The sequence below is a fragment of the Kogia breviceps genome, chromosome 15 (genome assembly GCF_026419965.1).
Source record: "Kogia breviceps isolate mKogBre1 chromosome 15, mKogBre1 haplotype 1, whole genome shotgun sequence".
Taxonomy (NCBI): domain Eukaryota; kingdom Metazoa; phylum Chordata; class Mammalia; order Artiodactyla; family Physeteridae; genus Kogia; species Kogia breviceps.
This window is the reverse complement of record NC_081324.1, coordinates 76,262,087-76,332,874: the sequence shown is the minus strand read 5'-3', so window position 1 is coordinate 76,332,874 and position 70,788 is coordinate 76,262,087. Positions and strand designations below refer to the sequence as shown.

Here is a 70,788-nt window from a genome sequence, read left to right as displayed (position 1 = left end):
AGAGACCGCGAGAGTGAGAGGCCCGCGCACCGCGATGAAGAGTGGCCCCCGCTCGCCACAACTACAGAAAACCCTCGCACAGAAACGAAGACCCAACACAGCCATAAATAAATAAATAAATAATAAATAAATAAATGAAACCGCCAGGAATTCCCTGGCGGTGCAGTGGTTAGAAATGTGAGCTTCCACTGCAGGGGGCAAAGTTCCCTGGTTGGGGAACTAAGATCCCGCATGCTGCGTGGGCGGTGTGGCCCAAAAAGTAAATAAAAATAAAATCAAATAATAAAAAATAAAATAAAAATGAAGCCCCCCATCGGCCATTCACAACACCCTTTTCTGATTTATATTTTTCCATATAACTCATCACCACTAAACATTTATTTTTCCTCTTTATTTTGTTTCTCATTATTCTCTCCCACATTAGAAGGTCCTTGGGGACAATTATTTTTATGTGCTAGGCTCGTGGCTATACCCTTAGACTGAGATGTATATGGGCCCTTGGTAAACATTTGCTAAGGAATTAATAAGTTGAGTGAATGGATATTAGAGCCTGTAATGGGACCTTTAGACAAGGTCCACTGCAAGTCAAGAACAGGGTACAGGTTTTGCACAGAGTAGCTGGTCCATAAATACTTTTGTTCTCCTTTTACTGGGACCCCAGATTCCGCTGCGGTTACCTTATTCAACGTTAAGCTACACTCCATTTACCTGAGAGCGTTCTGACAGTTTCCAGCTTTCTTGTTTCTGGTTATCCCCTAAATAAGCCTCCAAGTGCCTGTCCCAGTAGCTCAGAGTTCTTTGCACTGTATTTCACCGAGGACAGTGACAGCTACTGTCCCGGGGCCATTTGCAACTTCCCTGATCACAGAGGTTTGACTAAGTGCTTTGTTTAAAGGCAGAAAATGCATCAGCTCAGTGTCTTAACCCTTAACGAAGGGGTTACCCAATGCTAAGGTCGGACTTGTCCACAGACCCTTTGGGGCAAAAGAGCTGTGCAGGAGTTATGGTGTTGGTGGAGAGGAAGGGGCAGCGATCTTTTGTCTAGGTGGGAAAGCTGAGGTTTTAGAGGGGGCAGAGCTGCCTAGAACATCACCCCAGAGGTGGAGCGTGGGTGTGTTAGGATGGAGGCATTGCTGAACACGTTGGGGGGAAAATTCCCTTCTCGGAGCCAAACCATCCCAAGCCAGACCTCGCTCCCCTCTGGGCCTACTGAGAAATATTCCTTGAGATGTTGTTGATAATGTCTTTCCTTTCTGCCTGAGCTCGTGGGATCTGGAGACCGTGCCGGCTTGCAAAGCTATGGCTTTTCCCAGGAGAACCTTCCTCAGAGACCAAGAGCCCAATTCATTCCGTCTACACTTCAGGGGTTCTTACCTTGCTGTCCTCCCACGAACTCTTATAGGGGTGTCCCCAGATAGAATTCAGGCATCTGTGAACTTGCAGTGAAATCAGTATTTTCTTCCATTATGAATATAGGTGGCCGCCCACAGGAAGACTCGCACTGGCTACGACTCGGTCACCAAAAGAATCACAGGTATTTTCACAATCGCGTTACAGGTGTAACTGAGATCCCCGAATGTTGTTTTCCTCATTCTGACTTCAAAGGTACAATATCTGAGCCGTGGCTAGATTGTGTGATTTAATGCGTTCGTAAGGAACATATATGTTACCATATATATTTATTTAGTAACTATGTTACTATTGTATTTTTAATGTTGCTGTTATTTAAAATTGTAATCCTATGTCTTGTAAAAGGAGAATTCCAAGGCGGTATCCACAGGCTTCACGAGATTGCCCAAGGGCTCTGTGGCCCAAAAAGGCGGTGAAGCCGTTCTTGGTGATGGAGAAAACAAAGGGAGTGTTTGAGCCATGATTCTGAGGCTCAGGGAAGAGCAGAAGCTGGAAACCCCAAATCAGAGCACAGGATACTTGATGCTGCGGTAGCATTAAAAAGCTCTAGGACAGCACACCGAGCAGTGCTCTCCAAAGCATCAAAAGGGGTACGAGGGTGGCAGCTGAACATAGCTCTGCATGGAACTAAATCCCCGAGGAAGAGAATCATTCCCCTTTCAATTCTTTTTCGGACCTTCGGACTAAGTCCAGGCTCAGGTGAGCGCCCACCTACCTGTCTCGATCACCCTACTAACAATCACTGTAGCATCAGCAAAGCGAGAGCAAACCTCCAGCTCAGAGCTTTGTAATGTTGCTTTCTTTCCACCGCTCACCATTTTCCCGGTTCCTTCTCCTGCTGGGAAGTGAGACGCGAATTTGATTTACAGTATCCGGATAAAGATTTCATTTTCAACAAGTTAGGTGTTTTGAAAAAGTGAGTAGATGTGGACTTCCCTGGCGGTCCAGGAGTTAAGACTCCGTGCTTCCACCGCAGGGGACACAGGTTCGATCCCTGATCAAGGAACAAAGATCCCGTATGCCACACAGTGCGGCACCCCCCCCCCCAAAAAAAAGTGAGTAGATGACTGGAACATATGTTAAGGAAATCACTGTGAAGGTGAAACCAAGGTATATAAAAAGATCTCCCTTCCCAGCCACTCCCAGTTTTACCCGTAATGGAATGGAGGCCAGATACTCGCCCAGTGCCTGCTAATTCTCAGGCAAAGTGCCTGGCTTTCCCCTGTGGCTTCTCCAGCAGCCCGTGGCCTGCAATCTGCTCCCCTCAACCTCCTAGACCTCTGTGGGGCCGAGGGGAGCAAGTCGGAGACTCAAAGTTCCCAGCGTGGGTGTCAAACATGCCTTCTGAGTGCCCTGGCTCCAGGGTCCCCCGTCCTGAAGGACCCAGCTGAGTGGGCCTTTCATCGGCCTCTGAGAGGTGGCAACAAGTGTTGGGGCAGAATGCCTGCTGCCCACTGCCCCCACTTGTGCAGACCTGGCCAAGCGCGGGGAGGACTGGAAGCAAGATTCCAGAGGCATCTGGATATTATCAGTCACTCAACTGTCTGGCCAGTAGGCTGTGGTGGGGCTGGTGGCAGGGGGCAGAAACTGGCCGGAGGGCAGAGTTAGGAATCCCACACAGATTCCTAGGGCCAGACCCAGCTCCCGGCGGGAGGGAGGAGGGTGGCTGTGATGGACCGGCTGCAAACCCTGCACCCTGCCCAGCCCTCATCAGGCGGTAGCACCAAAGGGATCAGAAAGTCAAATGATGACATTTGTCTGATAGACGAAACAGACAAGGTGGGAGGGGGTTGGTGGGTAGTGGGGAGGGAGCAGCTCTTGAGAACAGCAACAGGGAAGGCTGGGTGGGAGGGGGTGGGCAGAGCTTGCCCTCTGGTCCACTTGAAGATTCCTGCTTCAAAACTAACCCTGATGGCTTCCAGACAAGTCGGCACCAAGGGTCATTTCTGGAGGCTGTAAGTGTTACCAATGGCAGCTGTAAGGACAGGTGTAAATCTGTCCATGCATTCCTCCCCATTCCCCCTCCCAGCTTTCTGCACCTGAAGCAGGTCCCCTCTATAACTACAAGCCCACGCAAGAGGCCTAAACACACACACACACACACACACACACACACACACACACACATCCACATGAGCACGCATGCCTATGGTTAATGCTTGGCCTGCCTTGGTGGGGGTACAATTTTTTTTTTTTTTTTAGTGCTCCTTTAAAGCAAACTCTATCAGCTGTTTGTTAAAGCAAAGCAAACACATGCCTTGCAAGAAGACCAAGAAGTAGGAGGAGGAGGAAGAAAAGGAAAAGAAATCCTTTTATTTGCTACCATGAAAATGTCCTTTTAAAATACCTTTCTCAGCAGACTGGGAGGCCAGTAAGGGAAGAAGCAGGGCCAGAGGGAAGCTGAGCCGTGGTTTATTTGAACTAGTTGGAATGATGCTTCACGGAGGGGGGAAACGTCACCTTAACCAGGCTCCTCTCTAGTATCTAACCCCCCTCCTCATCTCTCACCACCTTCCCCTGGTTCAACAAAGATCTGCTTTCCCAGGAGTAGCTGGGGACGCTTCCCATCGCCCCCCATCCTCCTCCAGAGGGAGCAGCTAAGAAATTGCATGCACTGCCCCTCTCCATCTCGCCCAGTGCACTCTGGGAATCTGGAGGACTCTTGCAGAATTTTTCCTCTTCTTGACCAACTGGACCCTACCAACCAAACCTTCCTTGTGGGTTTGAGTGGCTATGTGTTGGGGGGAGGAGAGAGGCCTCCACGCCCAGCCGATGGCAAAGAAAGAAACGCATTGTCTTTTTCCGCACTGACTCGGAAGCTCTCAGCCACACATTCCCCCACCCCTACCCCAAAGGCCTTGTAGGGGGCCCCTGGAAACCCCTAATGAATGATAACTTATCTCCTAAATTGCTGGTATCTGATGCTTCATACGGTGTGAAAGCCATATTCCCTTAAGGCTGGAGGCTACTTCAGGAATTGGTCAGTTGGAGTAGCTCAGTCATGATTTAATGGAGGCATTTATACTGTGCTGGATAATCTTCTAGCAAGTTAAGGCATATGTCGGGAGAGGGGGCCAGGGTGTGTGGCTGGGCTGCCCCAGACCTCACTGGGCTATCATTTCCCCACCGTCTCTCTTCTCTCTCCTTTGGGGCATTCCTTTTCCATGCTCTTTCCTTCTGTCTCACATTTTCCTCTGTCGTTCTTTCTCTGTGCTTCTAGTTGCTTTTCTCTTTGTCTCCTGAGTTTCTCTCTCTGCCTCACCCAGTCTCTCCAGGTGGGTAAGGGTCTCTGTCTATCTCTCGGTGTCTGTCTGTCTCCCTCTGTTTTCTCCTTCCTCCCTTCTCCCCAAGTATCCCCTCTCTCTCTTGCTTTCACTCTCTCCACACTCCCTGTCCTCATCCTTCTCCATCTCTCCAACTTTCCTTTCTCATCACTCCCCGTCCCCACTGGCTCTCAGGCTCACAAGGAGTGGTCCCAGTGTCCTCGAGGACTGAGGAAGGGGAAGGCGGACTCCTGCTGCTGACTACAAATTGGGCGGCTGCAGTCTGGGCCTGAGAGTCTGGGGTCATCAGCCATACACAGCTGCGCCGAGAGCCACGAGGCATCCAGGACCCTCCCAGGAGCCTGAAATCCCTTCCAGCCCTGGTCACAGGCAGCCCCCTCCCCATTTACAGAGCTCCGTGCCCTGGGGTCTCTGCCCAAGGACTCTCCAGGTACCCAGTCATGTTCCTTCATTTTCCACAAGTGCTATTCCCTCAATAGATCTGACAAACTTTTTTTCTCAGGTCAGGAGATGGAAATGGCCTGGGGCAGATGGGGGGTGGAAAAGGCATTGGACCCCAAGTCAGGACACCTGGTCTCCAAGCCCTACTGGGACCTGAACTCCAATGCAAGGGGAGGAAGGGAGCACTGTCTCTCTTGGATCACTTGCGGTTTTGAGATCCTGAGATTTGGGAAAGGAGCCCACAGCGACACTAAGCCTGGATTGGGAGGCTTGAGGAAGGCTCTCACTGTAGGATCAACTTCCGAGGAGGACAAGGAATGGGGCTTCAGGCTGAGCTGGAAACGGAACTGGGTAAGAGAGCAATGCTAATAGAGAGAGGGCTTAATATATGCTAGGTAGTCTTCTAAGAAAAAGAATATGTTCTTAAGGATACTCTAAATATATATAGTATATATTTTTACTATATATGTGATGTACTAAGTATATATACACTGAGTCTATACTTTTAGTAAATACATATGTAATATATACTAAGTATATACTGATTGTATCTATTATATATAGATAGTTATATAGAGAGAGATATAGATATATAGATTGTTATATGATATATAGAGAGAGGGACAGAGAGATTAGGGTGCCCAAACAGCTAATGCTTAATAAGCACCTACTATGTGCCAGGGGTTAGACTGAGTGCTGTACACACATGATCTCATTTACTCCTTGCCTTGGTCCTCTGTGGCAGGACCTATTATCCCCAGTTTTCAGAGGAGGCAACTGAAACTCAGAAGAGTTAAGGGACTCCTCCAAAGCTCCAGGCTCTAACAGGCCCCCTTTTAAAGCTCAGTAGGAGGTGTGCCAACACTTTGCTGGAACGCACCTTGTCTGAGGCTGCAAATGTACCAAGGCCAGCAGCAATTACAGTGGACCGGGCAGCCCCACAGGCAACCAATCCTCCCCACACCGGAGCGTGCACCTGCTGGCTAGGACCTGGATTGTTCTCGCCTCCAGGTAGCTGGGCACACCCACGCGGCCAACTGAGCCCCAGCAGTCTGTAGGTCGCGCCTGGGGGAGGCTGGGGTCGTGGAAGTGGATAACAGTCCTCAGAGAGGAGGAGCGGAAGAGGGCGCGTGGCCGTGGTTCCAGTCTTGACTCCCCTCCCCACACGGGAACCGCGGTCCCGCCACCACCCAATCCGTTGGCCATTCCTCCTCTCCCAACTGTTTCGTCTGTCGCTTCTCTGATCTGAAAGGGGCGGAGAAACTGAGGCCCAAAGCAGTTTGCGCCAAACGCGTGCGCCAAGCTCGCCAAGCTCTTGCGTGCGCTCCTGGCAGGGACTTGGCGAGCGGAAACCACAGTCCCTGGCCTCCCGCGAGGGGCAGGAAGCGAATGCCAAGCGCGGCGCGGGCACCTCGGGGCCTTGAGCAAAGCCAAAGTCGGTGAAGCGGGCAAAGGAAGAAAGAAAAAACGCGGTACCGGACTGCTGTTTGGAACGCAGGCATTCATCGAATCATCCACTGGGGTCCGCTCCTAGGACCCCGTGGATGCAGCCTCGGGAGGGGCTGGGCGGGCGGTCGGCGGAGCAGGGAGGGCATGGAATCGGATCGAGTTTGCTTCTGTAGCTCGGATCCTGGCGGTTGGCGGCAGATGGATGTCAACCCGACTCCAAGCCTCGAGATGTGAACAGCTACCTGGACAAGTGGAAGAAAGTGGGAGAGATTCTGGCCTCAACTTCCGAGTCCGGATTCGAGGGGGAGGCGGGGAGAAACAGAAGGACTCATGGGTGGGAGACCAAAGTGGAGGCTGAGCTCGAAAGACCAAGAAAGAGGGAAAGAAGTACAGAGTCCGAGAGAGATTCGGGTCTTAGCTCTAAGCTGGAGGAAGCAGGGCGATTCTGGCGACCCTCTTCCTGTACATAAGTATTCGGTGCCAGGCCAGCAGGACCTCTGAGGACCCCCCTGAGCTCTTGGCGGGATCAAGGGGCAGGCACTGAATGCCCGGTTCAGGGTGAAACCCTTAGCCGTGCCTCCCCTTTGCTGTGTGACTCTAGGAAAATCACTCCACTTCTCTGAGCCCCCAGTTCCACCCCTTTAGTTCAGAAAAGAGCACGGGCACGTGGCACAAGAAGACCTTGAAATTAGTGAGTTTACGATTGGTGTCTCCCCTCCCTTCCCTCCAACAGAGCTGCTTTGGACGGAAACGCCGGGATCTTCGCTGCCTGGGTTACCGCAGTGTGACTGGAGGAGGTGCCGGAGGAACAAAGTAAGGCAGGCGCACCGCAGGCGCTCAATAGTTGCTTGTGTGTTGCAGGCGTGCCTCATTCCTGAATCCTCATCGCATGGGGACACGGGTCACGGGTTACTGAAGCCTTTCAAAGCCGTGCATTATCTCAGAGGGTTCTCCTAACCGCAGCCGGGAGCCCGGATCCTAGGTGACCCAAGGATGAAGAGTCGTGTACCCAGGAACACACAGGAGGCCAAGGGCTCCAAAGGCCAGTGCTCATTTCCACCCTGTCTCCCCAAGTCAGCGCTTCTTGGCATCCCGAGCGCCCTTCCCAGACCACCCAGCCCCAGATCTGAGGCTTTGGAGGGAGACGTCCCAGACGAAGAGCTTGGAGAGAGACGAAGCTGGGAGAGGGGTGGGAAACTCCGAGCAAAGTTCAGGAGAGGGAACGACGGCAAAGACCGAAAAGGGAAGAGAGAAGCGGAAGGAGGGAGACAGAAAAAGGGAGAGAGACGCGGAAAGCTAGAGCCCGAGGGAGCGCGGGAGCGCGCGAGCCCGCTCCGGGGAGCGAGGTGCTGGGCGCCGAGCGCAGGACAGCCCGAGGCGCCCAAGCCCGGTTCCCCGCCGCGTCCCACCCGGCCCAAAGGGGAGCGCCCCACCGACCAATTTGGCTTGCACAAAACCCGCGCCCCAGGGGTCTTTGCCAGGCCGCTGGGGCTTGATTCATTTCTTGACTAATTAACTGGAAGCTACGTCGCCCCTTCTTTCAGGGCCCAATTAATTCGCCGCGGGCGGTGGGGCGGGGGCCTTGCGGCCGAGGCGCCCGCCTGGAGCCCCTTTGTGAAGGGCTGTCTGGACCATATTGATTCTACATACACACACGTCCCCCTCCTTCCTTCGTACAAAAAAAGAAAAAAGTCTTGAAAGCTCTGGATTTCGCAGTTTAAGAAGGTTTGTCAGACTCGGAAACCGCCCTCCCCCCTCCCACCCCCCATTGCATTTGCTTCCAGAAGGAAGGGACCAAAGGATCAAAGCAGCTGCAGATCTGCCTGGGAAAGGTTTCAATGGAATGTCTCCTCCCTAAAGGGCAAAGAAGTACAGGAAACAGATCACCCCTCGTACCCACCGTATGTATGCGCGGGGCACCTAGGACCCTGTCGTTAAAAGCCAGACAAGAAGTTAGACCATCCCCAGGTTGAATCTCAGCTCCACAAGGGACTAACTAGCTGTAGGAGCTCGGGCAAGTCTGTATGTCTCTGCATGACTCAGTTTCCTCATCTGGGAAATGGACATCATTGATAAGGCGCCTGCCTCCTCGGATTGTTGTATTTGGTGGGCTGATGTGTGGGAAAGCTCTTAGAACATTATCTTCCCCGTGGATATTTCACAAATCTTCTCTCCAATAAATAGGATTTTTTTAACAAACCCATTTCGCAGATGAGGAACAAAGGGCTAACGAGAGCGGGCCGGCTGCAAAAAGATGCGGGTGTCTGATTCCAAGGCCGAGAAGCTCCAGAACGAAATTTACCAGAGCTTCGCGAGCGCTTGGCGGGCTGGCTGGGAGTGGAGAGCACTCTCCCGACCTAGTGTTCCCAGAGGCTCCCTCGTGTGAGGCTTGAGGCTTCTTCCCGTCCACCTACCCCCATCCTCGCTCCAGTTCAGTAACTTAAGCGGGGGGGAGCGGGAAACCCTAAATCCCGAAACCTTTTGGGTGGAACCCAGCGCGCAACAAAGAGGGCGATTTCCCAGCGGTCGTCGAAATCGTCGAATCGATTGCATTGACCTCGCCGTGGGTCAGCTCGTCTCCTCCATCGATCAACCCAACGAAGTCTAGGACAAAAATATAGACGGAAGGAAATCGCAGCCGTCTTTGTAAAGCCGGTGGGAAGTGGGCTTGCCGCTGTGCGAGGGCGCATGGGTGACTCCAGGTTGTCCCACCCCCTCGCAGCGAGTCGGGGGAATGAGCTTCTCACCCCACTGCCCTTTATTCGATCACTGATTCATTTTTTTAGTTTGTTCTATTTTTAAAACAAAGAAACCAAACAAGAATTACGTTTATTCAATCAAACAACAGTTGATGAACACACCGCACGTGCCAGACTGCGCCGGGCATTGGGGTACTGAGGGGAGGGGTCTGCACAGAAACATAAAACCCTGGTGGGGGAGGGGGTTGTAGAATCTTCTTTGCTGTCACTTTTTAGCAATGCGACCTTGGAGGAGACTCCCTAGCTCTCTGTCCCACAATTCCTGGTCTGCAAAGAGCAGCAGTGCTGCTCAGTCCTAGGCTAGGTGTACCTGCTGAAAGGAAAACAAAAACAAAAACAAAAACAAAAACGGATCGGAGAGTCTAGAGGTTAGATCCCTCATCACAGCCCCAAGGCAAGGTCCGAGCTGGTATGAGCAGATCTGGGGATGGCCTTTGCAACCTCAGTGGGTATAAACTTCTGCTCCCGCTAAGCCGGCCCAGGATGACCACGCCCGGCCAGGTCAGTAGCGCCACCAGGACTTCCAGGGCTCCCAGACTCTGCCTCTTCCCAGGAGCCAAAATTCACCCAGCCTTCCCTCTCCCCAGAGTGCAGAAGAGCTGGCGACTGGCTTTGATTCAGCCTTCCTGCCCTAAGACCTTGAGCTTAAGCCCTCTTCCACACCACCTTTCCTGGGCCTTGACTTTCCTCATCTTTAAAATGGGAATTCTCTCTCTTTTCTTTAAACTGCAGTGAACAAAGCTCAGGACCGTAAGCATCAAGCTGGCAAGGACCCATCTCTTCACCCACGTGTCTCCGGTGTTCAGTAGAGTACAGAGGCAAATAAGCCTCTCAGTCAGTATTTTGTGGACTGACCAAGTGGATGTTTCTGTCCGCTACACCAAATTTCTCTTCCCACTACCAAATTTTCACTGTCTCATGTCAGAATCTGTCTGGGGGAGCAGCTAACAAATTTAATGCCGTCTTTTAAAAAGTACCCTTTGGAAGTGGTCACTTGTTTTTCATATGCACAGAGAATCCCCTTTAGTTCGATGCCTTCTTTCCCTTTCTTCACTGACTTTCATTCCTATATCAAAATATTATCTACTGAGTACCTACCAAGTACCAAGCACTGTGATCAGAGCTGGAGATGTGAGGAGTCCCATCCCTCCAGGAGCTTACAAGTTGGAGAACTAATATTAGACTCTCCTACCCAGGCCATGTAGCCGATTAACTTCTTTGGTTAAGGTTGATTTTTTTTTCCTTTCTAGCTCCATAAGAAACTTTTGAGAAGATTGCAATGTCTAATGCAGTGCCTGGCACACAGAAAGCACTCAGTAAGTGTGGCATGAATTTATTCTTCCCTGAATTGTAGCCCACAGCTCCTCCTTTGGCTGTGCAACAGCCAGCCTGAGGTCTTAAGTGCCTTCAGAGAGACACTCCCAAATGAGGACTCTGGCAACGTGCAGTGCCCCAAGTCCCCAAGGAGCCAGAGATCAGAGTTCATCCTAGCCCTGAGATTCCCAATTCCAGATACCAGCCACTCAGATTAGATGGAGTATACCTGGGCCGGGGGACCACTAGATTGGCCTCTGCAAAAAGGGACATTGGACGGTGAGGTTCTGCAAACCGTGTACCCTTTCTGCATCTCCATTACCTATCTGGCTGTCCTCCTTTCCAGGCCACTCCCCCCAAATGCGAGCGCGGGCGCGCACACACACACGCGCACACACACACACACACACACACCTTTCCCAGTAAACAGGAGCTAGTGCAGGTGACACCTAAGAAACGAGGCACTAGTTTGCCCTGAGAACCATCTTTCCCCACATCCCCGTTCTCGCCCAGCCTCTCTTGGTCCAGCTTCCAGATCTGGCGGGGCTCTGGGTGACCCTCTCCCGCTCCAGCCTCCAGGAACAGCTCCGGTCTCCTGGTGCATCGGGACTGCCACTGTGATCGCTCAAAACCAAGGTCCCAATCCCGCGCGTCGGCGGAGATTCGCTCAGGCCTTGTGGGGTACAGGAGGACGACTGTCCGCCAGCCTCGTCTCCCCCCAGCGCCATCCAGCGGGCGAGACGGCAAGGGCTCCCTGGGCAGAGGTTCCTGGCGAGTCCCTCCCGAAACGAGGTACGGAGGTTTCCAAGCGGGAAGCGGTCCCTTCCTCCAGCCGCCCCCCACCTCCAAATTAGGTCACATCTATCTCCTACCCACCCCCCCAAGTACTCCCCGCATTGCTTAAGGCTGATTCGGGTTCACCCAGCGTTCAATCCCCTCCCACCCCCTTTTATTTATGCCCAACATATGCACTGGACAGGGAAGTTTTTAAAGGAAGGGGGAAAAGGAAAAGAAAGAAAAGTGGGGAAAATAGTGTTTGCTCCACTGCTTAGAAACTTTCCTGTGGCGGCTCGGGGGTTTCATCCCGGGCTGGGTTGACGCTTTGTCTCTTTTTGTTGCGGACATGTTAAATCCTGCCTTCCTAATTCTACACCCATGACCTTATACTGGCTGGAGTCAGGCGCCTTGATTCCCTGCCCTTGCATGCAACCCGGGCTGGAAAGCCTCCTCCCCCGTGATCCCCGTGGGCGCCAATCTCCCGGTGACGGGTCTCCAGAGTGGCAACTCAGCCGCGGACAGAGCCCTACACGCAGAGGGTGAAAAACACCCCTCTTGATACACCCGGAATGTTATCGCTAATTTTTTGGAAAAGTGCCTGTGTACACACATATTACATATATTATTGAGCGGGTTAGCGCAAGACTAAAAACAGCGAACAACACTTGGGGTGGGGTGGGGGTGTATTCTCCAATTCCCTGCTAATTTGTAACAGACAGACTATTGCTCGGAGAGAAAAGGAGTTAACTGCGGTGCGGCAAAACAAATTTCATTCTGTCTATATTGATCAAATGGGAGTCAGCCCCGTGAGGTGTGATTACAATGCATTTTTAAATCTGAGATTTAATTTCATATTTGGGGCTACTTGGAAGTCCATATATACACACTTGTACCCACATAGAACATCTTAGAAACACACATGCATATTCTATTATGTTTAAATAACGCAGTGAAGTATAGCCTTGAAGTTGGACCCATAAACCACTCAGCTAGCTCTCCAAACATTAGGAAGATCTAAACTGAAGCTCAAAAAGCGTCTGGCTCTACTCTCTGAAAGCCCACCTCTTCGCCAGATTCAGCTGGGGGCAATGTTCTGATACCCCAACTAAAGGGAATTTACTTTTTTTTTCCTTATCCCTCTCTCACCCAATCTCTACAACTAAAAAATTTTATACTAATTCAACTCCAGTAACCCTGTTATACAGAAATCTGTCCCATTCCCTTAAAAAAAAGAATTCATAACCCACACTCAAAAGGCCTTTCATTGACTCCAACAATTCTCAGTTCTAGACGGAGGAATGAAATAGAGGAGCCTGTCCTGGTTATCCACGGCATTAATACAGGGACATAAAAGTGAGTGCAACATCATATATTTACTTGTCTAATAGAAAAATCCTAACTCTGCTGCACCGTCCTACCCCCAACATCCCACAAGAATTAGGGTCCAGCCGTGGATGGGTGGGTGGGGTAGAAGGGGGGATTGAAAAGAAGCCGCTTGGAATGGAAAAAAAAAAGCAAGGCATTATTTACACCTGCAAACTTTGGATGGTTGTATTCGGCCCCAATTGGCTTAATTGTAAATCTTTTCCGCATGGCCCCAACTCCTGGACGGAGCGTCTGGGTTTAATAATGAGCCCGGGTACCCCAGCAGCGCCGAGCTGCAAAGACAGAATCCCCCGCCCCACGCCCACTCAGCTCAGAGGTCATTATAGCAGCCCCCTTCCCCCGCCAACCCAAACCCTGCTTGAGGTACCAGAAGACCAGACTCAGACTCGTGGGGAACTCATATTTTACCGTCTGAAGACAAGAGAAGCTATTTCAAAAGCAAATATACCCTCCAAGTCAGAAGTGGGAGGTGGCGCTCTCACCCCCGTCTCCTGAGTGTTTGACTCGCACCGGGGCCGAGTGGGGAAAGAGAGGCGTCTACACTGGAAGCCAGAAATAGCCTCAGCCTCCCCAGGCTGGCAGCGTAGGGCTGACCTGTTCATAGAACTTGCTGCTGAGAAAACATGTAAAAACACACCCCCGCGGTGGGAGAGGAGATGGCTTCCTCCACCCCACCCTCTCTCTGCACGCAGAAAACCTCCCAGGGCTCAGCCTGGTTCCCTCGGAGAATTGCAATTGCAATCCCTTGCAATTGTTTTTCCACCACTTTGAGAGACAGAGGGTGCTACATGATTCTTTTCTGTTGGGTACCCCCCTCCCCAAGGCCTTTACTATCCCCCCCACTCCCCCCGCCAGCCCCCGCCCCATTAGTCCTTTGCCACCGGAGTGGGGCGGGAGTTAGGAATCGAGGCTGCAGAAAGACACATCGGACGTCCGGGGGAGGTCAGGAGCTCCTAACTCAATCCCCGTGATCCCAGTTTTAGGGAAAAGACGGGAGTTCTGCGGGCAGGGCCGACCACTATCCGCCCACCGGGAAGCCCGCCTCGCCCCGCCCCGGCAGCCGCAGAGGGAAGGCAGGTAACCCGCGCAGGGAGCCAGTGCCCGCGGTCGCGGGTTCCCGGGCCTGGAGGGACCTTGTCGCGACCGAGAGCCGAGCCGGGGCAGGCCAGCCTGTCCGAGACCCCTTTGCTTCCCTGCGGGCCAGTGCGTACGTTGGGGTGGGGGTGGGGGGGTCCCCGATCCGAGCACCGGTCCCCTCCACACCCGGGTGCGGGTGTAATCCGAGGCCGCGAGCGTCTTCTCTGGTTCCGCGCTGGGCCAGGCCTGGAGCCGCACCGAGGCACGTCCAGCTTCCGTATTGGGAACCGGGGGAGGGGGAGGGGGAGGGGGCAGCGGTAGGTGAAGCCGCCCCCCCTCACCCCCGCTCCCCGCCCCGGGTGGAAACCTTCGCCAAAAGGACGGTACCAGGAGCACTGGGCTGTCGCTGTCTCCCACTCCTTCCCGGGGCCTGAAGTTTTCCTTTCCCAAGTGAAAGGAGGAAAGGGCATTAGGAGGGAACGCAGGGGGCAGGTTAGTTCCTAGATCCATAAGGCCGCTCCTCTCTGCCCTCCCGCCCGCCCACCAGAAGGATTTTTAATATTTGGCTTGGAGATGAAGTGAACTGAGGCCTGGGCGCCAGCAAAAGCAACCCTCAGGAAGGGCTCTCTCACAACTCCAAACATTCCCTCTTTCTATGTCAGTGTGTGTCTCTGCCTCCCTCTCTCTTCTTCCTCTAAAACATAAATACAAATTTAAAAAGAAAGGAGACTTCTCTAGCCCTCCTGTATTCCAAGCCCAAGCTGGAGACTTTTTTAAAGGCTTCTGGGATCTCTAAGGCCAAAACTTTCACCCAAGCCTTCAGCTGCGGTTGAGGGCCAGAGGACTGTCCCTCTGGCTTGTACCAATCGCTCCCTGGATATCCCACAAGACTCGGAACAGGATTTATGTATTATTTGGAGACAAGGATGATTGGGTCAGGAGCAAGGCATCTCCGACTTAAAATGAAGTCACATTGTTGAGGCCTCTAATTTCTTTTACTGACACAGAGGAAGAGGCTCCCCAGGTGGCCAGGTAATTAACACACAGAGGTGCAGCGACCCCTGCGCAGTTATCTGAGTGGCTGTGGTAGAAGCTCAGTGATCACAGAACACAGAGTGGGTAAAGGAGCTGGTGCCTGATTCCAAATTGTGAGAGGTGTGTTTGGCGGTAGAGTTGGCAGGCCTTTGGTGACAGACAGGCTAGGCCTGGAGTCAGGATCCTGCATCCGCAACCCAAATCCTGGCCTTGGAAGCAGGTGTGTAAGCCCCCTACCTGCCAAGCCTGCCGGAGGAGCAGGTGAAATCACCTTCCAAACACCCCGTGTCTTAGAACCACAAAAGGGTATATTGTCCATAAGATTGTACAAGGGAGGAGGAATTTGATCCGTTTCCAATATGACAGTAAAGCCCGGAACACGAAATGCCCACACCCCTCCAATCCCCAAAACCCCTTGACCACACAGGCAAGGCAAATTCCTCCCCAAAGCCATCGCTCCCCCAGACACAGCTATATCTCTTGGGGGCTTCAGTGGGTATGAAAGAATCTCTGTCAGTGTTAAGTCCTTTCCTATGTCTTCACCCTTATGGATTTGGGAGACATGAAAACATTAACTTTGGGAACATAGGCAGATTGTCTGCCTGGCAAGGAGCAGTGGTGAGGCTACAAGAAAGAAACGGGAAGAAGAGAGGAAACACACACACACAACTTCGGTGCTCACTGGTCCCTTTCATTTATCTCCTGCCTTCCCTCTCTGCTCTCACCCTTTTTAATTGAAACCCAGTAGGGGAAACAGTAATGGATATTGTGCTCAAATTGAGAAAACGTGTCTGTAGCTACCGGGGGACAGTTAGTTCAGCAGATTTGGAGGAGCTGATCTTTCTTTGCCTGTCAACCTCCCTGACGGTAGCGGTCATCTGATTTGCCATGGCCTCTCACTTACAGATCACCCTCTTCCCTCCGTCCCGTCGGCTCTCACAGGGCAAGACCCCACTGCCCCGGTGCCCCTGGCACCTAACAACACCACCAGAAATAATGGATAGAAGCAAAAGAAGGAAGTCACAGAATTAAGGGCTCCTGTACAGTTGACACCCTCAATCTGCAGTTGGGGACTGGAGAATAGATTTCCCTTCACCCCTTTAAAAGTATTCTGTCCCTGAGATCTCCACCACACCCCCAGGCCACATTCTTGGGACACATCGCTGAAGGGCCATTTATACCCTTACCTGTCTCTACTGAAAATCTGAACGAGGACACTGAAGGAAGAAAGATTTTGGGTGGTCAACGGTGCCTGGTGCCTGAGGCCAAAGTCAGCTTTGCCTCTGCTTCTTGCAGATTCTGGGTCAGATAAGATGAGAGGAAAAATCCCCGGCCTCTTCCTAGTGAATTCATTTCTGCTGGACTAAGAAATGTCCATTGCATTATCTTGGGTTTTTTTTTTTTTTTAAGTAATTGGGTAAAACACACAAAGAGAGCATTGAAGATGTAGATTGGTTTGAAATTAGGAACACACAATTAGTTCCTTTTCCTGACAGAGAGAGAGAGGGGGGAAAAAAACCTTCACAGATGTATGAGAGGCGTCCTCACCAGACACACACACACTTCCTTCATCCTTCCCTCCTTGTTTCCCTTCCAACTTCTCTAAATCACTAGCCATTTACAAATTTGCCATTTTGCAGAGTGATCAGCTTTGATGAAAGGTGGGTGCTAATAAGAATAATGCAGGGGGTGAAATCTTTTCATTTTGCCTCTGCCAAAAACATATTTACATTAAAGGGAGGTATGATAAGCATGGATTAAGTGTATAACGAATGATGCTCTAGAAACAGCATAAACCAACTGGCGCCAAAGTGAGCCTCTGTACTAAAAATACTGCTTCCCCAAGCTAGACAACTTTGACAATCTTCTACCTCTCTCTCTCTCTCTCTCTCTCTCTCTCTCTCTCTCTCTCTCTCTGTCTCTCTCTGTCTCTCTCTCTCTCTCTCACACACACACACACACACACACACACTTCAGACTCTTGTACTGAATCGCCCTAATCAATAATTTAGAGGGCTGTCAGAGGACAGAGAAATGTGCCTTACAGGAAAGCCCCGTGCTGCTGGGGCGAGACAGAGGCTAGAAGCTGGGGTTTAGAACCCAACATGCTGCCCTTCACCCTGGGCTCCTGCCTTGGAAAGGTAGGGGAGAGAGAAAGAGAGAGAGAGGACGGGAGATCAGAGCATTGGAACACGGGTGAGAGCCAGCTCTGGGGAAAAGGGTGACTTTGGGGATACCAGGAGCAGAAAGTGATACTTCCAACCTACACAAATGGGCCCAGTGCTCTTCTATCTCTTAGGACACATTATCTCCCCAGCCAGGGGTGTGAGGGGAAGGTGTTTACTTGAATCCCAGGAAGAGGTATCTCCAGCCTGTCATGGTTCCTGGAAAAGAGGAGGGAGGGAGAGAGGGGGGAAATACAGAGGCAACCCAGAAATACAGAAAGGCAGGAGAGAATTCAGAGAGGACCAAGAAAGCCAGAGAAAATAGAAAGGGAGAAGAAGAAAGAATAGAAAAGAGTAAATCAAAAACAGAAAGAATAAGAGAAGTAAAGGCTGGGAGGTAGACTGAGGAGACATATAGAAGCCAAGAACAGGATAGATGCCAGGGAGGGAAGAGAAAGTAAAAGAAAACACAGGAAAGACCACAGATCTGCAGTCACAGAATCTTGAAAGACAGAGAGAGACAGGAGAGCCAAAAGAAAAAAAAGAAAGAAAGAGAAACAGAAATGGGTGCCCTGTCTGATCTAACCAAGAGGATTGTGCCTACCTCGGAGGGAAGAAAGATGGGGAAACTGACCAAAGAGATTGATCTTGAAGCCTCCAGACCTGAGAAGAACTAGGTTCTTAAAGCAAGTTGGGGGCGGGGGGGGGGGCGGGGCGCACCGAGGGAAGATGCGAAACTCCAGGAGGAAGATCAAGCCTCCCAGGTCTGTGAAGTCCTCCTTTGGCTTCAGAGCTGCGTGTGGGAGAGTCAGGGTTTGGGGTAGCACAGGAGTGCTAATGTGGGAAGGAGGGTGCTAGCGGCGATTTGCGGGAGGAAACAAGAGCAGTGACCTAGGCACTCCCAAGGGAGCTGCCTCCCTGAGGTCCGCGATAAGAAAATCAGGTCCCGGCTTAGGGGAATTGAGCGCAAAGGAGGATGGGAGTCCTGTAGCGGGCACCTAGTCAGTTGCAACGCTTGTCCAAAAAAAAAAAAAAAAAAAAAAGCCTGGTATCCCATGAGCGGGGGGGCACTGGGCAGAAACAGGGAACCATCTCTACCCAGAAAGCCCCTCCCCAGAAGAAGTTTACGTCTTGACCGACTCCCGTAGTAAACTTCTTAATTAAGCCTGAGACCCCCGGAGAAACCCCTGGATGTCCTTATGTCAACAGAGTTCCCCGTTTAGGGTCACCTCGGACCGAAAAAAAGCTCCGCGGCAAACGGTGGGTGAAAGTTTAAGAGGGAATAAGCGTGTAATAGTCCCTCGCCAGACCTCACACATGCTGAAGAAAATATTTACAGCAAACTTGCCAAAGTAAACGACCCCGCCTACGCACCATCCTTTCCCCTTCCACCCCCCCCCCCTTTTGTAAACTTCAGATAAACACCATTCGGTCACAAAAGGGTCGATTTGCCCCCTTTATAGTTTGAGGCAGGCTGTGTCATAGGGAAGAGTGGGATCAGCAGAGGCTTCCCGGGGAATTCTTCGGCAAGACTAGCATTCTCTGCCTGCCGCATCCTTGGCCTGGTCTGAGGATAGGTGATTTGGTTGCGCGCGCGCGCGCGCGCGCGCGCTTGTGTGCACATACGCCATTTATCCCGAGGCTCCTCCTGGCCCTCCACTTTAAAATCTGCACTCACTACTTCTTCACTTTAAACTCTGCAGACATCACAGATTTGGAGAGGTGTGTGTGTGGGGGGGTTTCTAATTAAAAAAACTTCAGGCCTACAATTATGTGAATACTCTTTGCAAAAGATGGAGGAATACTGGGGGGACACCAGAAGTTCCGCGCGTCCTCTCGGATTCAAAATTCGGCCCCCTTCTCCCGCTCTTTTAAAGCACCGTTTCTCAGGCTCTGCCCAGGGGCAGGCTCCTTCCGTGTCTCCCGTCTGCCTTTTGTTGAACGCGAGGTGGGGAGAAAGAAGATCGAGGGGGTCTGCATGGAGAAAAAAAAAGAAGACCGTGTAGAGCCCGCGGCTAGAGCCTAAAAGCCCGGGCCCAGGGCGCGCTGGCCTGAGAGTTCTGCCAGCCGCCAGGCCTGGCACAAGTCTTCGGAACGCGCTAGCCAATGTTCAACCCGAATGCGGTGGCCACCAGGCCGCTTTTGTTTGTCCGCGAATTAATCACCCAGCGCACGGCCGGCGCCCAGAGTAGGTCTATCACCCACCGGGAGGGGGGCGCGGCGGCCCCGCAGAGACAAAGAGGAGTTCGCACCTTCCAGCTTTTGATCCCGAGTTACTGCGGCCTCCCTGCAAAATACGAGCCTCCTGGGGCCGAGTCTGGGAGGTCAGTCATAATTGGCGGAAGTTTGCAGACCATTAGCAAGATGTCGACATTTTCGATTCAGAACCCCGCAAACTTTCCTCTCCCCCCCCTCCTCCCTTGCGCGCTGGAGTGGGAGTGGGGGTCAGGAGTGGCAACTGGGGTGACCCCAGGGTTAAGTTAGAGCTACGGGCAAAAATAGGCACGTGAGGGAGGGGGCCATGTGAGGAGCAGAAATCTAGGCTAGGTCCACCTCCGCAGTTGAGGCCAAAGGCAAGTCGAGATATTTACGAGTGAAATCAGCAAGCTCTCCTCCCACGTCCAAACCGAAGGGAGGCCAGAATGCGGAGGACCGAGTAAAATGTCTTTCTCCTGGGCATCTGGACGCTTGGGGCACCGAGTTGCGAGGTGGCTCAGTCATCTCGCGGTTGCAGAATTACTTTCCTTCTAGTCAGAGCGTCGAGGCAGAGATTGGCCGGCGAGTGCAGGCAAAACCAGACCGGGGGTTTGGGGCCGCTCCTGAAAGCGCAGCGGTGAGGCCCCGGGCTCCGGCGGCCAGCAGTGTGGGGGAGGGGCGGGTTTCAGCCTCCAGAGACTCTTGAAACCCAGTGGTGACCTCCGTGGTCAGTGTAAGAAGGGGGAAGGCCTGGCTTCTCGCACCCTTCGGGATCGGGCCGCCAGGGACGCGGGAGGGGGGCGTTGTGAGCCGACACCCTGGCCCCCGCCGCCTCTTGCTCCACCACGGCAGAGAGAGGCCGAGAGGAGGCCAGAGAAAGACCGAAAGGGAAAGAAAGGGGCGAGGTGGCGAGCCAGACGGAGTTCTCAGAACCACTCTATTCTCTCTGGTGACTTCAGGGAATTCTTAGCGCTGGCGCCAAGCGCTCTTAACCATGTGCGTCAAAAATGCGAGGCTGGAAAATCTTGTCGCCTCAAAAGTTCCGCCCCTATCTCGGCGCGGTTGGCCCACAATGGAACTGCATTTTCACCCCCCACTTGCTCTCACTTCGGAGTCTGGGAGCTCGGGGCTTAGGGGGTACACGAGGCAAAATGTAAGAGAGGACGGTACTGGCTGTCGACACACAGACACACACACACAAACACACATCCCAAGCCTGGGGTTTCTTAACCCCCTAGGCCGCGCAATCAGCCGTTCCACTGGAGGAAGCTCCCAACTCACGAAGGGTAAAATAATATTGTCCCCAAGATTTCCCTCCATCCAAGCAGGGACGGCCCAACTCATTGGCCCCCAGAAATGGGAAATGTGGGTCTGGGGAATCCTCTGACCCGGACAGGGACCTGCGGTAAGTTACCAATTCTGCGACAGGTCTGATAGCTAAGATCCGGTTACCTCCCTCCCCTTCACCCTTGCTGAGGCCCCCCCACCCTACCTGAATTGGAGCCGGTCACCTCGCCTCTGGGATGGGGGCGTTTCACGATTTGTTTTACAAATTCACCCCCCGACTTCTGGCGAGATAAGTCCCCGGGTGGAGAAAGAACTGAGGCACCGAGAGATAAGTGCGATGCCTGGAGAAGATACAGGGCTGGCGCACCTCCCCCTACCAGCTCCTCACCGAGCCGGCCGCCGAAGGGAGGGAGGCGGCTGGACGGGGACAGGCCCAGAACCTAGTCCCTCGCTGCGCTCACTTTGTTCAGATCTCCCCTCTCCCCTCTGCACTCACACACACATTCAGGTGGAAAACCGGGAGCCCAATTCCAAATGGAAGACGAGATCTAAAAGGGCTGGTAAATGTATTTCAGAAAAGCCCGAGTCCGCCTCCCGGAGTCAGTTGAGCGCAGACCTGGGCGCCGCGCAGGCTAAGTGTTTGCGTGTACGTGGTTTTCGCGGGTGGCTGGGTCGCAGTGGGCCGGCGCATATTCGCGTACAGATGTGCTAGGAGTGTTTGGGTCTCCGCGCATAGTTTCGGGTGGGGCACGGTGGAGCGGGAGCCCCCACCTGCGTGGGCTGAGATCTGCCCGCATCCGTGTGCTCGGGAGCCCTTGAGCCCTGCTGCCGGGGAGACCGGCACCGAGAGACACCCGAGCTCGGGAGCCCTTTAGTGGCGGCCGGGAGGAGCTTGGCTCCACGTGGGGCTGGAAGAGCGCGCAAGCCTGGAGACTCGGCGGCGCTCGCCTCTCCGCGGCGATCGGCTTTTGTTGCGCCCGGAGGCCGGAGGACAGCTAGCGGGAGCCTGGGCCGTCCGCTCGGCTCGCCCGGGGCTGGGCTAAGAGAGTGAGCGGGAGAGAGAAACGGCCGCGGCGACCAGAGGCGAGCCGAGCGCGCGAGAGGCGAGCGCCCCTGCCCGGCGCCGGGCGCTCTCTCCGCCTTCCTGGCCCGGCTCGCTCGCTCCCGCCTCCCTCCCCCGTGCTCCATGCCTGGCCTCCTCCCTCGATCCCGGGCTGGATGACTGAGGCATTTCAGACGTGGGCTGAGCCAGAGCGAGCGAGCTCTGAGGCTGCGGCGATCTCTCGATAAGCCACCTAGAGGCGACTCGGTGCGCGCGCTCCCCAGTGGCTCCCCGCCCTCCCTCTGATCATGTTGACATATTCACAGGACAGGCAGTAGTACCGATGCGGCGCTGCGACGTTACAGTTTCCGACACCTTCTTTTTATAACTCGGCTCTATCCCCCAGCACTCGACCTGTGAAAACCACGCCTATGCAGCAACACAATTGGTCCGAAAGCGTCAAAGAGCCAATCAAGAGGCCTCCGGCTCTCCGCAGCCCACAGCAGAGCCCGACCTTCTAGACCGCCGAGCAGACGCCCGGGGAATTCTAGAGGCGGAGGAGGGTGGCGAGGAGCTCTCTCTGGCTTTCTCTCGCTCCCTCCCTCTCTCTCTCTCTCTCTCTCTGTCTGTCTCTCTCTCCCCCCCCTCTCTCTTTCTCCTTTCTTTTCATTCCCCTCCTCCCCCCTAAATCCTCCCTGCCCTGCGCGTCTGGACGCAGATTTAGGAAGCGAATTCGCTCACGTTTTAGGACAAGGAAGAGAGGCGCGGGAGAGGAGCACACCAAGATTCGGATTGAAACCCAGACACCAGGCTCGGAGCGGAGGAAGGAGGAGGAGGGCGAACGGAAGCCCGTTTGCAGTTCAAGTTTTGATAGCGCTGGTAGAAGAGGGCTTCAATCAGAGTTGTTGTTGTTGTTGTTTTTTTAAAGGAGGGAGACTTTTTTCCGCTCTCTCGCTCGCAGTTCAAGCTGGTCTAGCGCAACTGCAGACGCCTCCTGCGAGCCAGAGGGAGAGGCAGAGAGATAGGGGGGCGGGGGAAGAAGGAGAAGAAAAGGTAAAAAGTCTCCTAGGAGAACCGTTCGCATTTGCAACAAAGAACTGGGGGCTGGGGAGGGACTGCCGGGACCGAGGGCTGGCGTGTCTATTTCGAGCCAAGCGGCAGGGCTCCGGCACGAGTCCAGACCCTGCTCGGTCCTCTCGCCTCGTAAACCGACTTCCAGGAGCGGCTTTTTGAAAACGCAAGACACAAGGACAGTCATCCGAGCGACTATGTCTCCTGATTTCTCGCCTTGCCCTCTTTAAAAGCGGCATTCCCCTCCCGAAAAGACACTTCCCCCTCCCCTCACTTTGAGGTGCTTTAGTTGTGATCCCCCTTTTTTTTCTTTCGCTTTTTTCCCCCCTCCAAAGTATGCGCTGCTGTTAAAAAAAAACAAAAACAAAACAAAACAGCAGCTGCGGACTTGTCCCCGGCTGGAGCCCAGCGCCCCGCCTGGAGTGGATGAGCCTCTCCATGAGAGATCCGGTCATTCCTGGGACAAGCATGGCCTACCATCCGTTCCTACCTCACCGGGCGCCGGACTTCGCCATGAGCGCGGTGCTGGGTCACCAGCCGCCCTTTTTCCCCGCTCTGACTCTACCGCCCAACGGCGCGGCGGCGCTCTCCCTGCCCGGCGCCCTGGCTAAGCCGATCATGGATCAATTGGTGGGGGCGGCCGAGACCGGCATCCCTTTCTCGTCCCTGGCGCCGCAGACACATCTGAGGCCTCTGAAGACCATGGAGCCGGAAGAAGAAGTGGAAGATGACCCCAAGGTGCACCTCGAGGCCAAAGAACTTTGGGATCAGTTCCACAAGCGGGGCACGGAGATGGTCATTACCAAGTCGGGAAGGTAAGCAAGCGGCAAGCAGCGGGCCCCCTCCCCCAAACTGCTGAAGGTTTCTTTCCTCCTCTTCTCTCTCTCCTCCCAGAACGGTCGGTTTGCCAGTTATTCCGGCTTAGAGGCAAACACAATTCCCCCAGAACTGTGTACAGAGACCTCCCCGGGCCCTGCCCCTGTGGTAGGAGATTTCAGCTTACCTGGGCGTCTAAAGCCGGCCGTTTTTCCTACCTAGGTCTGCATCCCGGGTTCCCTACAGGATAGGTAGAATTTTTTTCAGTGCTGCCCAGACATCTCTGCAGGAAGAAAGAAAAGCACCCCATTGCAGGCAGCTCATTGTTTCAAACCTTTCTGGAACATCCTTGTGTCTTTGTAGATGTTGTATTTTTGTCTGGTTAATTTTGCTCTCGGAGAGAAACACTTACAGCCCTTTTTGTTTGTGTGGTAGCAGGAGGCCTGGAAGGAGCTGCCCTGCCTTTTCTGCCCTCCAGCCTAGCTTCTGGGTCTGGAGGGGGCCTAAGCCTGCCCCTGCCAGCGTCAGAGAGAAACCGAAGGGCATTTGGGGTTTGTCCATACTGCTTCGTGTGTCTGTAATCGAGGGAGAGTTCAACAGGCAATTTTGGCTAATTAAGATTATGTTTGCAGACCCAAGGAGCCAGTAGGGAGCCCCCATACTGCTGTTTCATGTGTGAATATTATCAACCACATTTAATATAACGTTTAGAGGTCCTTGCCTGACCAAAACGTGCCTGTCACTTAAAATCACTGATTTTTTTTAATGGCATTGAAGTCTACCAAGGCATAAAGTTGAAGGAATAAAAAGAAAATCCCTCTCTTGAGGTCTTTAGTTTCCTGTGTCTTTCCAAGCTAAACGAGGCCAAAGTTTGCCATAAAATCCTCCAACCCAGAAGACACACAGGCAGTTTCACAGCGACCAGCTCTCTGCTCCCTTTTAAGTCAAAAGTACAGAATGCCAATGCCTCTGGAAAGTAAAAAGCAATTTGGTGGTGGACTCTTGCCGTTTTGGACTGGCCCGAGCAGTGGGGAGAACGTGGTAGGTTAGCGGCGCGATAGGCAGGCTGGTGAAAAGGCCTGGGCGTCCACCCCAATCTACAGAATTCGTTTTGAGAACTTACCGAAGTACACTTTCATTTCGCCAGCAGCGGGACTGCTGTTCCACAGCAGGGAGGGGTGCAACTTGACATTTCTTTTCTTGATACGTTTAACATTTTCTCATCAATGGGTGGTGGAAAATTCTACCTCGACTGACTGAACTTGACTAAAATCCTACCCAAGCTGTTTACAACTAGACACCCAGAAAAGGCAGAGGAAAAGGCAGAGGCAGGAATTTCCCTCTAAGGAGGGCAATCTATAAAGTCATACGAGAGACCACAAAAATTACAAAGAAATTATTAGATGATGTAGAGAAATCCGGTGCCACAATTCTTTCGTTTTGAATCTTGGGACATTTAAAATAGAGCCATTTGAGCATATTTAATCCTTCTGTTGTGGGTGGAAGGAAACCACTTTGCACCCCGTCGCCCCTCTCTGAATGGCACAAGCTCATCAAATGTACTAGAAAGTTTTAAATTTGATTTAAATATTTTAGGTAGAAGATCAAACCCGGGAAACTGAGTGATTTTTTTTTTTTCCTTTTTTCTTCTCTCCCCTCGTAGGCGAATGTTTCCTCCATTTAAAGTAAGGTGTTCAGGGCTGGATAAAAAAGCCAAATATATTTTGTTGATGGACATTATCGCTGCAGATGACTGTCGGTATAAATTTCACAATTCTCGGTGGATGGTGGCGGGAAAGGCTGATCCTGAAATGCCAAAGAGAATGTACATTCACCCCGACAGCCCTGCCACCGGAGAACAGTGGATGTCTAAAGTTGTCACTTTCCACAAACTGAAACTCACCAACAACATTTCGGACAAACACGGATTTGTAAGTTTCATTGCTTCCCTTCGATAAAATCTTCTCTTTCTTCTCTCTAGCAAAGGCAGTGCTTCCACCTTCCATGTAAAATCAAGAGTTTCTCCCTCGCTCTCAGTTGCCAAGCATAGCAAACTTGCTCGATCCGCAAGGAGATGGAGAGAGAATTCCAGGGTGTTTCTCTTCAGATAATGGAAGACCTGGCATTCTGAAAGCAGTGAGGCTCATGTTCTGTGGCAAGTCCAGGTCTTGGTAACTGTTTGACCTGACAGGGAAGTTAAAAAAGCAATCGTGAAGACGTGAAATCAGTGTCAAAGGTAGATGTTCGTAAAGGATTTGTTTTACAATATCAAACTTCTATTTTGAAGCCAGCCATATTGTTGCTTAGGGGAGTTTTAAGGTTCGAAGTCTTGACTGTGTTGGTGAGAGGCTGTGAATACAGATTTTGAAAGATGTTCTTCCCTTGGACTAAAAAAGAATCGGGCTTAGGTGAAAGTCAGGTTTACTAGAAATGAGACTCAGATTTCCCAGTACAAAAATTGCATGTGTGTTGGGAGTATATGTATGGATTCAGGGAGGGAGTTCCTAGAAACTTTCAGGAGACTTAGATTGCTTGTAAAAGTCAAACGAAGGACCTTTTGCCCCCTGCCCCTACGCCTCCCCAACATTTCAATAAAATAAACAGAGTGATAAGTGAGGAATAAGCAGAAAGATTAGGCCCAGGAAGACGTGAATGGCGCGGAAATATCTTCAGGGGGCAGGAATTGCATTTGAAGCCCTTGATTTGATTAAGGCATAAATATTCCTCTCTAGAGTTCAGCCTTTCAGGGCTTTAAGTGGATTGGGCTCGTCAATTAGTGGGCACTTAAAAGACTGAATCATTTTGTAAATTAAAATGCATGTTTTTCTCTATCTTTTAAGACTTTGGCCTTCCCAAGTGATCAAGCAACGTGGCAGGGGAATTATAGTTTTGGTACTCAGGTAGGCTAGGGTTCAAGGTACGAATCAACCTTAGATGGTGAGGGTGGGGGAGGACCCTTTGGAAATTGAGGAGCAATTTGGATTCTCCAGAAGATTACGTGGGGAGCTGAATGTTCCCACAGAGGTACTCCAAGGAGGTGGGCTCGGTACAAGCGTGGTGTCCTTCGGTGGGGTAGACGTCGGCCTCCCACTAAATCCTCTCGTGATGTGTGTCTCTCCTCTTCCGGCCCCTGCAGACTATACTGAACTCCATGCATAAATACCAGCCCCGCTTCCACATTGTGAGGGCCAATGACATCTTAAAACTTCCTTATAGTACTTTTCGGACGTACTTGTTCCCTGAAACCGAATTCATCGCGGTGACCGCATACCAGAATGATAAGGTAACCAAAGTCGCTTTTCTTTTTAATCGTGATATTAACACCCACTTCCCCTCCCCCCTTTAAGCTGCTCGGGGGAGAGGATAAGAAAGTTACAGGAGCATTGGGGTGGGAGTCTGATTTTTCTTTTGTGATTTGATCTTCAGTGGAGCTTTGCGGGGAAGGGGCACTGGCACACTGCAGAGGCAAGAGGAAAAAAAAAAAAACTTGACCAGCTAGGAATCCAGTGCTGAGTGAAAACAATGCCACACTAACTTTGCCAGTGAGAAGCTCCTGTGACCACCCGTCCTTACCGTTGCCCGCCCCACCTGACCCAGGGCTTTCTCCTGTTGGTTTCAAGGTTCATCCTCTTCCGCTTCAGGAAGAAGGGTCAAGAAATCAGGTTCCAAAGGAACCAGCTAAAATTGAAGGCAAAAGCCATTCGGGATCTTGGGAGGAGAGTCCCAGCAGAGACCAGATTTTCTCCCCTAGCCAGAAATCCCGAGTAGCTGGTCTGGTTTTTATTACCTTTTACGCTGCTGTGTTTTTTATGGTGTATGTGTGTGTGTGTGTGTGTGTGTGTTTGGAAAAACCTACTCTGATCACAGGGTCATGCTAATTGAGTTGTCTGAGGCTTTTGAGATGAGATGACCAAAGTCACCACTTCATTTGAAGGTTTTTTTTTTTCTCCCTGGGCCTGAGGCCGGGGATTAGGAGTAGCCCCAAATGGAACAGCAGGCAGCACCTGGTATGTAAAGCTATGGTGGCCCGAAGGTCATGGGAGTGTGCACAGAGAGACACAGAGGAAGGGACTCTTGCTGGGGGTTCACCAGTCGCCAGCTTGGCTGTTAGCAGGCAGTTAATGGGGGCGGGGGTGGGGGGTGGGGGGCCTGAGGACCCCTGCCCTTCAACTTCTGAACCCTGGACCTCAGTGCCAGTTCAGCTCACTAGACACGCCGCCGCCCTGCATTTTGAATTCACTCTCACTACGGGTGGGTCCTCTGTGGCCCGCTGATGGGGGTGTTCCAGGTCTGGTTCCTTGGTCTGGAGACTAGGACATCAGGACCTCCTCTCCCTACAAGAAGTGCAAACAGGATTTATTCCAAGAACAAGAATCCATCCAAGGGGCCCTTTTCCCACCTCTAGCGAACTCTGTATACGTTCTCCCCATCCCCGACCCCACCGCAGGGAAGGGATTTGAAAGGTTACATACTATTTTTCCTCAGCGTGTAAAAATGCACACACCCTCTAGACCCAGAATCCTATGAATCTAAGTTGTTAACAGAATAATAAAATATAACATTTTTGATCAAAGAGGCCATGGGTCTTCTCCACCTAATGGGGGTGGCAGGGCCATATAAATGAAAACAAATGTTTCCAGTGGTCATTCAGTCCTTCTAAATCTATGATTGTCAATATCGTAATTCCTGAAACACACTCCCCCGACACCCAGCAAAAAAAATCAAGCCCACTCCAGCACAAGGGTAGTGAAACCCCATAAATCATTTTATTAGATTTACAGAAAAGGTTGGAGGATGTGCTGTGTGTATGTTTGTGCGTGTGTTTTGGGGCAGGAAATATACCATAACATATTTTATGATCATTGCACTGTATAAAAAATCTGAAGGAAAGCATAATTTTAAGATCTACAGGTTGCCCTTTGACAGCTTTTCCATTTGTAAGCCCAAGCTGTTGGCCGCCCAGGCAGGATCATTTCAGCCTGGAATCCCTGGTTTGGCCTCCAATGGGAGATGCCAGCCATGGCACAGTTTCCTTTGGTTTTCCTTCTGGCCTCCTCCAAACTTCTTCTGTGTTCCCCTCTCTCTTTCTCTTCAACCTGGCGTATCCAAATGACTTCTCCGGTGGTTGCAAGTCAGATTTCTAGTAGATTAATGAGTTGGGGGAAACACTCCCAGAACATTCTAGAAAATGAAGCCAGTGTCTCTTTCTTGCTTGTGTCTCCTTCTCTAGATAACTCAGTTAAAAATAGACAACAACCCTTTTGCAAAAGGTTTCCGGGACACTGGAAATGGCAGGAGAGAAAAAAGGTGAGCTGCGACAGTTGTTTCTCAGATAATTTAGAAAATTGCTTTTCTAGGTCCGGACACTCAACTGTTAGAAGTGGGATGCAGGCACTTATCTTGAGAAGGGTGGGGGAAGGGTGGGGAAGGGTGGAAAACAGTTTGATGCCCCTTACCGATTTCGGTACACTACTTTCTCTACCTCTTCTTCCATGTTACCTTAAAGGACGTTAACTAGGCCACCCCATAGAAAGATGTCTCTGCAAGAAAAGTATCAGGGATACAGATTATATACAGATGCCTATTAATTTCTAATTAGTTTAAGTTCATCCTGGGCAGGTCCCAGGAAAGGACTAAGCCATTCACAAAATGCCTTGGAATTTTTGCAGTCTTGTCTGGCAAATACCCTCAGACAGAACTGAAGCCCCTGGAGACATCTATGGCCCCCTCCTTCTGTGAGGACATGTATCATTCTGCATTAAGCAGACAGCTGGCTGGTATATAAAAGAAGCTCTCCCCTCCCCCACCTGCATTCAAAGAATTTCGAAAATCCAGAAAATTAGCCCCAATTTTTAACCTATCCCCTGGGGGAGGGGAGGGGTATTAAGAAATAATTTCTCACATCAAAATAGGTTTTTTTGTAGTCCGATTAATGTGTTGGTGAACCGATTACAGTAAAGTGCACCATGAAATAACCACTTCTTACCAATCTTAGCAACCCATGCGGAGTTGGTCCGCTCTGTGTGTTCACTGCTTTGAGTCCTCTGTTCCCCTCCGTCTGTGAGGCAGGCTGCTCAGCTGTCTCTGGCTGGCTCCAATCTCCCCTCTTGCTCTTTACTTTTTTTTTTTTTTTCATATCATGGTTTATTTCATAAGATGACATCATAATTCATGTCTAATTCACAAGAACAAAGACTCAAACTCCTCCTGCCTTCCCATTTAACTCTGAGGGCAGGGAAATCCAGGTACAAGTAAATGCATGATCATGAGATGGCCCAACCTGATATCTAGTGGCTCAGGGTCACCAGGTATGGTCCTTCTCCTCATGAAGACATTATCTTCCCATCACCTGGACCTGAAATCAGTAACTCCTGGGGAGGTGTGAGGCCCAAAGTTGCTCTTTACTTTTAAACAAGATTTCACTGCCCCAGCCAATACCCCTTCCCTAATGAAACCCTCTGGTCTTGAATAAATACACCCAAAGCCTCTTTCCCCCTCCGTCCCCGTGGGCGTGTGTGCGCCTCTTTGGAGAGGGTGAGGCGGACGGTGAGGGGAAAATCCTGTTCTGATGTGTAACGCGGGGTGTGTGTGGGCTTCTGCCACAGAAAGCAGCTCACCCTGCAGTCCATGAGGGTGTTCGATGACAGACACAAAAAGGAGAATGGCACCTCCGACGAGTCCTCCAGTGAGCAGGCTGCCTTCAGCTGCTTCGCCCAGTCCTCCTCTCCGGCCGTCTCTACCGTAGGGACATCCAACCTCAAAGGTAAGTCTGGCCACCTCTGATTTCTCAGATTTCTCCAGGTCTTGGAAGCCTGAAGAGTTGGGGGCTGGGGGCACCCACCAGGGAACCTGACCCCTCCAAAGCTTCAGATCCTTCTAGAAGTTTGTAAACAGGAGCCAAATCTCACAAAGGGTGATCAGGTGTGTCCCCCTTCCCTAAGTTCATCTGAGAGCTCAGACCCCTTTCCCCCAGACACTGATTTGGCAGGGAGGAAGGGGTGGTCCCAGTTCCTGTATCCCCTCTGGGTGGGGGCCTGGAGCATCTCTCTCTCTTTCTTTTTCCCCCACCCCCCCAACCCCACCCCACCCCACCCCTCCAGCCAAACAACAGCCGACTTTTTTTTACTCTCTCTTCAAACTCTAGGTTAAAATGTGTTAGGCTGGGGGTGGGAGGAGTCAGGGGATTTTCTGCCGCCTGGAACAGGGAAGGTGACCAAGAGAAGTCCAGCTATAGAGCCACCCTGGACCTGTGAGAGGAGATGGAGCACTGAGAATCTGTGTTGGGGAGGGAAGGGAGGGGAGGGGAGGAGCTGTTCAAATCCCCAGTTGGTTTCCTGTGTTTAAAGAGCAAGAACTGTTTATTTGGAAAGACACATGCTCTCAATAGGAAGAGACCTGTTTTTTAAGTGAAATAAAATGGGAGTTCTCTATGCCTTCAGTCCATTCAAGCTTTAAACACAAAATGGGATCCCTTTTTCTTTTTTTTTCCTGGTAGGACACCCACAGAGGGTGTGGTGAGAGCAAAAGAGAATCCATGATCGTCTTCAGGCAGTGAGTGGGCCGCTTATCACCCATCTCTGTCTGCAGAGACAGGGGAAACAGAGAAGGCTCAGTGGAGTGTGTGTGTATGTGCGCGCGCGCACGTTGGGGGAGGAGTGTTTACTTCTGCCACTACCAATTCAAATGTCAGGGTTCTCTCCAAACAGATCCTTCTGAAAGAATCCACAAATTTGTGGAAGGGACTGATCTCAATCACTCAGGGAACAAAGAGAGGGTAACTAGAAGGTGTTCCTGCCGTGAGTTTTAGTGTCAGTTTTAATTTTTAAAAACTGAATTTGCAATCGAATGGGGAAAAGGCCAGTAAAGGCTTTGTCTGACCTGGTAGGAGCTCCGTCCTCACTTGTGTAAAATCGTAAAATTCACCACCCATTTGGGGAAGGATCTGTGGAGGGAGGGGTACTGCACTATCTACATACTTGAAATTCGTTACTAGCTTGTTGCATCCTTCCACTAAAATTTGCGGTATCATCACTCCCACTTTGCAGATGAGAAAACTGAGGCGCGGAGAGCTTAAGGGGCTTCCTGGGGTTACACAGCTGGGATTCAAAGTGGGGAACTGGAGTTATGCTGGCCCGGGTTTCAGAGCTAACGCCCTTCTGCTTGGCTCTTGTTTCCCTCCTATGGTAGATCTGTGTCCCAGCGAGGGTGACAGCGATGCCGAGGCCGAGAGCAAAGAGGAGCACGGCCCGGAGGCCTGCGACGCGGCCAAAATCTCCACCACCACGTCGGAGGATCCGTGCCGGGACAAGGGCAGCCCGGCGGTCAAGGCGCACCTCTTCGTGGCTGAGCCCGGCGGCCGGCCCCGGGACAGCGGGCGGCTGGACAAGGCGTCGCCCGACTCGCGCCATAGCCCGGCCACCATCTCGTCCAGCACCCGCGGCCTGGGAGCCGAGGAGCGCCGGAGCCCGGGCCGCGAGGGCGCGGCCCCTTCCAAGGCCGAGGAGGCGCGTGCGCTGCCGGGCAAGGAGGCCTTTGCTCCGCTCACCGTGCAGACGGACGCGGCCGCCGCGCACCTGGGCCAGGGCCCCCTGCCCGGCCTCGGTTTCGCCCCAGGCCTGGCCGGCCAGCAGTTCTTCAATGGGCACCCGCTCTTCCTGCACCCCGGCCAGTTCGCCATGGGAGGTGCCTTCTCCAGCATGGCCGCCGGCATGGGGCCCCTGCTGGCCACCGTGTCCGGGGCCTCCACCGGCGTCTCGGGCCTGGATTCCACGGCCATGGCCTCGGCCGCCGCGGCGCAGGGACTGTCGGGGGCGTCCGCGGCCACCCTGCCCTTCCACCTCCAGCAGCACGTTCTGGCCTCTCAGGTATTTATCAGCAGCCTCTCCAGCCTCTCATTCACTCTCGTTTGCCTGCCCTCTGATCGCAGACACTCACCCAGTCCCCCTGCCTAGCTTTCAATAATAATAATTAATTATTATCATCATCATTATTATTACTAGGTGCAAGACATTGATTCATCATAACCTCACACTCCCCACCAAAACTTAAAAAATTTTTTTTTCTAAGTTAAGGGCTGTTTCTAGCAGAGTAACTAGATGGTAGTAACAGATAATAACTCTACACAGCACTTACTTTGCGCCGGGCGGTCTTCTAAGTTCTCGATCTATCCTGACTTCAGTGATCCTATGATCACCTTCACCTTCTAGATGAAAGGACAGAGATCAGAGATGTTGAGTAACTTATCCAAGGACACACAGCTGGTAGGTGGTGGACCTGAGACTCTACCCCAGGCAGTCAGTCAGACTCCAGGGCCTCTTCCAGAGGCTGTGATTTTAGCTTCAGAGTTGAAATGTTTCACAGCCAACCTTCCCCCAAGACTTAGAGGAGGGAGAGACCATGGCCTGGGAAGGGAAGTGACTCCCTGGGGAAGAGTTTTCTTGAACCTCCAATGTGAAACTATTTCCCTGCTCCCCCACCCCTCGAAGGCCAGCCTGTTCCCCAAAGGGTTAATGGCTTCTGCACACGTGGGAAATGTCAGAGAAGGACAGGCTGGGGCTGTGGCAGGCTTGGCGGCCTGTGTATGGCTCAGACAGCTGTGTTGGGGCTCCAGCAGCTGGGGAGAAGTCTCAGGCTGCTGAAAATGCTCTGAACCCCAGCGAAAAGGTTCTGTGGGGTTTTCTGCACGCCCTTGCCTTTTGTTTTGTCTGAGCACATTCATCTCCTTTCCCTGAGCCAAGAGGCAGGACTGGCCTCCCCCTCTGGAAGGAGGAGGGGACTGAGAAAAGGGCTGGCTTCTGTCCTTCCTCCATCCCTCCCATCTCCTGTGCTAGCCCTTTCTGGAGACCCTCCTGTCAGTGGTGGGCAGGTGATAGGCAGGCGAGGGCCTGCCTGGGCAAACAGGTACTAATAGTACCCAAGGCAATGGGTCAGAGAGAACTAACCCAGGCCAGGGTCCCCGGATTTTTATTCTGCTTCTGCCACTTGCTCGCTGAGTGAATTCCTACACCCCTGGGGCCTACCTCAACTCAGTCCCTCCACCTGTAACACCAACATATGTGGGGCTAGGTGATTTCTTTGTTCATAGCAAACACCCTTTACTCTTTCCCCCTCCATCCTGCCCACCCCCCTTTTCCTTTGGCTTAAGGATCTTCCCCCAGATTTTTTTTTTTAAACTTCTAGACTGGAGTAGGAGGACGGAGGGGTGGAGCAGCGACAAGAATGAAAAAAAAAATGCATGTCCAATATTTTATGCTCTTTGGTTTTCACCCAGCTACTTTTGTGGGGTAGACTGTCTGTAGCCCCATTTAACAGGTGGAACAACTGACTCTTAACGGCAGAATTTCCAACCGTCCTATTGGCCAGGCACCCTGTATGAAGTATATTGCAGGCAGCAGCTCATTTCATACCCACAAAGTCCCCCATAAGTATGCGAATTATTAAACTTTTCCTTGGTTTTGCCATATAAGAAAGCTGAGGCACAAGGAGTGAATACTTTGGCCTAGGTTGACAGAGCTCAGATTTGCACCTAGGCACAAGTTTGAGTGTCCTGCTCCCTACCCCCCAGGGAGAGAGGTTAAGGACTCGCCCAAGGTGGGGAGGGGTGGGGGAGAGGAGGGGTGATGGATGAGGTTGGCTCCTCCCCACTGCGCAGAGCCTGAGCCCTGACTCTTCTGCCCCTTCCTTCTCTTCCTCGCCCAGGGCCTGGCCATGTCGCCTTTCGGAAGCCTGTTCCCTTATCCCTACACGTACATGGCCGCGGCGGCAGCCGCCTCCTCGGCGGCGGCAGCCTCCAGTTCCGTGCACCGCCACCCGTTCCTGAACCTGAACACCATGCGCCCGCGGCTGCGCTACAGCCCCTACTCCATCCCCGTGCCGGTGCCGGACAGCAGCACCCTGCTCACCACCGCCCTGCCGTCCATGGCCGCAGCCCCGGGGCCCCTCGACGGCAAGGCCGCCGCCCTGTCCGCCAGCCCGGCCTCGGTGGCCGTGGACTCGGGCTCGGAACTCAACAGCCGCTCCTCCACGCTCTCCTCCAGCTCCGTGTCCTTGTCGCCCAAACTCTGCACGGAGAAGGAGGCGGCCACCAGCGAACTGCAGAACATCCAGCGGCTGGTCAGCGGCTTGGAAGCCAAGCCCGACAGGTCCCGCAGCGCATCCCCGTAAACCCCTCCCCAGAAAAGTCTCTCCATTCCAGTCCAGTCCAGTCTGCAGTGCACTTTGTTGGATGTCAGATAAACCACGGGCGTGCAGTGAGGTCAGCCCTTCTTTGTGCAGCCCTGTCTGGGAAGGGGTGCCGGACTCCCTGGAGAGAATGTGCTAGAAACAAGCCCTGTCTTGGCGTGGTTTATACATCCAGGATCTGGCTCAGAAACGTCGGTTGCACTGAGCTCTTGGGGGTGGGAGTTAATGCTTTGGCGGCCGGAGCACCTCCTTCGAGGCTGGTCTGGAAGCTGTGGGAAGATGGAAGTAGCCAGGCCCCAGAAGGGGAGGGGTTGAAAAGCTCCCCCAGTGCAGATTTATATATATATATTTTTTTCCTTCACCGTGTCAAGTGGAAACACAAATAAAATTGAAAAAAAAAATACCGGGGACAAATGGATACATTAATATGATTCTGTTTGTGAAGATTAAAAACTTTCTAGTGACCTGCGTATCAGTTCTAAATAAATTACTGGGTAGCATTGTTTGGGGAGGGAAGTCCCTGCCATCCTTGTTTAGTCTCTATTAAGGAAATCTGTGTCTTTTTAATATTCTTGTGATGTTTTAAGAGCTATAGGTCTCTTTTTGCATGTTCCACAGTAATGTATTTGTGGGTTTTATTTTTGAATGCTTGCTTTTAGAGAGAAAAGGACATTACCCCTTACCCTTTTCCTCGATTCTCCACAACCCCGAGGGGGAGGATTTAAAGGGAAGGGGGTGGGGAAAACACCAAAAATGAATTTATTTTATCTAAGCTCTGTAGCAGGATTCATGTTGTCCCTCTGGCAGTTCTTTCTCTTTCCTGTATATGCAATAACAAGGTTTTAAAAAATAATAAAGAAGAAGCGAGACTATTAGACAAAGTATTTATGTAATTATTTGATAACTCTTGTAAATAGGTGGAATATGAATGCTTGAAAAATTAAACTTTAATTTATTGACATTGTACATAGCTCTGTGTAAATAGGATTGCAGCTGTCAGGTTTTGTGGTTTTGTTTTCCTATAGTCAGTTTTATTTCAAGGTCACAGGATTGCTTTTTAAAAGTAGAAAACACACTTTCTGCACCGACACCGACACACTTTTCAAGAGTTGTCTGCAAAGAAAAAAAAATTTTTTTAATGTCCAAAAGTGGGGAAAAGTGCTATTGCCTATTTTACCAAAACTTGGGGAGGTGGGGCTGCTTTCAGCCCCACCTGAAATTCCTAAGAGTGGTTCTGAGATTGCTTGCAGGTGGGACGGGGAGTGCGGAGGCTGTGGTTTGACTTTATGATTTTTCTTTTGTATTTGTATTTGCTAGTCTCTGATTTCTTCATAACAAAGTGGAATTGACTACTTACTGTCTTCAGTGTTGATGGTGTTTTGAATTGGTGCCTACAGAGATATATATTCACAGTTCAAAAGTCAGGTGCTGAGAGCTGGTTTAAAGGCAAAAATTCATGAAGGTATATTTTGTGTTATAACTGTTGATGAGTTCTTTGGTTTTCTGTATTTTTGCCCCCTCTCTTTAAAATATCATTGAAATTTCAATAAATTTTTATTGAAATGTCTTTGGGCCTCGTGTTAAGTGCTTTCTTTAGGGAACTTTCCTGAAAGTGGAGAGTGGGCCTCTTTCTCTCCTGGCTTCCTTTAGCCCCTTCTCTTTGCCTTTAAATAATTAAGACCGCCCCCACTGAAACAAAATGAGATGTCACTCAAGTTACAAAACTAAAAACAAAAGTCCCTTACTCGGCGGCGGCGGCGAAGGGAGAGGTTTCAATCTGAAATTACTTTTCCTTTAAATTAGGAAGCAAAACGAGAGACGGAAGGGGGGGCTGATTAGAATTGGATAGAATAGCAATTTCAGATACTTAGGTTTTAATGGAAAAAGAATGCTCGCTCCCTAAGTCAGTGTTTCCTGCACGAATCCGAACGTTTTCGTTTTAGGCTCGCTCTCCCTTTGCACGTCGATCTGGGAAATTCAAGTCAATTTCTCCTTGCCCCAGTGTGCAAAAAAACAAAACAAAAACGAACAAACAAACAAAAACTAGCAGAATCTCCTCGTGACCAGCCCCGGCTTGGCAAGGCAGCAACCCTCCAAGCTGCAGGAGAAGGGGACGAAATCGAACGCCCCCCTGTAGTCCCCGGTGTCTCAGATTGGACCAGGCTGACCCAAGACACCCCTCGGAGGCCTCAGCCCGAATTGTGCGTGCGAAGCGCGGCCCCCTCTGCGCAAACTTTGCGTCATGGGAGGGAGGAGGGCAGTTTTCCCCGCAAGGGAAAGGTAATTCCAGGGCGCATAGTTGACCCCCTCCGAGGGAAAAGTCACCCAGGAGGCTGACACCCTCCTCCGGTTCTTCCCTCCAACCAGCCTCCAGGCTGTTTGGGGAGTTGCCTTTTGAAGTTCGATTTATCTTTGAAACATTCAATAAAAAATGGTGAGGCCATGACAGTCTTTGGTCTCCTGCCCTCCCCACCCCAGCCTCGCCTCGGAGGGGTGTGTGTGTGTGTGTGTGTGTGTGTTGGGGGCGGGGGCGGGGTTAGGGAGGTGTGTGTGTGTGTGTGTGTGTGTGTGTGTGTGTGTGTGTGTGTGTGTGTGTGTGTGTGTTGGGGGCGGGGGCGGGGTTAGGGAGGACGGGAAGGTTCTCCAGGCCTTTGCTTGCCCCGGGGGCCGTGACTTGAGGACGCAGCCGGAGCCTGCCTGGCGGCTGCCGCCCTCCCCCCTCCTTCCCTGGAGCCCGCCAGCCCGGCCCCAAGTCCCTGTCACCTTCGGGCCCCTTGAATGGCCGACAAGGAGGACCCCCCCACACACCGCCTCATGCTGTACTTGGAAGGAGATCGAGGTCGAGACCTTTTGGAGACGGGGGCACAGCTCTTTCCATCTCCAACCAGGCACGTGGAGAGCCCCATAGCCTCTCCTGCGTTGTCTCCCGGAGTGGGAGGGAAAACAATGAGGGTCGGAGGTGAGGTGGGGGGGTGATTTGCAAGGCTTGGGGATCTTTGGGGCGCTAGCTCCCCGGAGGGCCCGAAGATTTCCAGGGCGTTGCGCCCTACGCGCAGCGGCCGCAGCCGACTGACTGGGACTGGTTGTTGGCCCAACGATTACGCTCAGAGCCTGCGCCCCGTGAAGGTGGCAGTCGGCTTGGGGTGCTCGGCAGCGCTTTCCCCGAGCCGGGGTGTGTGTGGGGGGGCTGGGGGGCAGAAAACAGCCTCAACCTCAAGGAGGGCAGGAATGTTTTTCTTTCACGGTCCAGATTTGCTCACCTCCTCCCCACCTCACCCCCCAAATTCTGGGATGGTGCTCAGAAGTGTATCTAGCCTCTCCCAGGGCTTGCCTTTTTTTTTTTTTTAATCTCCCGTGTATCTTATTTGTATATAGTGATGTTAATGAGTAACTCTGGTGGCGCTGATGGACTGGGGGTGAGCGGCTCGCAATCTCTCTGCATTTCGTTGCGTATTACTCACCTGGCGCCGGTCGCAATCTCGCCGCGGGCTTTATGGTGGCGGCGGCCGCCGCGGAGGCCACTCGGGGCCGGCGCCTTCGCCTTTTTTTTTTCCGGGCTTCGAGTGCCACCTATCTGTCTGGCTCGCGAACGCGCCCCGGTGGCCGCCGCTTGCTCGGCTCCCCGGAGCTGGGGCGTTTCACCTTTGCCCCTTCTCATCCTCGCCAACCCCAGCCCAGGCTCCCCTCCTCCTCTGCCCCCCGCGCCACCCCCCACCTCCCACCCCAACGTCGGAAGAAGCCGCCGTCGTCTCTTTCCTGGATATCGCTTTCACTCCTGTTTGGGCCTCAGATGAGAAAAACAGTCCTTCCCGACTTCGGGTTTCCAAAGGGCCTTCGGAAATTCAATGAGGGGGATCCTCTCATAATTTTCTCCCAAGTACCTTTTGCCGCTCCGTGTAGAAACCTCTACCCGTTCCCCCGACCCTATCGGGCAGGGGATAACCTGAGTTCATGCCGGGTAGATGGCGAGAGAAAGGATTCCCCCCTCCCCAATATACACCACTCAGATTCTACCCTGGATGCGACTCCCCCCTTTGCCTGATGCGCTTTCTCTTTCTTACTTTACAACTCTGTTTTGGTCTGGTTTGGTTTGGTTTTTTTCGGTTTCTACCCTGGCCGCGTCTACAGGGACGAAGGGCACATGGCTCTCGTGAGCAGTGGTCCGTAAAGGGCCCGGGCCGGGGTCAGCTACCGCAGCCTGCAGGGCCGAGCGACTTCGTGATTTGTACATTTAAGGTGACAAATGCGGGTGCCGGCCTGAGCCCTCTGGCCTCCGCCCCTTGGGAAGGTCTGCTCCAAGCCTGGGTGCGCCCAGGCGTCGGAGACCGGCGGAGGGGGAGGGCGCGGGCTCGTCTTTTGCTGTGCTCGGAGCCGCGGGTGAAGGCGTCCGGGTTCCTGCTGACCTCCCGGCGCTAATTGCGGGGGCCGAAGGGCGCGCTCCGCAGAGGCCGGGGTCACGACCCCGCGCTCCCTCCTCCCGGGTCTCGACGAGCCCGAAGGAGCCGGGGGTGCGCACGCGGGGGTGCGAGTGCGAGTGCGCGTGTGTGTAGAGCCTCCCTCTGGATCTGCGCTGTACTGGAACCCACCCCTCCTTTGTGGGGCGAGTTCCCGGAGCGTAGGCCCTTACAAAAATTCCATCCAAGAAGGAAAACCCTTGTCCTGACCTTTCCCCTAAGCCAGCAGACAGGCAGCCGCCTTTGGGCGCTGCAAGAGGCTTGAAATGCTTCGCGTCCGTGCGCTTTTCTGCCTCGCTGGTTTCCAAATTTGACCTCAAGGCAATCAGCCAAGAATGGCTACTCGGGTGTGGATGCGAGGCCGCGATCGCGACCTGGTTCTTACACACATAGCTCTAGAAAGTTCGCACCTATGGGTAGCTCTTTAGGTGTTCTGGGGTCGGGAGCTACAGGTGTTAGAAGTAGATGCGTGTGCGCGCGCGTGTACGTACTTGTGCGTGCTCCACCAGTAGACGTCTCTTTCAATTTGTATTTCGAAGTTCCTGCGCAAGACAGTTCCGGATGTAGATGCCTTTGGTTGTTTTATAATCAAGATGCGTATAATCAACATGTATATGTTGCAGATGTCGGCGTTCAAAGTACACGGAGCAGCAATAATAAAATGTGCTGGCATAGCAGCATACCAGGGGCCCGTGCACAAACTAGGCACTCGGTTCAGGCACCCCACAAAAGAGATCTCCTTCAACACCGCCTCACAATTAACCCTACGGTTTGTGAGGACGACCTTTATGCCTTGTTTGACAAAGGAGGGAACTGAGGCTCAGAACAGTGAAATCACTAACCCAAGAGCGCCCGGGACACTGTGTAGCCAGGATTCGAGACCAAGTGGGCCCCAGAATCCAGTGGCACCACTGTTTCTAGTTCCGGTGGAGGTGTACATACCTGCGGTGCATATATCCAAGACGTAGAGAAGTCTATGGGCGTGTTCTGGATTTCGGTGTGCGCCTTATGCGCTTTTCATACGAGAACATTTTACATTTCTTCGGGCGTCTCTCGTGCAGTGAGAAAGTGCAGTTTCTATCTCGGCGTCCTATTCTCCGGCCCTCTCTCCCTGGTGCGGGGCCGTCGAGGAGGAGACCGCACGCACGCTTGGGGCCCTGGTTCCCAGGCGGATGAAGCGAAGGTTGGCTGGTGACAAAACCCCACTTACAAATGCTTGCGGCGGGGGCACGGAAGCTGATACAGTGTTTTCGATCTCAGTCGCGAGGGACAGGGAATTACAACCGCGCCGGCGTGTGCCAGGGCAGCAGGACGACCACGCTAACCCCAGTTTCCCTCTCCCGCCGGGTGGGAGAGCGAGACTCGGGCTTTGGGTGGCTCAGGCTTTTCTCCACCGGCCTCCTATCCTCCCCTCCGTCCCTAGCACTTGCTGAGTTCCATCTGCCCAGGCGCGAAGGCCGGGGACTGCAGGTGGGGACCCCGCCGGCGCAAGAATCATTTCTTCCTTCCTGGTTCGACCCTGCTCAGCTTCCAGGAACTTAAGCAAATGTGGCTCCTCGGCCCCTCTTTCTCTCAACTCTTTGGCCCCAGGTGAGAGCCGAGCGCTCGGCTAGTGGCGAGATAGATCCGCTAGAGGCGGGAGAAGGGGTACGGAGGGCGCAGCCCCACGCAGGAAAGGGGGTGCCTGGTTATGAGACAGCGCGGCCCAGGTTCCCATGCACCCAAGGAGCCGAGGCAAGGGTCTGGCTGCAGGCTGGGCGGGGAGGGCGGTGGGGTACGGGGAGGACACACACATTTCTAGGGTAGGGAATAGGGACCCGTCTTCCTTGCGCCCAACACGCAAAGCGCTTTCTGTCCCGTGGCTGGGATGGAGTCAGGAGGCCTGTGCCGGTCCGATCGCGCAGCTTCGGGGCAGTCCCTGGCGGGGGGAGGGCTAGGGAGGGCTAGAAAAGGGACATTGGTACCGTCCGAGCCGTCCGGCTCTCCACACCCCCCCCATCCCCCCATCTCCCCAGTCCAACGATCCGAGTCAGCCAGTCTATTTGAGCTTTTGAAATGCGATCCCCCGCGCCACTTCGGTTTCCCGCTAATGGCCCGGGCTCTGGTTTCGGGTTGGGGGATCGCACCCGGAGGAGAGGGGCTGCTTCCCCGGGGCCCGCGCCAGCCCGCCCCCGTCTAGGCGCTCTTCCCGCCGGCGCGGCGGGCCCAGGACGGTACGCCCCCGGCCCCTTCAAGGTCCCCAAAGCGTCAAGGACACCCAGGCACGGAACTGACACTCGTGCACTGACTTCCTTCTTGCCGCCCACCCCAGTCCCCCGCGCGGGCGTCTTTGACGTCACTTTTTTTTCTTTTTGTGCCGGGACCAGGCACCCCTCACTTTCCCAGGAGCTCCAGGGGAGCGCCCGCGGTCACGGCTCGTTACTTTAGTCGCCTCCGCGCCCCAATCCTCCCAACCCGAGGTGTGAGCCTGTTACTGTTACGGAGCCAGTGTTACAGCGTGTCTGCCGGGTGGCGTACCCACACCCCAACGCTGCCTTGTCCCAGGAGCCCCTCTCCCGAAGGCCCGCACCCTTTAGCTATGGGCATTCTTTAGGGTGAGGGCGCTCAGCTGGAGGCCAGAGCACTTGACGTCAGCGGATCCCCAGAAATAATATACAAAAGTTTGTTACTGTGCATATATGCAGATTTGGGGGAGGGAACCCGACAATTTTCCTCAGTTTCTCAGACATGTCTGAACCCAACCGAATCAAGGTGCACTCACTGCTCTGAGGACAAAAAGAAATGGGGGGAGAGTTTACGGGGGTCCTGGAGACTCTTGTCTTGGCCAGGTCGAATTTAGCTTTAGGGACTCGCTCCAGCTCTCTCCTTACCCTTCTCACTCACCTTCTCCAAGGACACGGTTTCCTTGCTTATTTTGAAGCTAAGCTTCCAGACTCGGAAGGCCTCAGGCATTGTCTAATTAGATGACTAATTAATGATATTAACTTATCAACCAAATGATTATGAACAGTCATTATCACTCCCAATGAATTCTGTGTTAATTTCCTGTTGCTAAGGTCAACCCCACTCAACTAGCACAGGTAATCAAAGGAAACCACTTTTCATAAAACAAAATGGCTTTTTACTACACACCCTCCTCCCATCCCAAGATCCAGGGCAAGGGGAGACACAGAGGAGTCTCCTTTGTGGAGAGACCATTGGGGTCCAGGTTAGGGGTTCCCATGCATCTATATCCCCTTACTAGCCACCTCCACGTGCATCATGGTGATCTGGCACTTTTCATCTTTGTTCAGATCTTCTGAAGGACTTAGTTTTTAAAATTAAAACCACATCTGGTGGTATTGGGGACCTGAATTTTGGAAGATAGATGCGTATGTGTTGGCAGGGGGAATAGTTTGGGGTCTGAGGGTCACCTGAGCCTTTTCTCCAGGGCAAAAAAAAAAAAAAAAAAGAACAAGGTGAAGGCTGGGATCTCTTCCAATGCAGAAACTTCCCTTTATCTTTACTGCCCAGCAGAGCCTAGAACAAAGTAGGCACCTACCCAAAGTGTGTGTGAGGCCAGCCTAAACATGCTCAGGAACCCCATTAACTCGGAAGGCTGAGGTTACAGTGGAAACATTTTAAAACGTCGCCTGCATCTTTCTCTGTCATGCTTCCCTCTTTTGTTTTTTTTAAGCAAACACACCAACCACACATGAAAATTCACTAGCACTTAAAGAAACGTCCTAAACAGGGGAGAATGTATGAGGAAAGAGGGAAGGGTTCTCTTGTTTCCTCCTCTCTGATAAAGTAAGACCCCAGGGGAAGCCCCTCATCACCCCAAGCCTTGCCTAAATAAACCCCTTTTGGTCGTACTTGGCCACTTAGAGATGGATTTCATCCTGGCATCAGGACAAGATGAATTTCATACGAGGTGAGGTAAGCAGAGGCTCCCAACCTCTCTCCACCGCTGCCATTTCAGCCCCCCTAAATCCACAAATTCCCCACCGACCTAAAATCCACAAATTCCCCACCGACCTCAAGTCCACTCCAAACTTTCCCCCAAGACTTTCCTGCAGATGTATCACAAGAAAAGTGTGGATGGTGAGATCACTGTTTGGCGACAGCCTGGGCCTGCCTCAAGGAGCTGAGGACTCAGCGCGCTTCCCCTTCCCGCCCGCCACCCACCCATTTGTCGATAAACAGGCCATTTCTGCGCTGGTTTTATTTGACATAAAAGCCCCCCTGGTGTTACTTCCCCCGATTTCTTGACACATACTGGTCTCTGAGTTAGAACAGAGACCTAAGGTGAGAAAGCTCAAACAGGAAGAGGAGACTGCAGTCAATCAACATTAACTCTTGGTTTCTCCTGGGAGAAAAAAAAAAACTCAAGCTACCTGTTTTGCAGCGCTCAGGGGAGGGAGGATACAGGAAAAAAAGCAGCTCAGTTCCAACCGCCCTCCCTCGCCTTTGCTTGGCCGTTCCTTTGCCGCCATCTTCTGGTTCTGTGGGGAACTGCAGGGGGGGCTTTTTTCAAGACTTGGCAAGACAGAGGGTCACTCATTCATTCATTCACTCACTCATTCATTATTCATTTATTTATTCAGCAGATAACTGTACCTGAGACACAGTGTCTGTTCTCATGAGATTTGCAGTCCAGTAAAGCCAGTTTCATGACCATCCCCTGAAGGTAAGATACAGAGGGATCAAGGTGTCAGAGGAAAGCCAGGTCCAGCCTGCCACTTGCTTTCATGTGGCCTGTAAGCTAGAAATGGTTTTTACATTTTTAAATGGTTAAAACAAGTCAAAAGAAGGATACTTAGTGCCGTGCAAAAAAGACTTGATATTCACATTTTAGTGTTCAAAAATCAAGTTGTATTGGAAATCCAGCCACACCCATTCACTTACATATTCTCCCCGGCTGCCAGAGTGAGTTGTTTTGACAGAGACTGTATGACTTGCAGAATCAGAAATCTTTATTATGTGGTCTACTGCAGAAAAAGTTTGCCGGCCTCACATCTAAAGAAAAGAGTGGCTACTACACCCAATTTTTAAATTTTATTTATTTATTTATTTGGTTACACTGGGTCTTAGTTGCGGCAGGCGGGCTCCTTAGTTGTGGCGTGCATGTGGGATCTAGTTCCCTGACCAGGGATCGAACCCGGGTCCCCTGCATTGGGAGCGCAGAGCCTTATCCACTGCGTCACCACAGAAGTCCCTACACCCCATTTTTCAAGATGGAAAACTGTGCCACAAATCCGGAGAAAGTCTGGAGGACTTTGGGAGAAGAAAAAAATGCAGACCAAATAAATAAATAAAGCATAGAAATTGTCAAAGCTTTTTTTTTTTTTTTTTTTTTTCCCGGTACGCGGGCTTTTCACTGTTGTGGCCTCTCCCGTTGTGGAGCACAGGCTCCGGACGCGCAGGCGCAGCGGCCATGCTCACGGGTTCCCGGATGTGGGATCTTCCCAGACCGGGGCACGAACCTGCATCCCGTGCATCGGCAGGGGGACTCTCAACCACTGCGCCACCACCAGGGAAGCTCTGTCAAAGCTATTTTTCAAACAACAAACAAACAAACAAACAATGCAGACCAGGGGCCCCGTTGCTTGAAGGCTGGACTCCGAATGGGTTAAATGAAGCTAAGGATAACAATTGCAAAGTTGCTTTGAAATGGAAATGAGCTACAGAGCTGGTAAGACTCCCAGCACCTAGTAGGTTCTCAATAAAATAGCCATTTACAAAAGATCACCTCCCCAGGGCAGGAGCACAGGATCCTGCAGAAAAGGCACTGCTCGCAAGATGTAGACAGCTTCGGTTTAAAAAGACTCTGACAAAGGTCAAAAATAACAGATTGTGGGAGTCTAAGGAAAGGCAATGGTGCGGGCTTGGGCAGACTCAAGGTGAAATCAGCTTTGTTTTAGATTCTTCACTCAGTAAAGGAAAAGCAGAATGCCTACAGCTGCAAGACAGGCGGAGGCTTGCCATGAATGACCTTTTTTTTGTGATTTGCTTTGCTTTGGGCTGAATGAAGGCGACATAAGTTCATGTTTATTCCTTTTTAAGGCTTGCAGCGATTCCAAACACAAAAGAGGGTACAACCATTTCTCTCTCTCTTTTTCTCACTCCCTCCTTCTTTCCCTCCTTTCCCTCCTTCCTTCCTTCCTTCCACCTGATTCCAGATAACAGCCTACACTCTGAGGGTCAGGGGAGGAAACTGAGACTTGGAGAACTTCAGTGATTAGCCCAGGTTTCCGCATCCAAGGCGTGACTTCATCACAAAGCACGGGGCTTCTCTTCTGTGTTCTTTCTACGAGGACGCCTTGCCTCCCTCTCAGCTCTGGCCTAAATGAAAGCCTCCTTATTTATCATTTGGAAACCCCAGGACGTACAGAGCCCAAATCCAAGCTGAAATGAAGGCAATTACCCAGATAATTTAGGTAAACGTTGGGGTTGTGTTGTGAGTGTTTTAACATCCAGGTCTGAATTCTTGGTGTAATTGTTGTTTCCACTTCTCTCCTCATTGCTCTGTTCAAGAGGCAATTCTCCCGACAGCCCCTGTTTGTTTTGTCCGGGTTGAACAGGGCCCAGTAGCTAAGGAGAGCCGGCTAGAACAAAACCCCGGGGGGAAGGAGGCCGGCGGGCAAACTCTAGAGGGCCAAGCCAATTTGTGTTTGAGGTCAATAACCTTTGTGTTTCCATCAAACCCCCATGCATGAGGCACACTCCACCCCTAGCAATTCTACGGTGAAAAAACGCTTGCTTCCAACGTATGAAACATCAAAGCAGCAACCGCACGTGTGCACCTCCGTGTGTGCCCGCCTGTTCGAAAAGAAAATTAAGCAAATAAAGGAGAATTTTTTAAAAACGGAAAATAAACCTTCTCTAATTTCTTTGAAGAAGAGAGTGAATTGTGAAGTCGTTTTGTCCCCTCCTCCTCTTCGCCCCCCAACACACACACACCCAGGCTCCCAATCTGCTTAGGAGGAAAAACAGCTTCAGCTCCTGGAAACCTCATTTCCCTCCTCTTAAAACAGGGCCGATAATAATCCTTGCTTTCTGGGGTTGGTGGGAGATAATATAGATGCAACAGAGAATCCAGGACTGGCATATAGTAAGTCCGATGCCTGCCTGTTCTTATTATCAGGGATGAGGTCTGAGATCGTGTCTGCTAAAGTGGACATAATCCCGTACATTTCCCGAAACAAGGCAACTGCTCCCAGACCTCCCAGCCAGTATCTTTCCTGGTCGGCTAGTACACACAGCGAAACAGGAAGGCTGGTGCCCCACGGACACCCGAACAATGGGAAATCCATGCATTGAAGTTTTATAGGCTGCGGCAGTTTAGTTCAAAAGAAAGAGTCTGGAGGAAAGCAAGCTGGGTCCAATGACATCAGGTAGAAGCAGGGGCTCCGAGTACATAAGCTTCTTGCCCCTGTTCTTATTTATTTATCGCTGCTGCTTGTGCCAGGCAGGGAAGCAGGAGGTTGGCAGGCTTACCCCTCGGTTAGAGATAAGGAGAGGAAGGCCCAGAAGGTCAAGGTTTTATGTTAGGACCTGAAGCCATTTCAGGGCCAGAGAACTCAGTGTTCAGTAAAAACAAGGCCAACTCAGCAAGCAAAAAGGAGGATAAAAATGTTGAGTGTGCATCAAAACATTTGCAGGGACGATCAAAATTGAACAGGTATATTATCTTCAGTCACTTTGTGTCTATGGCAACCTTTCATTTGGAACAGCAGTTCTCACCCCAAACACACATCAGATTTGTATCCAGCCTCAGACTTGTTGAGTCAGAGTTTGGGGGACAGGCCCTGGCCTTGGTACTTCTTAAAAACTCCCTGAGTGTTTCCAAGGAACAACTAAACCACTGATAATGGAGCTATTTTTTTAAAAAATAAATATATTTATTTTTGGCTGCATTGGGTCTTTGTTGCTGTGCGTGGTCTTTCTTTAGTTGCGGTGAGCGGGGGCTACTCTTCATTGAGGTGCGCGGGCTTCTCATTGCGGTGGCTTCTCTTGTTGTAGAGCGCAGGCTCGAGGTGCGAGGGCTCACTAGTTGTGGCTCACGGGCTTAGTTGCTCCGCGGCATGTGGGATCTTCCCAGACCAGGGCTCGAACCCGTGTCCCCTGCATTGGCAGGCGGGTTCTCAACCACTGCGCCACCAGGGAAGTCCCTGATGATGGAGCTATTGATAATCCCTCCAGGGTACTCAAATCTCATTCATAAGTCATGTTTAGCAGAGAAAAAAAGAACACTAATATTTTCTTCTTTTGGAGTCAAAAGAGGCTTTCAAAAGAACAAGAAGGAAGGCATTGAACCCTAGGCCTAAAGTTTGGGTTGTTAGGTTTCTTCCCCAGGGTCTGGTTTCAGTGAATCCATGACCCCCTGGCATCGTAGGCAGAGTTGACGGATAATGCGTAGATGGGCATTTTTCGAGGGAGATGGTCCATCGTTTTCATCAAATTTTCAAAGTAAGTGGGTATCCCTGCCCTTCTTCGCCAACGTTTAAAGGTCACTGTTCCAAGATTAAGTCAAACTAAGTATATTCCAGGAAAGAGATTGTCGAGGGATCAAACTCCATCTCATGGCACTAAATCCGCTGCTGTCATGTTCAGGCCTGGGCTAAAACTGCTCAAGGTCATGGCCTTATCTTCTTGGTTCTCCTGGCTCCACTGACCCTGGTGACCATGCTTCCCCGATGTCTCTCTCTCCCCTCAGTTCCCATGACCCCACGGCCCTCTGGTTCTTCCCCTGCGTCTCTGGCCATCTTCCCATCAGCACACTTGCAGGTTGCTGCTCTTTCCCCATTTGTATGTGATGCAGCCTCTCGATTGCCTCCTCGGTCCTCCTCACCCCTCTGTACACGCGTCTTCCTTGCTCCCTAACCATCACCATGTCGCCAATTTCAAAACCCATCCTCCTCCAGGCAGACAACCAATTTTCTGTCTTGCCACTGAGAAAAGAGAAGTGCTATCCCCTCCCTGCAGGGTCCCTGTGAAGATTAAGACTGACATTGTAAATGACAAGTGAGCCAAACACCGAAGGTCTTCATTTGCTCGGGCTGCTGTAAGAAGGGACCGACTGGGGGCTTCAACAGCATAAACGTATTGTCCCACAACACTGGAGGCTGGAAGCCCAAGATCAAGGAGTTGGCGGAGGTAGTTTCTTCTGAGGCCTCTCTCCTTGGCTTGCAGGCGGCTGTCCAACCAGATGGATTGTCCAAACTCGCACGGTTACAAAGTGGATTCAGATCCCAGAGCTCTCCTCGGCACGCCTGGGTGCCACCGTAGAACGGAATTCCCTGTTTGTTCCGCACAGAAGACGTGACACGCGATGGAAAGCTTTGGGCAGAAGAAGCCAGCTGCGGAAGCAGCTGTGCCTGAGGAACCCAGGGCCTACCAGGTATTGAGCTCCAGGAAGGAGCTTCAGGTGAGCTCCTCCTTTTCCTCTGGACCTCCACATTCATCACTGTGAAATGGGTACAATGGATCAGTGGAATTCCCAAGGCCCTTGGCAACATATCACATTCAGAATCAAGGCCGAATGTCTTGCCCATTTCAGTTCGCTTCCTTTTTTTCTAGAAGGTTCCTCATGTTCAGCACCGAAGTCCTGCCTCACCCAAGGAGCGACTGTGTTTCATTGGCTGAAGGCCATGAGACCTCAGAAAAAATAGGGAAAGCACACGTTTATAGCCAAGGAACCCTGTAACCATCATCTGCTCTTTCCTCTCGACTTCAGCAGCCCCCCCACCCCCCCACCCGCTTCCATTTCCTTTCGGTGCCCGAATTCGTTGTTTTACAAGCTCAGAAGGGACTGCAAACATCCCCTCCCTCATCAGGAATGCCAGCTTTGTTGTCCAATGTCAGGATTGACGCCCGCAGATGGGGGCGTCTTTGGCAAGAGGTTTAATGAGTTTTCCGTCTTCGGGGTGGCGGGCGCTCCCTTGATTCCACGCCCGCTCTCTCCCAGGCTTGGACCGTGGGCTCTGCCGCCAGGCGGTCCCAGAGAACAATCCAGTCTTTCTGGGACTGACATCCATTCTTGGGAGTGGGGAGGAAGTAGCGAGGGTGGGGGCGGGGGCGGGTCCTGCTGACACTGTGGGGAGGCCACAAAAGCTGGCATTACCAGGTCGGTCCCTCCAGTGAGCGCCTTGTTTGTGGGCCCTTGTTTGAGGGTCATAGAGAGCCGGGCTGGGAGGAAATAGGGGAAGAATGCAGTCCCATTGTCCACGGCTGGGAGACTCAAGTGGGTCCCTGGTGAGGTGCCCCCTCCCGGGAGGCTCTCTTGACGACCACTTCAGACAGACCCCCGAGCCTTTGGGGAGTAACGAAAGGCAAGTGGGGCGTGGGTGGCAGCTTGTACACTCCCCCCTGGGGCTCTTGAGGGCTTAGGGCATGAGGTTTTAACTCAGGATCGAGAAGCACCCACACTGTTCACTCTTTTGAAAAAAATGTCCACTTTGTTTTTGGAAAACCTCCCCCGCTCCCCGATTCCGCCCTTGAAATCTCAAAACACGAGGCATTGAGGCATTGAGGAACGGACTCAGAAATAATAAATGGCCAGTATTAGGGACCGAGTCCTTTTTCTGGACAGAAATGGCTCGGTATGTATTCAAGATGGGACCTTTAGATGACCTGGGTCTGTATTTTGGAGGGGGACGTGGCAACCACAATATCGACCCCTCCCGCTCCCCTCAAGCCAGCCTAACACCATAAAGGGAGGCAGGGAGCCCCTGGCTGAGGGAGGGAGTTTACAGAAAACATTCTCAAGCGGGGGTAAAGACTGATTCGGGGGTGGGGGGCAAAAATCTTACTCTATGTAGATATAAAGCAAAGATACACATGCAGTACATACACAGATGTGCAGCGTTTAATATCACAGTATCTGTGATATTAACATTTCCTGGGGTGGGGCCATTAGGGAAAAAAATGTCTAAAAAGTTTCCTTAAGGGGTGCAACAATAAAAAGTTTGAGAAACACTGGCCTAGAGAATATAGATTCTGTCAGAAGGTCTGCATTTAAAACCCAGCTTTCTAGCTTTCTCGCTGTGTGTCCTTGAGCCAGTTACTTAACCTCTCAGAGGTCAGCATTTTCACACTTAAAGCAGAGACTATGCTACAACCCTATCTACAGACTCGGGGCTTTAACACATTGAAAGTGGCTAGAAGATCATCTAGCATCTAGCATTTGGTCACTGTTTGTTATTTTTATCATTAGGAAGGCACAGAATCAACTTTGTCACGTTTTTGTCTTCCGGGACTGGCAGGTAATTATGCCGTCTAGATCTACTAACTTGAAATCCTCAATTTTCAGGCCTCAACTAAGAGATGCAACTGTTAAACAACTGATTAATTCGGGTTTTAATATCAGGCATTGTTTGCTCCAGGGACTCAGAGATGAGGAACACAGGGCCTGCCCTCAAGCGCTACAGGCTACCATTCTGACCCATCACATTTCCTTCATGCCTATTAAAAATGTGGTCCCGCAGAGGCCCTCCTGGGAACATGCAGTTTTATCTGTTATCAATCAATTTACTATCATCATCGTCATCCTTAGAAAATGGTGCCATGTTTCCAACCCGGGTTCTAGCAAAGCTCTTGGGCAGCTCTTCGTTATAATGAGGACCTAACAGCACCTTCCTTTTAACTAAGAGCTGATTATGAGCTGAGTCCTTTGGAAATTTTCTCATAGAAACATCACCCCTTTCCATCAGGAGTAAGTAAACCCCACTTTGCAGATGAGGAAATAGACTTGGAGAAGATATGTGACATCGCCGAGGTCACAGAGTGAGTCAGCAAATGAGATTTGAGCCCAGATTCCCCTGATTCCAAAGCTCTCTGCACAATGCTATCTTCCACAGAGAGCCTCCAAGTTAAAGAGAATAACAAAAGTTTTACTGGTGGTAGGGAGCTACTATAGACCCAGATGTAGCTCCCGCTTCAGACATTACGTCGTGGCCTGTGTTGTACTAAACGCTGATGGTCATTGAAGTATTTGATAATCCCAGAAACGCTTTTTTTTTTTTTTTTTTTTTTTGTGGCCTCTCCCGTTGCAGAGCACAGGCTCCGGACGCACAGGCTCAGAGGCCATGGCTCACGGGCCCAGCCGCTCCGCGGCATGTGGGATCTTCCCGGACTGGGGCACGAACCCGTGTCCCCTGCATTGGCAAGCGGATTCTCAACCACTGCACCACCAGGGAAGCCCCCCAGAAACGCTTTTATTCCCATTCTTCAGTTGGAGAAACTGAGGCTAGGACAAATTAAAGTCATTTGCCTATGATCACATAGTAGGGGAGTGGGAAGGATGGAGTTTGGAGTCTGTGCTTCTAACCACTTCACTCTGTCCCATTCATTCATTCATTCATTCATTCATTTTCCATTCCGTACTGAGGATTTTCTAGACTGATTGCTAGAGTCTCTTCCTATGGCTCCTTCTCCGAAGATTTTCTTTTTTGGTTCCTCTTTGTTCCTCTCTCCCTGGGAAATATGGTTGGAAAGGGAAAATCCTGTTGAGGGATTCACATGAGACACAGGCTGTGAAATGCAGTCCCTTCTCTCCCTCTGACCCGAGTGCTCTGAACTGGAACAAACACATCACCTGTCTGGGTCTCAGTTTCCTCATCACTTCAAACAACGATAATAAGACTGGTCCCAAAGGGTTGTTGTGAAGCCAAAGGAAAGTTTGTGGACAAAACACCCATGAGGAAATTAACACAGGGGAGGGCCTCCCCTGGGAGTGGAGATGCACTTCTGTTGACACTCCTGGAACCTTGAGCAGGGTCAGCTCAAAGAGTGGAGGGGCTGGCGTGGGGCCTCCAGACTCCTGGGACACCCATGTGACTCTCCTGTTTTGGCCATCACGGTACACAGGGACCACGTTTGGGAGAGTTCCATGAAGCTGAGTCATGCACAGAGAAAATGCCTCGGACTAACGTCCAATTTCATTCACCCACTCATTCATTCACTCACTCATTCATTCACTCATTCATTCATTCACTCATTCCTGCACTCATTCAGTCACTTAATTCATTTGCTCTTTTACTCATTAACCCATTCATTCATTCACTCATTCATTCACTCATTCACTCACTCATTCACCAACTTGCTCACTTCCTCAACCACTTAATCATTTAGGCAGATATTCACTCACTCACTCATTCACTCACTCATTTCTTCACTCATTTATCCACTCACTCAATCATTCACTTGCTCATTTACTCACTCCTTCATTCATTCACTCATCCTCTCAGTCACCCATGTGGTCATCTACTGATTTGTTCCTTCTACAACATTTAACACTTTGCTCCCCATGCTTTGCACATTACCTATGGTTGTTTGAAGAAAATGGTCAAGATCACTGCTCAAATTCTAAAGGGGGCAGGGAGATTAAAAATCAAGTAAAAAATGCGCCTGATACATACAGACTGTGATAAGTGCTCTGAAGACTGAACAGACTGATGTGAGAGAGGGGCCACTTAGGAAGAGGGGGACCCGGAAGACCCTCTAAGAGATGACATTAGAAGCAAAACCTAAAAACAATAGAAAACGAGGGGAAGAGCTGGCATCAAAATCAGCACTTTTTCTGACCCCCTTCCCAATAACTTTGCTGCTTTGTTATTAAAATGTAGATAGGGCTCATTGTTTTTTTTTAAAAAAAAACTAAAGATAAAAGATTTATTGGAAGAATGCACTCCCAAAGCGCTTAGCACAAGCCTGGTGAATTTTATCTTTAGCAAAAATATTATTGTTTTGTAACTGAATTTATTATTTTAGAATAGGAAGAACATTTTTTTTCAAGTCCTACCCACGAGGCCCCTCTCCTGCCATCATTTTAATACTTGCAAAATCTGGAAAATATTATGTTTTAGGGCTATATCACCATTCTATCCAAACGAATAGATATTTCATTTGTGATTCTTGTTTTCCCTTAAACCTTTGTAACATTCACCTTAGCATCCCCATCTCCTAGATTTCCCCCAGGAGAAATTCCAAGATTCAGAAGGGCAGGAGGAGAGATAAGCATATTCTTCAGTTTTATGATACATTTCACCAGACTGACCTTCACATTTTCACACTCGCACCAACCCAGAAAGAGAACATCCAAAGAGAACTTTCCTCTCCTTGGCAATCCCAGCTGGCCTCCTGGGGAGGATGGAATTAGGGGTAAAGATCTCTTGTCTTTGTGAGGACAGCTCGACGCCACTGGGTCCAGGACTCCCAGCCCGGGGAAGGGAGATTCTTGGTAGACATTGAAATTCAACCACCTCTCTTTGAAAACAAGGGTGGGATATGACTTTTTAACAGATTGGGGGCCACAGCACCAGGGTCTCAGAAAAACCCCACCCAAGATCCACTAATTTATTCATCTACTGCCTCGTACCTTCCAGAATTTTAAAAGCAGAAAACAAATATTTGTTTATTCATCTTCTTGTCCCCTGAGATCTCAGACCACCTTAAGGTCTGGTGATCGGAGGAATGGACTCAATGAAATATTTCAAACTTTACTAAGTGGAAGGTCTTTTAGAGAGATGACTTGGCGATGAACTGGAATCCAAGGGATGAGGGCTTTATGACATAGATGTTTTGAAAAATCTGGAACTAGATCAAATATCCAAATGTAATGAACTCTCTTGTGCTTCTCATCTAGTTTCAACAATTATCAAACTTTTGGCAGGGACCTTGTCAACATTCTGACTTTTGGGGAGCCCTCACCCCATATCTTAAAATGCACCCACATTACATAGTAAATATAATTTCGTATAAATACAGTTTTGAGTTATGCTTTGGCAAGTTTTGAGTTATGCTTTGGCAAGTTGACATAAAATTATATTTTGTCAACATTATGCGTTCATGATTTTTTTTTTTTTTGCGGTACGCGGGCCTCTCACTGTTGTGGCCTCTCCCGTTGCGGAGCACAGGCTCCGGACGTGCAAGCTCAGCGGCCATGGCTCACGGGCCCAGCCGCTCCGCGGCACGTGGGATCTTCCTGGACCGGGGCACGAACCCGCGTCCCCTGCATCGGCAGGCGGACCCTCAACCACTGCGCCACTAGGGAAGCCCGCGTTCATGAATTTTAATTTGGCAAGTACATCCCCTCAACCACCCCCTGGGGCTCGTCTGAAGAAGGGTGTCCATTATGCTCAGTGGTTAGACTGGACCTGCTTTAGATGTGCAAAATGACACCTGGATCAAGAAAAAAGAGCAATTCCACCTGTTAAAAACTACTTATGACAATGGGCCTTTAGGTCCAGGGGTTCTGGAGGAAGAATTGTCAAAGTTCAGCCAAAATTTCCCTACCAATGGAAAAAAAAAATCAAGGAGGTGAGATTCCGCCCCCCCCCCCCCCCGCCGTGTTTATTTTTGCTATCCTGTCTTGAGCATTCCCTATGTGTCCCAGATTGTGGAAAGTCCTTGCCATTAACATTCAATAATCGTAAAACATCATAGTGCTGGTAGGTATTACTTTTCCTATTGTTTTTGCTGCTTTTATTGACGAGTCAGTTACTCCTGTCACTGATTTTCTTTTTTTTTTTTTCAAAAATCAATTTAATTTCTATTAGCTACAAAGAAATAATTGGAAAATGAAATTAAAATTTGACACAGCAACTTCAAAAACTAGGATATCATTTGAAATGAATTTAACAAAAGATAGGCAAGACTTCCACATTGAAAGTGCAAAATATGACTGAGAGAAATTAAAGGAGAGTTGAATTAATGAGGAAACATACCATGATTATAAATTGGCAGACTTAATATTGTTAAGATGTAAATTCTCCCTAAAATGACGTATAGATTCAGAAAATCCCAATATGTCAGGAGGCTTTTGTGGGTTTTGTTTGCTTGTTTGTTTTCTAGGTTCTTTTCCCATATAGGCCATTACAGAGTACTGAGTAGAGTTCCCTGTGCTAGACAGGAAGTTCTTATTAGTTACCTATTTTTTGTATAGCAGTGTATATATGTCAGTCCCAATCTTCCAATTTATCCTCCCCACCCCCTTATCCCATGTTTGTTTTCTACATCCCTGCTGTCACTGGTTTTCATAAGGAAACACAGGCTCAGAGAGGTAAAATAACTCACCTAAGGTAACACAGCACCTGCTGGAGTCTGAATTCAAGCTCTGGTCTTATCCAGTAGCTGATAAGATCTCTTGTGATCTCTGCTATCTCAAACCCAGCCCCTGGGTGCAGAATTTTGTCTCCTCTGCTTGCAGATAAATCTGTCATCCATTTCACCTTCTCCAAGTTTTAGTGTTCTTTTTGGTTGAACAAAGATAATAGTAAATATCTACTTACCCAGTGGTCACAGGCGTACATCAGGAAATATGTGAGAAAGTCCCTTATAATGAGCAAAGTCTCCCTTAAATGTGAGTTATTCCTCTGTCTCTACTGCTACTTTCACAAGGAAAGGCCAGAAGTAGATAAAAAGGGGATTAACCAGGGAAATGATCCTCTGTCAATGCCAGCAGGTGACATTTTAACCTCGCACTACTGGGTCCCCAGGATTTGGCCCGTTGTCTGTTTGGTGCATAATAGGTGCTCAATCAATATTTACGGGAAAATAAAAAGGAATGGATTCTTAAATGAAAGCATGGGTTCCTAACCTGTGAACCCCAGAGGCTCAAGGGATGGGTTATGAGACTGGCTGTGTGTTCCCATGAATGAGAGGCCACCTACTTTCTGGGTTCTGGGTGTGTGCATTTCCCTGGGTGGAGAATAACAGGCATTCCTGGGATCTTCAAAGGGTCTGTGATTCACAAAAATGTGGGATCAAGTCCTTCCAGCAGTATTTGCCCAGAGAATTTGCCTCCCGGTAAAGTTTTCCTCAAAGTACAAAGTGATAAGAACAGGGTTTAAGAGATAAATAAATAAATAAATAAACGAATAAATGTAATTCGATAGGAATATCTATGTGTACATATATCTCTATATATTTATATAGAGATGTAATGAAATAGCTATATATGCAATTATATGTAATTAAATAACTGTAGATGTATGCATATATATGTTTGTTTCTCAAACCTTATTCAACTGCTCTTGTGTATTTATAGACAAGTATTATATATAAAATTTTCATTTCTGGCAAAAACAGTTATGTAACAGCAACCAGAGACATATTGGACCATGCACGGTTCCACCAGAAAATTGGCGTTCACTTCTCCACTTTCTCTTCTCGTCCTCGCGTTCAGGAATTTGAACGTTGGCTTAGAGTAGACAGTGTTTTGATATTTACTTTTTTTTTTTTTTTTTAGCCACACCGTGGGGCTTGTGGGATCTTAGTTCCCCAACCAGGAAGCAAGCCCAGGCACACGGCAGTAAAAGCGCAGAGTCCTAACCACTGGACTGCCGGGGTTTACTTGTTATTTTGATTGTTATTACTCAACATAATGTGTCTCCCATGTTGCTAGATAGATTTCCTATAATCGTTTTAATCATTATGTAAGAGTCCACTCCCTTATATAATAACTCGCTTAAGACTTAGCTTATTGTGAGAGTTGAGTGAATGTAAAAAATGATCTTGGAACATGGTTCGGCGCATACGAAGTGCTCAACAATGATAACATTACTTTCATTTCATCCTGACAACAAGTTTATGAGGTAGGTATTATTATTACCCTCCTTTTGAGATGAGAAAACTAAGGCAGAGAGAGGTTAGGTAACTTACCCTGAGTCACACAGCTGGTCAGGAATGAAGTCCAAGAAATCAGTGAGTTAACCATTTCTGAACTCCTGAATCTTCTATCTACCCCACCTCCTACCTTGGGGCAGGATTACTTACAGTACAAGGGACCCAGGCCTTTGATATGCTCATTCCATTTGTTTGTCTGGAGATCAGAAGGGAATACTTGGATTTATTTATGTAGTTTCTGACTCCAAAAGGCCTCTTGAGATTAAAGAGATGAGTTATTTAATTGTATTGCTGGGTTAGATGATTACCCCCCAATGGTCAAGACTTTCCTGCTCACCCTGCTGGTTTTATGACCGCAGGCAACGCATTTCAATTTTCAGTTTAAATCTCAAGTTTTTTCATCTCTAAAGCTCTCTTCCCAGAGGCGGGCTTCACTGGCACCAGCACGGTGCAATCTACCAGACTCTGGACCCCTGCCCCCTCTCACTGCATCCATCCAGCACCCCAAGTTCAAATTCATATCCCAGAATCCCCATTCCTGCTTTCCTTCTCCCCCCCTCCCTCCTCTGCTGAGTAACCTATGGTGACTTCCCACTATCTCCAGGAGCAAATCTACTTTTCCTCATCTCTAAATTGAAGAGAATAACACTGTCCAAGTCAGAAGTTTTTTAATGAGGATTCAATAATAGAATACAGTTCTTTAATTTATTTTTTATTTTTAAATTTTATTGACGTATAGTTGATTTACAATGTTGTGTTGATTTCTGTTGTACAGCAAAGTGATTCCGTTATACATACATATATATATATATATTCTTTTTCATATTCTTTTCCAGGATGTTTTTTCACAGGATATTGAATATAGTTTCCTGTGCTGTCCAGTAGGACCTTGTTTATCCATCTTATATACACTAGTTTGCACCTGCTAATCCCAAACTCCCAATCTATCCCTCCCCCACCTCCCCTTGGCAACCACAAGTCCATTCTCTATGTCTGTGAGTCTGTTTCTTTTATTTATTTATTTATTGGCTGCGATGGGTCTTCGTTGCTGTGTGGGGTTTTCTCTAGTTGCGGCGAGCGGGGGCTACTCTTTGTTGCGATGCGCGGGCTTCTCATTGCGGTGGCTTCTCTTGTTGTGGAGCATGGGCTCTAGGTGAGCGGGCTTCAGTAGTTGTGGCATGCAGGCTCAGTAGTTGTGGCTCGTTGGATCTAGAGCACAGGCTCAGTAGTTGTGGCTCACGGACTTAGTTGCTCCGCGGCATGTGGGATCTTCCCGGACCAGGGCTCGAACCCGTGTCCCCTGCGTTGGCAGGTGGATTCTTAACCACTGCGCCACCAGGGAAGTCCCTGTGAGTCTGTTTCTATTTCCAATGTGCCGAACACAGTGACTCCTCAGAATAAATGTATTATTACCATTCCTTATTTTTTGTTGTCTTGAGAGAAGGGACGTGTCCAACTAGTTAGAGAACTAGTGCTCAGTGCATAGGTCTGTGGCAATTTCCAGCACGCTCTGCCCACGCACACCATATTTACATCCAATTCCATTCCGGATTGGGATGAACTTTCTCTTTGAGAAGGAAAAAGCCAGTGGCGGTGGAACTGAACAAGCCATCAAAAATATCAAATTCTAAGGGCTTCCCTGGTGGTGCAGTGGTTGAGAGTCCGCCTGCCGATGCAGGGGACACGGGTTCGTGCCCCGGTCCGGGAGGATCCCGCGTGCCGCGGAGCGGCTGGGCCCGTGAGCCATGGCCGCTGAGCCTGAGCGTCCGGAGCCTGTGCTCTGCAACGGGAGAGGCCACAACAGTGAGAGGCCCGCGTACCGCAAAAAAAAAAAAAAAAAAAAATCGAATTCTAAAGGAGGCCACAGGATGGCTCTCCCGAGAGGCCTGGCTTGAATAAAGAAAGCCCAGTGTGGTTCATGAACGCTTTTCCTTGCCTGAGAAATAGCATCCTGTATGGGGTTCTGGGAGCCCCTTAGCCTCTCAGTGGCTCTGCCCCCTGAGAATTGGGAGCCTCTTGGGAAATGTTCCGGGTCCGCTTTCTTTGTTTCTCTCGATTCTCCCCGGACTCACATCTTCTGGGCACGGACTTCAGCTATTTGATTGGGGTTGTCTCAGCGTTTTCCGCCCGTGTGAATGCAAGGAGAGAGCTCCAGACAGATAATCTTGGCCCTCACCAACCCTTTCAAAGACATCACGAGAAAATCCAGGAATCACCTAGTCATTCCAAACCTCCAAAGCCGGTTCAGCTGTGCTAGTGAAGACAAGTCTCCACTAGCAGCTATTCTGGGTGTTCCCAGCATTCTGGCTGATAAGGAGTAGCCTCTGAGAAGCCTCAATGCGGCCCAGGAGGCAAAGTGGGTGGAAGGTGTTAACAGTGATCACCTCGTACAAGAGCAGGTACCAGGCATCTTCCAGAACTCTCTAGCTTCCATTGTCTCTCTATACTTGTACAACAGCCTGCCAGGACTGACACGCAGTAAACCCCTTGGAACAGAGGAAGATACCGAGGTTCAGAGAGGTTAAGTAACACACCCAAGGTCACTTAAGTGGTGGATCCAGGAAGCACACCCAGAACTTGCTACATGACAGATGGGCTCTAACTTCTGGTCCTAAGTCTTCTGTGTGCCACCCCCTACCCCCAATTGTCCTACATTTAAAATCTGCTGCTGGAAAACGTGACTTTCGGGAAAGGGCTGTTCATCTTTTGCTGCTTCTGAAGTAAACAGGTTCCAAGCTCTTTGTGGATTAGCAGGCCTCTTTGGCCTTGGTACATACTCAAAGATTCTGGAGATCCTGGGGAGGTTTGCAAAATAAGGTCCCTGTTCATTCGTATGCATTGATGGTTGGCTTGCATTGGACAAATGTGACTCCAGAACCACCTAGAAGTAGTTTACTGAGGAAATACAGATGCACACTTCTCCTCTCTACCACCATATACATATCCAACATCCAGAACCACGAGATTTTTTTTTCTTAAATGGCAATGCAGTCAATTTTGCAATGGCTGAAACTTGTAAAAATGAACCATGGATTCAGTGCCCGAATCAACTTAGAGATTAATTTGTTTTACTTTTTGCATTCTCTTTGCAACGTATTTTATTTTATTTATTTATTTATTTTTTGCGGCACGCGGGCCTCTCTCACTGTTGTGGCCTCTCCCGTCGCGGAGCACAGGCTCTGGACGCGTAGGCTCAGCGGCCATGGCTCACAGGCCCAACTGCTTCGCGGCGTGTGGGATCTTCCCGGACCGGGGCACGAACCCGTGTCCCCTGCATCGGCAGGCGGACTCTCAACCACTGCGCCACCAGGGAAACCCTATTTTATTTTATTTTTTGTTTTGCTTTTCCATTTAAATAGCTTTCCCATCATTGGACACTTTCCAAATTATATTCTTTAACTGCAAAACTAATACATGTCATATTGTTAAAAAAAAAATTATGGGCTTCCCTGGTGGCGCAGTGGTTGAGAGTCCGCCTGCCGATGCAGGGGACATGGGTTCGTGCCCCGGTCCGGGAAGATCCCACATGCCGCAGAGCAGCTAGGCCCATGAGCCATGGCCGCTGGGCCTGCGCGTCCGGAGCCTGTGCTCTGCAATAGGAGAGGCCCCAACAGTGAGAGGCCCGCGTACAGCAGAAAAAAAAAAAAAAAAAAAAAAAAAAAATTAGAGACTTCCCTGGTGGTCCAGTGGTTGAGACTCCACGCTTCCACTGCAGTGGACATGGGTTCAATCCCTGGTCGGGGAACTAGGATCTTGCATGTCACTTGGCTCAGCCAAAAAAAAAAAAAAGGAAAATAAAATAATAAATCCACCCCTGCCCCCCCCCCACAACTCAGGCCACCTTTAGTCCTCCCATACTCCAGATCCCTAGGAGTAACAGTTGTGTGTGTGTGTTTAAAGGAATTTTTAAAAATCTGGTGAATTATCTTAAATATCAAATTTTGCAAATGTTCAAATACCTTGAAGGCCTGGAATGTACAGATAGAAGAAAGCCTAGCTTCTTCTCTGCAGCATTTGAAGACGTTGCTTATACCTCTGCAAACCACCCCCTCATCTCCACGTTTTTTTCTTTTTTTTTTTTGACTGCACTGCCCAGCTTGCAGGATCTTAGTTCCCCAACTGAGGATTGAACCCTCGCCCTCAGCAGTGCAATCTCAGAGTCCTAACCACTGGACCGCCAGGGAATTCCTGCCCCCCCTTTTTTTTTTAAACTACTAACATTTATCAAGCACTCTTCAACTAGTTTATTCTTCTCACTAATCTATGAAGTATGTACCACTGTTCTCTCCCATTATACAGAGAAGGAAACTGAGGCTGGGAGAGGTGAAGCGATTTTCTCCACATGCCTTAGCTAACAAGTGGCTGATCTAGGGAACACCTTTCCTGTCCCGGCCAGAATTTCTGTCTCTGTGCCATCGGTACTTTGGATCAGATGATTCTTATCTGTTTGGGGTGAGGATGGTCCTATGCATTGTAGGATGTTTAGCAGCAACCCCAGCCTCCACCCACTAGATGTCAGTAGTAACACCCTCTCACCTTTATTTTGACAACCAAAAATGTCTCCATACATTGCTAGAAGTCTCCATGGGAAGTGAGAACGGCCACTTTAGGCTAACATCTCATTCCCAAGCTGTGATCCAAATGTTCTCGGCCAGCATGTGCCAATAATTGATTGAATCTTTTTTTAAAAATTATTTATTTTTAATTTTGGCTGTGTTGGGTTTTCGCTGCTGTGCATGGGCTTTCTCTAGTTGTGGCGAGCAGGGGCTACTCTTTGTTGTGGTGCGTGGGCTTCTCATTGCGGTGGCTTCTCTTGTTGCGGATCACGGGCTCTAGGCATGAAGGCTTCAATAGTTGTGGCATGCAGGCTCAGTGGTTGTGGCTCATGGGCTCTAGAGCACAGGCTCAGTAGTTGTGGCACACGGGCTTAGTTGCTCCGTGGCATGTGGGATCTGCCCGGAGCAGGGCTTGAACCCGTGTTCCCTGCATTTGCAGGCGGATTCTTAACCACTGCACCACCAGGGAAGCAGGGAAGCCCCCAATTGATCGAATCTTAACCCGGTTTATGAGTGTCTTTCTCACTTGTGTCAAGATCTTTACCCCCTCCTTTCACCTTCCCAGAAACTCTGGATCCACTGATGGGTTCCCTTTTCCCTCTACTATGGCAAAGCATGTTAATTTTATTTTTATCCTTTCCACACTTACTCCATCTCTCTGGGTTTAAAGTCATGTTATGGCTGCATCTAACCCCTCCCCACCTTGGCTACACCGAGGGAAGGCCTTAAAGGCAAGGCTTCCTCAATTTACAATAGCCAGGACAGGGAAGCAACCTAAGTGTCCATTGACAGATGAATGGATAAAGAAGATGTTGCACAAATATACAATGGAATATTACTTAGCCATAGAAGGAAACGAAATTGAATTATTTGTAGTGAGGTGGATGGACCTAGAGTCTGTCATACAGAGTGAAGTAAGTCAGAAAGAGAAAAACAAATACCGTATGCTAACATATATATATATGGAATCTAAAAAAAAAAAAAAAAGTTCTGAAAATCCTAGGGAAGGACAGGAATAAAGACGCAGATGTAGAGAATGGACTTGATGACACAGGGAAGGGGAAGGGTAAGCTGTGACAAAGTGAGAGAGTGGCATGGACTTAATATACACTACCAAACGTAAAATAGATAGCTAGTGGGAAGCAGCCGCAGAGCACAGGGAGATCAGCTTGGTGCTTTGTGACCACCTAGAGGCGTGGGATAGGGAGGGTGGGAGGGAGATGCAGGAGGGAGGAGATATGGGTATATATGTGTACGTATAGCTGATTCACTTTGTTATAAAGCAGAAACTAACACACCATTGTAAAGCAATTATACTCCAATAAAGATGTTAAAAAACAACAAAAAAAAGGCAAAGCCTTTGAGATTTTCATCTTCCTTTTACACATTTTTTTCCCCCAGAATGGTAGCCACTAAGCTCATGTGGCTATTTATTTATTTATTTATAATTTAATTTTTTTTTTTTGGCTGCTTTGGGTCTTCGTTGCTGCATGTGGGCTTCTCTATTAGCAGCAAGCAGGGGGTACTCTTCATTGCAGTGTGGTGGCTTCTGTTGTTGCGGAGCACGGGCTCTAGGAGCGTGGACTTCAGTACTTGTGGCTCGTGGGCTCTAGAGCGCAGGCTCAGTAGTTGTGGCTGACGGGCTTAGTTGCTCCACGGCATGTGGGATCTTCCCAGACCAGGGCTTGAACCTGTGTTCCCTGCATTGGCAGGCGGATTCTTTTTTTTTTTTTTTTTTTCGGTATGTGGGCCTCTCACTGTTGTGGCCTCTCCCGTTGTGGAGCACAGGCTCCGGACGCGCAGGCTCAGCGGCCATGGCTCACGGGCCCAGCCGCTCCACGGCATATGGCATCTTCCCGGACCGGGGCACGAATCCGTGTCCCCTGCATCGGCAGGCGGATTCTCAACCACTGTGCCACCAGGGAAGCCCTGGCAGGCAGATTCTTAACCACTGCGCCACCAGGGAAGTCCCTCCTTACACATCTTTGATCCCAAAGCCAAGTGCAGGGTCTGGCACAGAACAGGTGTAAACATATGCTTGGCACATGGAAAGAAAGGCACACAGGAGTAACCAGTGATGACACCTGGGCAGGGCGGGGTTAGGGAATGACTGAATTTTCCTCTTCATCGGCATATATTTGTGTATTCTTTGAACTGAAAAGAAAAAAATGTATGAGCTAGTTTTATAACATAAAAAATACATTAAAATATCCAATAAGGCTGGATACACAAATTGCTTCCAAATTAATTTTGTTCATTGTTTTAAAAAAATGGAAGTATAGTCAATGTACAATAGTGTATACGTTACAGGTGTACAATACAGTGATTCAAAATTTTTAAAGTGTATACTCCATTTATAGTTATTATAAAATATCGGCTATATTCCCTGTGTTGCACAATATATCCTTGTAGTTTATGTTTTTTTTTTTTTTTTTTTTTTTTGTGGTACGCGGGCCTCTCACTGTTGTGGCCTCTCCCGTTGCAGAGCACAGGCTCCGGACGCTCAGGCTCAGCGGCCATGGCTCACGGGCCCAGCCGCTCCACGGCATATGGCATCTTCCCGGACCGGGGCACGAACCCGTGTCCCCTGCATCGGCAGGCGGACTCTCAACCATTGCGCCACCAGGGAAGCCCTCAGGGAAGCCCTCAGGGAAGCCCTAGTTTATGTATTTTATACATAGGAGTTTGTACCTCTTAATCTCCTACCCCATCTTGCCCCTCCCCCTTCACTCTCCACACTGGTAACCACTAGTCTGTATACCTGTGAGTCTGCTTCTTTTTTGTTATCTTCACTAGGTTGTTCTATTTTCCACATTAATTTTTTAAAAATAGCTACACACACACACACACACACACAAAATAGCTACACAAAGACATGGGGGGAAATACAGTGAAATGTCACAGGGGTTGTCCCTGGGTTCGTTTTGCTTTTCTGCCTCTCAGGGGTTCTCAGGTGATGCATTAGAGGTACCTGTGCAGGCTCTGGAATGACACCAACCCAGCATCATACTTGGGCTCCATTGCCCACTAGCTGCATGGCCTTGGAGAAGCAAGGTCATCTTCTAGTGGAAGACCTCCTCTTCAGGGTCTGCAATGGCTGACAGAGATAAGGACTGGAAAACAAAGAACTTAAATAAGAGCTCGATAAACAGCAGCAATTGTCATTATCTTTTTCATCAAACATGCTCTTTCTCTTTTTTAACATGAAAAGAAGAACAAAGCCAATAAATGTTCCTTTAAATACATCCTGGGGGAAGGTTATCAGAAAGTCCCCACCCTTCACCCGTTTGGCCCTCCCCTCCACGGGCAACAGCTGGGCCACCTAGTGCCTCGGGGAGGTCCTGAAAAAGCCCAGTGGCCAAAGCAGAAGAGCCTGCATAACCCCAAGCTCAGAGCCAACTCTAATAAACCCAGAGACCTTTTACAAATACACTCGCAACTCACGGGAAAAACAGCGCTGCAGCGAATCTCCCTGTAGTCGAAAATCTCAAATAAATCTATTTTTTTGTCTTTTCCACGATATTTATATGAGGTCAGTTCCACGATATTTTGATAACCTAATCATTTGGCTCAGGCTGATAAGAAATCTGTTGTTACCATTTGTCAACCCTGGTGGAGCAACTAGGGCAGCCAAGAAGCAGCTGGGGATGGGACGTTCAGAGCAGATGAAATAAAGATCTGGGCTCTCATTGGCCAAGTTCTGCTAGGCTAGCTTAAGCTGCCTAGCAACCTTACTGACACTGGTACCGTGTCACGACTTTCACAGGAAGGACACTGAGGCTGAAGTTGCTAATGAGACTTAACCTGTGCCGCCAGCTGGGCAATGATGCAGCCAGGGTGTGAACTGAATTCAGACAATTTACAGAGATTCGGGACACCTTGAGGATAATCAGACACAGCCTGGCCCAGTGCCGTGTAGAATTTTGCCAGCTACTCAAAGTGTAATCCACAGACCAGCAGTCAAGCCTCAGCGGGAGTCTGTAAATGGGTAAATTCTCAACCCGCCTCCCCTACTGAAATAGACTGTGTTCAGAACTGGCGTTGTTTGCTGTGTGTTCCGTGTCCCCTGTCTCCGTGCCTATTTCCATGGCTTTCGACCAGGCCTCTGTCATCTGTCATCCGAATTGCCCAAACTTCCTTTAATCTTGCTCCTTCTAAACCCTTGCTCTAAATCCATCCACGGTTCCACGTGGCCTTCGCATTAAGCACATCCAGTTCCGGACCCTGACTTCTGCGGCCTCATCTCTCATCTCCCTCCTTCACTGCAGCCCACACTCCATGGTCCAGCCTTCTCAAGGACTTGCCCTCCCTGGTATGCACCCTGCCCCTGGGGCTTTGCATGTTCTAGTCTCACCGCCTGGAACATGCTTTGCTTCTCTCCATCCCCAGATTCAAGTTACCTGCCCTTTGGTTCTCGTTTGGCTGTTGCTTCTCCGAGGAAGTGTTGCAGCCCTTTGAGCTTGTCCCAGCAGAGGTATTAGCCCGTGACGCCGTGGTGCCTGCGTGCTGACTTGTTCCCTTTTAGATTTTAAGCACCTCGAGGACAGAAATTATGTCCTCCTCATTCACGGAAGCTTCGGCACTTAGCCCTAGATCTGGAACCCAGGAATGGTTGGTTGAATTAACTTAAAAGAACTCTTAAGCCGGGCAATTGATGTGAAGGCTCATGGTGCTGCAAGAACCCGCCTCCACGGGATGCTTTATGTCTTTTATTTTAGAACATGTGTTTCGTTTTTAATGTTTGTTTTTTTTTGTTTGTTTTTTGGCCGTGCCATGCAGCTTGCAGGATCCTAGTTCCCCAACCAGCGATCAAACCCGGGCCCCCTGCAGTGGAAGCACGGGGCCCTAACCACTGGACCACCAGGGAAGACCCACCTTCCTTTTTTATTGCCGTGTAGTTCATTGTATGGATGTGCCACCATTTCTCCGTTCCACTCTTGGTGGACCTTGGGGCTGTTTCCAGTGTGAAGCCATCATGCAAATGATGTGTGAACAACCTTCCTAGCTATGCCTCCTGGTGTGTGTGCACCTGAGTTTCTCTGGGGAAATCACCCCAAAAGCGGAACTGCTGAGATGCAGGGTAGGTATAGACTCAACAAACAGTCCTCTAATGTGATGATAAGAGCCTTCCTCACTCTTGTCTCCTGGGTCAGAATAGGAGGTGTTGGGAGTTTTCTTCTACATCCTATCTAAATCTCTTCAAAAAGGTCTATTATAAAAGAAAAAAGAAGAAGAAGAAAGAGAAAGAAGACTTCTAGTCTATAATCTCAAATTGCCCAAGGGGCTTTCTGTTGACCTGCCAGAGGCAGGCGTGCTGAGATGGAAGGAGAGCGGGACGGAGCTTCTCCTACCTTTGATGCCTATCTGAGTCAGGCTGCAATGGTATTTGGGCTTCTCCAGTGACTTAGCTGTGAAGATCGCTTTGGGGCTTCTACTTTTTTTCAACAATAGAGGACTCATCGAGTTTCTGAGTTGTATTTTATCATTTTTCCCTCATGGAAATACTGATGGTCCTTTCTAACTAGGAAGATGATTTTTACAATCTCAGGAAGAAAAAAAATCAGAATTCCAAAAAGTTTAAAAAGGGAAATAAAAATTGTTGCCATTTAGAAATATATGTGTGTGTGTATGTGTTTGTGAGTGTATATATATGTGTGTGTGTGTGTGTATATATATACATACACATTATTGGTAAAATTTTCATGCGGATGGCATATTAGATAATAGAAAGTACTTTCTTGTGTTAATGCAACAGAATACCTTTGCTCTTAGGAGATACATGAAGAATTAAGATGTAAGGCATCCTGATATCAGAAACTTACTTTCAAATGGTCCCACAAAAATAACAATCATAACATGGATAGACATAGAGGTAGGTATGAATATAGATACAAGTAAAGGCATACTCATAAAGCAAATGTGGCAAAATGTCAGCAATGCTGAATCTGGCTACAGAGAATATGGGAATTCTTTGTACTGTACCCACAGCTTCTCTGTCAAATTTGAATGTTTTTCCAGCCTTATGGAGATACAATTGACATATAACATTGTAAAAGCTTACATCTCCACATGGTCATGATTTGATACACATATATATTGCAAAATAATTACCACAATAATAAGGTTATTTAATGCATTTGTCATATCTCATGGTTACATTTGTGTGTGTCTGTGTGTATGCTGAGAACATTGAAGATCTGCTCTCTTGGCAACTTTCAAGTATACAACACAGTATTGTCAACTATACTCAAGTATACAACACAGTATTGTCAACTATACTCAAGTATACAACACAGTATTGTCAACTATACTCAAGCATACAACACAGTATTGTCAACTATACTCAAGTATAGAACACAGTATTGTCAACTATACTCAAGTATACAACACAGTATTGTCAACTATACTCACCACGCTGTACATTGGGTCCCCAGAACTTATTCATCTTATAACTGGAAGTTTGTACCTTTTGACCAACATCTCCCCATCTCCCCTACCCTCCCACCTCCTGGCAACCAGCAATCTACTCTCTTTTTGCTATGAGTTTGGCTTTTTCAAGATTTCACATACAAGTGAGATCATACAGTATCTGCCTTTCTCTGTCTGACTTATTTCACTTAGCATAATGCCCCCAAGGTCCATCTATGTTGTTGTAAATGGCAGAATTTTCTTCCTTTTTTATGGCTAAATAATGTTTCATTGCATATAAATATCACATTTTCTTTATCCATTCATCTATTTATGAACACTTAGGTTGTTTCCATATTGTGTCTATTGTGAATAATGCTGCCAAGAACATGAGGATTTTATGAACCCACTTACTATCTTTTTTTTTTTGATAGCAGCCATCCCAGCAGGTGTGAAGTGATACCTCACTGTGGTTTTGAATTGCATTTCCCTGATGATTAGAGACGCTGAGCATCTTTTCATGGACCTGTTAGCCATTTCTATGTCTTCTTTGGAAAACTGCCTACTCAGATCCTCTGCCCATTTTTTAATTGGATTATTATTATTATTATGTATTGAGTTATGTGAGTTCTTTATATATTTTAGATATTAACCTCTTATCATAGTTTGTAAATATGTTGTCCCATTCTTTAGGCTGCCTCTTCATTTTGTTGAATTTTTTTTTCAAAATAAAGAGTTAAAAGTGACCTCCAAATCCCACTACACAAAATAAGCAGTGTTTATACATGATTAATTTCCTACGCAACTATTTAAGAATTTATACACATGTACACACACACACACATAATTTTGCATGCATGAGATTGTACTACACTTGCTGGCTTGTAACAATTACTTTTTATTCAATAATACACTGTTTTCTCTTCATGTTAATGTCAAGGTCACCCACCTCATGCTTAAAGGTTGTTTAGCACATTCTATTATATGAATATCTTTAGTTTACTTAACCAATTCTCTTTGGTTGGTATTCCCTATTGTTGGACTTCTAATTTTTCCAGTTTTGCCGCTATTATAAACAACTCTGCAGTGAACATCCTTTTGTATTGATCTTTGCTTCTATTTCCCAGTAAGTTCGTCAGTATAAACAAGTTCTGTTTTTCTTAAGTTTTAAAACTTTTGAATCAAATTCTTCATTGTGTGCTTGTTTTAATTTTTTATTGCAATATATATATTTTTTAATTTATTTATTTACTTTTGGCTGTGTTTGGTCTTCGTTGCTGTGCACGGGGTTTCTCTAGCTGCGGCGAGCAGGGGCTACTCTTTGTCGCGGTGCACGGGCTTCTCATTGTGGTGGCTTCTCTTGTTGTGGAGCATGGGCTCTAGGCCTGTGTGCTTCAGCAGTTGTGGCACGCGGGCTCAGTAGTTGTGGCTCGTGGGCTCTAGAGCTCAGGCTCAGTAGTTGTGGTGCACGGGTTTAGTTGCTCTGCAGCATGTGGGATGTTCCTGGACCAGGGCTCGAACCCGTGTCCCCTGCATTGGCAGGCGGATTCTTAACCACTGTGCCACCAGGGAAGTCCCTGCAATATATTTTAAAACTGTGTTTTCTTGAGATATAATTGACATATAACATTGTATTCGTTTTCGGTTGTCAACCTAATGATTTGCTATATGTATAAATTGTCACATGATTAAAACCCATCACCTCACAGAGTTACATTCTTTTTTCTTGTGATGAGAACTTTTAAGATCTATGTTCTTAACTTTCAAATATACAATACTGTATTGTTAACTATAGTCTGTGCTTAGCTGTTTTGAATGACTATCTGTTGTTTTTGCATCCTTAATCTGCCTGACGTTCTTTACTTGACATCATCTCATTTTATTTTTACAACATTGCCATGGGGTAGGTACTGTCATTATCCATATTCTAAAGATGAGACCAAGGTTTAACAAGGTTAATGACTCATCCAAAGTCACACAGCCAGCTTTATCTAATTTGAGGAGTCTGGGTGTCTAAAACAATTGACTTTGCTTAAAAAGAAGATGCGGGACTTCCCTGGTGGCACAGTGGTTAAGAATCCGCCTGCCAATACAGGGGACACGGGTTCGAGCCCTGGTCCGGGAACATCCCACATGCCGCGGAGCCACTAAGCCCCTGCGCCACAACTACTGAGCCTGAGCTCTAGAGTCCTCGAGCCACAACTACTGAGCCCGTGTGCTACAACTACTGAAGCCCACACGCCGAGAGCCTGTGCTCCGCAATAAGAGGAGCCACTGCAAGGAGAAGCCCGCTCACCGCAAGGAAGAGTAGTCTCCGCTCACCACAACTAGAGAAAGCCTGCGCTCAGCAACAAAGATCCAACACAGCCAAAAATAAATAAATAAAATAAATAATTTTTTTAAAAAAGAAGACAAAAATTAAAAGTAAGATGCACCTGCAATTTCCTTCTATGATCAAAGCACTCAAAAGAAAGGCTGATTCGACTGCCATTCCCAAACTGGCATGACCAGAATCAGGGTGGTGGTGGGTGGTGAGGCCCTCAGCTTCTGCTGGAGCTCTGCTGCCCCCTGGTGGCAATGCCCTTTCATTGCTTAGATGGTCAGTCTCTTAGCCGGAGCCAGTTGTAGTTGAATTCACACCCTTTAGACAAGATCACTAGCAATACTACAGTCATTAAGTAAATATTTTCAAGGACCCCGCACTGAGACTTACATACACTCTCAATCCAGACTTTCAATGTAGTGATCATCCCCGTGTCATAGAGAAGAGACTAGGATTCAGAGGTTAACTAGTCAAGGTCATGTGGCTCTCTAATGACAAAACGAATTCAATCCTAGCTTTCGCTGGTGCTTAAGGGAGCCCCATGCTTCTCCCAATGTGGCACAAATCAACATCCTTGAAACCCCTTTGGTAAATTTAATTTGCCCCCAAAACAGTATAGTCCGGAGATTTAGAGTATGGGCTCCAGGGTCTGACAGTCCTAAATCTTAATCCTTCCTGTGACACTTTCTAGTTGTATGAACTTGAGGAAGTCTCCTGACCTCTCGGATGCTCGTGTGAAAACAGTTAAGA

At 49.6% G+C, this 70,788-nt stretch overlaps 1 protein-coding gene across 2 annotated transcripts; it reads left to right on the top strand.

The window, feature by feature from the left end:
- The first annotated feature begins 21,661 nt into the window (after positions 1-21,661).
- On the top strand, positions 21,662-35,078 carry TBX3 (T-box transcription factor 3). Of its 2 annotated transcripts, XM_059039739.2 has the most exons (8): positions 21,869-23,508; positions 25,173-25,440; positions 26,350-26,409; positions 26,646-26,792; positions 28,740-28,816; positions 30,115-30,272; positions 31,697-32,373; positions 34,208-35,078. In XM_059039739.2, the coding sequence occupies exons 1-8, from the start codon at positions 23,120-23,122 to the stop codon at positions 34,670-34,672; spliced, it is 2,241 nt and encodes a 746-aa protein (XP_058895722.1). In that variant the 5' UTR covers positions 21,869-23,119; the 3' UTR covers positions 34,673-35,078. The 2 variants fall into 2 exon arrangements, with proteins under 2 accessions (XP_058895723.1, XP_058895722.1); XM_059039740.2 differs by lacking the exon at positions 26,350-26,409 and having other exon boundaries at positions 21,662-23,508.
- Positions 35,079-70,788: the final 35,710 nt, after the last annotated feature.

Bases quoted from the DNA above. Each gene is read 5' to 3' on its own strand.
- TBX3 (XM_059039739.2), top strand. From the start codon at position 23,120: ATGAGCCTCTCCATGAGAGATCCGGTCATTCCTGGGACAAGCATGGCC. The intron at 26,410-26,645 runs GTAGGCTAGGGT...CGGCCCCTGCAG, and splicing joins ATTATAGTTTTGGTACTCAG to ACTATACTGAACTCCATGCA. The intron at 28,817-30,114 runs GTGAGCTGCGAC...CTTCTGCCACAG, and splicing joins AATGGCAGGAGAGAAAAAAG to AAAGCAGCTCACCCTGCAGT.